At 39.2% G+C, this 72,089-nt stretch overlaps 1 protein-coding gene across 2 annotated transcripts; it reads left to right on the top strand.

Moving 5' to 3' along the window:
• Positions 1-29,818: 29,818 nt before the first annotated feature.
• Positions 29,819-39,780, top strand: LOC149288342 (CYFIP-related Rac1 interactor A). 2 transcript variants are annotated; one of them, XM_089491854.1, is made up of 10 exons: positions 29,819-29,888; positions 34,252-34,373; positions 34,799-34,904; positions 36,223-36,359; positions 36,441-36,518; positions 37,544-37,660; positions 37,745-37,824; positions 38,155-38,281; positions 38,957-39,027; positions 39,717-39,780. In XM_089491854.1, the coding sequence occupies exons 1-10, from the start codon at positions 29,819-29,821 to the stop codon at positions 39,778-39,780; spliced, it is 972 nt and encodes a 323-aa protein (XP_089347980.1). The 2 variants fall into 2 exon arrangements, with proteins under 2 accessions (XP_089347980.1, XP_089347978.1); XM_089491852.1 differs by lacking the exon at positions 29,819-29,888 and adding an exon at positions 30,092-30,164.
• Positions 39,781-72,089: the final 32,309 nt, after the last annotated feature.

Consider the following 72,089-nt stretch of genomic DNA (forward strand, 5'->3'; position numbering starts at 1 on the left):
TGGTCATGAAGGATCACTTTTTTACATATTTTAAAAATTTTGGGGTAATTCAGTGTCCTGCTGTACCATGTGTGTATCTGACAGTTTCTACCCATTGCCATACTCCTACTGTTGTGTCTTATCCCCTTAATCTGAGGAATCAATTCATCAAAATTCAGTCCTAAATTTGTTGCACTAAAACATATCCAGGAAAATCAAAACCAGAATTATGCTTGCCATGCATTCATCTAATTAACACGAGAGTGAAAGTAATACTTTTCTCTAAAAATCCTAAATTAAGCATGTGTATAATGCGTAACTGCATATGATCCTTCAAATTTAAATGTGAGACTCTATATGACTTAGACATGGAGGAAGTAGGTGGCACACATTTCCTTGTATACTCCAACACACAGTGCCAAGATTCCCAATGCAAGGAGCCATAGACAAAAGCATCTAGTTCTCTTGCTCCAATGATTCCTTCCACGGTAGCAGGAAAATGCTCCAATTTAAATCCATTGGAGCACCTTCTGAGCATGTACACAGTCATCTAAAAAGACCACTACCCGCAGTCTTCTCAGAGACAGCTCACAACGGGTAAGTATACAAAGTACAAGGAAATGTGTTTGGGAATAAAATAGATGGGGGGTCAGGCTAAGAGGTAATTTCATATTACTATACCCCCCCCCCATGGAAATTTAAAGGGACCTCTTAGCTATCATATGCATTGGAGTGCATATGATGGCTGGAGTAGCACCATTGCTGACATTGACCAAATTATTGTATACTTAAAGTGGGATCATGAGCTAACCGAGCTATTATTTTAATTAGTAGCTTGATCACTTTTTGAGCATGCCTACACTGATGTAAGTGATTTTTAGTTTGCAATCAGAAAGAAGAAATAAGCCTGTATATACAACTTATGTGTTCCCTTTTGAGCATTGTTTGTGTATGTCTGTAATTGTTGTATCCTGTTAGCTGTTCCTTATTATTATTACTATTATCTTTAATTTATATAGCGCCAACAATTTACACAGCGCTTCATACAATACATATATTCAAGGGGTATGACAAGACGAGAATTGCCAGACTAAGACAAACCGATACATTAGGTGGAGAGAGCTTGTTGATGGGCAGGATTGTGCAACTTTGTATTTAACAATATTTAACAGGTAGATGGATTTTTGTTGCTAACCCCATGATTGTCAAGACCTGCCATTCATTGCTCTTCTGCTTACATGGGAAGTGATACAAATTGGCTGTAATCATGCCACTTTTATTGAAGCACTAGCTGTTGCCATGGTGATATTTTTACTAGACATATAGTGATATTATGTCATTTTAGTCTCTGCTAACAGTAAAACTCTAAGTAGCTAAAGAAAAAGCCTTGCAAGTGAGTATTTCCATTTGTAGCATGCAGACACAGATTAAATACGTTTGACACAACTTGATTACGCAGCTTGATGGTAAAACTAGAGATGTTTGGTGTATCACAGGACACTCCATAAAGGGTATTGATATACCCTATGAAATGGTGGGATTTTTAGAGGTTTAGCATCCTAGGGAAATTCATAAAAAAGTCAAGGCGCTAACACACAGCTTGTATCTTACTGCTATTTCACCAAGATACAGGAAGGGCATCGTGACGAAAACTAGTACTATCCTATCTCGAAGATTTGAAAGGTATTCTTTAGGAGGGGTAGATATGTTTACCCATTTGCAGGGGAATTATTTAGCTTTTCATGTTCTAGTAGCTCTGCACTAAACAGGAATATGCCGTTAAAAATATAGATTTTCTTTTCATACCGCTTTTATTTAACAGTTGAAACGCGCAGTGCATCTGTAGCCCATGTAAATTTCCAAAGACCTCCATAAGCCTTGTCATGCACACGGATGTGCCTGTACAGACTCTTTGGGGGTTTATTCACTAAAGGGAGACTCCCACGTTTCATTATGAAGACTCAATAATAACAAGAGTCTCGAGCAATAAGGACTGAGCTCGCCCTATGCATTACATAGGGTCAATATATAATTGGGAGTTAACACCAAAACTCTCTTGAAAAAAAATTCTCCTTTTAGTGAATAGACTTCTTTGGCTACCCTGTGTAAAACGATAACCGCAAGGTTAACAGCACTCGGAAGTAGATATTACACCAAACAATGGGCACCCGTATTGCCAACCTCAAACACAGTACTGGCAAGCAACCAAGATGTGATGTCCAAAGCCAAAAATTGTTGGCCCTATAAAAATAAAAGCTAATAATATTTATAGATTAGTGTGTTTACCACTTGACAGGTATGAATAGAAAAGCCTTGGTTCTGTCAGATGTGGGTAGTGAGATGAGGATGATTTTTTATTATTAGTGGTTCAAGTCAGCAACAATTCCCCATCATTCTTTATTGAAAATGGAACCTCAGATTCCTTAGGAGAATGTGATATTCAGTAGAGGTGAAACCTACAAGATGGTTTGAGTTGCAGATATGTCCTATAATAAGGCACAAAAAGTGGTAATGAGAGGTATAAGTCAAGGATAGGAGATAAATAGGAACAGGGGACGTTTCATAATACATAAAAAACAAGATGGAATTAGGCAAAAGGGGGCTATTTCCACATCCTGATTTGTATGATTTACTGCTGCATTTTAGACTATGTTGTGAAAACAAACTATTAAAAAGAAATCTTGATCTTTCAAAAACAGAATGGGCAATGTTCACTATGGTGCATGGAAACATTTCAAAATGCTTGTATTCCATAGCAACTCCTCTGTATAAACCAGAGATGGCATCAGTTTTTATCCCTCCAAACAACCTATTGTTTTTTGTCTCAGTGTTTAAACGTCTGGCTTCTTTCCATCGTTCTTCTGCCGGAAAAGGTCTTTCCTGACATCTGTTCCCCGCTTTTGCGTTGAAGGAAGAAAATAATTACATGTGTCACAGCTCTTCTTAAAGATTTCATCTTGTCTTTTATCAGAATCATCAAACGTTATTTTAAATCATAACCATGAAATACATAACCTTTAAAGGTATCTAGTAATGTAAGAAAAATATGTCAATGATTTTTTTATCTCTTAACTCATGAAATTTAACAATAAATAAACTATAAACAAACCTATTTGTATCCTACGCTCAGTAAATTAAATAGGGGTTAAATACATTTGGCTTGTAATACGGTCTAGACATCGTTGGAAAGTATACTGTTCCACACTTTTCGAAATACCCACCCAGTAGCACTGATTCCTGAGCCTTTATCTTTATGCTCAATGCAAAATAGTTTACACTTGTCAGCAATAAATTCCATTAATTACAGGTCAGCCAAGCCAAGCTACAGAGCAGATCCAAATCCTACTGCGTACCATAGTTTCATGCGATCAGCAGATTTAACTAGCACAATTCATGGCTGAAATCCTTTTTCAGGTCACCTATATTGTCATTAAAATAATTATCCACATCATGCAATGTTAAACGGGTCAGTAAGAGCCATGCATCTAATTAGATTACTGATGTCCTTGTTTTGTAACCAATTATTTAATATTACATTTCTTTCTGTACTGGTGAATCACTGGTTCTGCTACGTCCGTGTCTGCCAGTTTTGCAATAGCATCATTGTTCCACTTTGCATCTCTAAAATCATTTAGGATACCCTTCCACTGACCTCCACCATAAAGACACCCTTTTTATTTTCATTCACTTGGACAGAAAACGTCCGATGTTTAAAATGTGCAGTCTCGGTAATTCCCTGAAGCGCGTATAATGTACATTGATCTTTAAGTTGTCACAGCAAATATGCTTAACAATAATTATTTGCTTTAGGCAATAAACAGGTTTTTTTTTAAAACTGTTCTATATTTGTCAGTACCAGAAAAACAAGACTTGTAGAATTGTTGTTACGTAATATGACAAGTGCTGTTTTTTCATATGTTAAGAATAAAGCAAAAGTAAAACATAGCTTTAAAGAGGTAGCCATTTTTTTTATTTGGAGAAAAGCAAAGTCAATTATGTTTGCTTCACTGTTCCTGTTTTTTCAGCAATCCAAATAAAAATCCCCTGCTCTATAATGATCTGTCATAACACATAAGAGAAGAACCCTTACAAGTTCACACCTGACATCAGGTAATGCTCCTTCCCATTAAAAGGACAGTTTAATGTCACTATACAAGAAGGCATATTAAAGTACTCTGTGGTATGCATTCTTCCAAAATAAAAAATAGATAATCAAAAGTAGTTGCCGGACACAGGAGATGCAGCCCTGCTGCAGCATCTGTCTTCCTCCTACATGGTCAAACTATTCTTGCCAATGACTAGCTGCTTTAAATGAATGCAAGGGCTTTCAAATTTTTCTCACGGAGGTTCAAACATACCGACGTAGTTGGGAAAATTAATGGAAACAATGTTAGAGGAAACAATTGTAAAATATCTGGATGTAAATGGTTTGCAAGATCAGAACCCCCATGGGTCTGCTGCTAATATTTTATAACTGGATAACTAAAAAAAAGACCAAGGAGGGCCAGTAGGTTTAGCCTTTCTGGATTTTAGTAAGGCCGGTGACACTGTTCCTCGTAGAAGACTCATAAAACATTTTTAGTGTTATAGTTTGAATGTTAACGTTATTGAATGCATGGTTTAAGGCAATGGTTGTAAGTTTTTCTTAACAATCTTACAAAAGTTCTCAAAGGTAAGGTATATGTTTTTTGCACATGACTTGCCTTGGGGTATATAATCCAAGTGGAATAAGCTAGTGATTTAAGTAAATTAGTAGAATGGTCAAATATGGCAGTTGCAGTTTACCATTAATAAATGTAGAATAATGCACAAAAATCCAAAGACAAAATATAGACTTGGAGATCCTGAGCTGTCAGCAATAACAGACAAGAGGGATTTAGGAGTTATTGTTTCTGGTAACAGTAAAAAGACAAAGCAATAAAGCACTAAAAAAGCAAGCAGGCTACTGGGTTGTACAGCCAGAGGGATTATTATCAGAAAGTGGGAGGTTATGCCACTCTACAGATCTCTGGTAGATTATTGTGTACAGTTCTAGTTACCCGATCTCTGTGAAGGTATTGGGATTCTAGAGAAACTTCAGAGAAGGGGTATTAAAATGGTGAATGGTTTTCAGGATAAAAATTATCAGGAAAAAAACTAAAGGAATCTCAATATGTATAGCCTGCAAGAAACAAGAGACATAATGCAAGTGATAGAAACATTTAAAGTTCAAGTATAAAAGGGAATTTATTTGAAACAGGGCAAAATGTTACAACAAGGGGTCATAATCTAAATTAGAGGATCAGAGGCTAATATGTAATGTAAGGAAGTTTTACTTTACTGAGTGTGATGGATAAGTGGAATTGCCTCCCAGCAAAAAAGAGGTGGTAGAGGTTAACACAGTAAGGGAATTTAAACATTCATGGTATGGACATATGGCTACCCTGAATCTAAGACAAGATAAAAGGTTTACGGTTCAAGTTATAAACCACTAGATGGGCCACATGGTCAGATTTTATGTTTTTACAGTGGGAGAGTGGCTAGTAATGTGCACTTGAGACATGGCTCACCTCAATTATAAAACCCCTTTGTTGGGGATCAGCACGTACATGCTCAATTGTCCCTTTTACCTGGAGGTTATGTGCAGTCTTTTACACATCCTGATGTACATACTCGGGAACTCTCCGGGTTTGACCCAGAGATCTCCGGGTGAAGCACCGCTTGACACACCCTGCACCCTGTCCATTTGCCCTTTAAATGACACCAGCGGGAATTCCCCAGATATCAGCAGGAACTCCCACAGATGTCAGTGGGCAGTCCTGGCCTCGTCCCACAAGGGAAGGCTCCGGGTAGCCGGAGTGAAGAAGTTCCCAGGTATGCTGATGTAACCCTTGGCATGTTCCTTGGCTCCCTACTACACCTGACTTCTTGCTTGGTGACTCCCTGTATTGACCCGGCCTGTTAATTGCACTTTTGGTTCCTGATTTGACTTTTTTATTTAGTGAATCTCTGGTACTGATGTGGTACATATATATATATATATATATATATATATATACTGGACTCTGAATATGCTATTCTGCGTGTAAGTTTCAGTTGTACAATTACTGGTTGCTAATACAAATGGTTCCAGCTAATATCAATTAATGAATGTTCCCAGACCCATTTAGACATAAGAGCTACCTCATCCATTTGTTAGCAGCCCATATCCAATGCAGGGTCAGGATAAGTAGAGGGTTACAGAAAGCTCAGAGACAGATTCTGTCTAATGCTACTAGTTACAGTGCGCCCACTCAGGACACTATGGGAGAGGCTCACTGATCACTAGATTTTCAGATCTTTTAGTCTGACCTGTGTGGCCACACTTGCTCTATACCAGTATATAAAGCAGTACTTGGTGTCAGAATAAAAGGGGTCATTTAATTCCTGGGTATTAAAATTAACAGTTACTATTATTGTTTGCCCATTCTTTAGATACTTTCATTAGTCTTTTTTTCAACTTCAAGAGCTCCACCTTCCACAGGAGGTGAAAATAAATTTGTATTTTATTTTTAAAGTTGCAACAACATGCAATGTCCTGAAAGGGTCTATACTCAATATACTAATGTTTGTGGGGTGGTTAAATAACCTTTTTAATTTTGCTAAATTTCATAAGAGTCCATGATGCCATGTATTCTAACAAAATATCCAGGTCCTCTCGCAGAAAAACAGTCCCAAAAAAAGAGCCACCTGATACACTATATGGACAAAAGTATTGGGACATCTGACCTTTACACCAACAGGGGCTTTTATGACATCACATTCTAAATACATAGTTAGCCTGTCATAAGGACACAGAGGGGTAAATAAAGGGGAAGTCTCATACAAAATTATTTGTTTTTCACATGCACACACCCAAACTCATACATGCACACTTACCCATTCTCATACACACACTCAAAACAAATACTTGCTCGTTCATGCACACTCCTTTGTTTACACACATGCAGACACTTCCTTACTGATACATGCACTCCTGTACCTATATATATATATATATATATATATATATATATATATATATATATATATACACATACATATATATATTTATATATATACAGTATCTCACAAAAGTGAGTACACCCCTCACAATTTTTGTAAATATTTTATTATATTTTTTCAAGTGGCAACACTGAAGAAATGACACTCTGCTACAATGTAAAGTAGTGGGTTACAGCCTGTATAACAGTGTAAATTTGCTGTCCCTTCAAAATAACTCAACACACAGCTATTAATGTCTAAACCTTGGCAACAAAAGTGAGTACACCCCTAAGTGGAAATGTCCAAATTGGGCCCAAAGTGTCAATATTTTGTATGGCCACCATTATTTTCCAGCACTACCTTAACACTCTTGGGCATGGAGTTCACCAGACTTCGCAGGTTGCCACTGGAGTCCTCTTCCACCCCTCCATGACGAAATCACAGAGCTGGTGAATGTTAGAGACCTTGCGCTCCCCCACCTTCCGTTTGAGGATGCCCCACAGATGCTCAATAGGGTTTAGGTCTGGACACATGCTTGGCCTGTCCATCACCTTTAGCCTTAGCATCTTGGTGGTGTGTTTGGGGTCGTGATCATGTTGGAATACTGCCCTGTGGCCCAGTCTCCGAAAGGGAGGGGATCATGCTCTGCTTCAGTATGTCACAGTATATGTTGGCATTCATGATTTCCTCAATGAACTGTAGCTCCCCAGTGCTGGCAGCACTCATGCAGGCCCAGACCATGACACTTCCACCACCATGCTTGACTGTAGGCAAAACAAACTTGTCTTTGTACTCCTCACTGGGTTGCCACCCCACACGCTTGACACCATCTGAACCAAATAAGTTTATCTTGGTCTCATCGGACCACACGACATGGTTCCAGTAATCCATGTCCTTAGTCTGCTTGCCTTCAGCAATCTGTGGGCTTTCTTGTGCATCATATTCAGACGAGGCTTCCTTCTGAGACAAAGAACTAATCTGACGCAGTGACAGACCCCTTCAACCTCTGTAGCAATGCTGGCAGTACTCATACGTCTATTTCCCAAAGACAACCTCTGGATATGATGTTGAGCACGTGCACTCAACTTCTTTGGTCGACCATGGCGAGGCGGTCGGGTTTCAGTCTTCAGTACCGTGGCCATGTCTCTGAGCACTGAACACCTTGTACTTCTGGACACTCCAGGTAGGTTGCAGTTCTGGAATATAACAGCACTGGAGGATAATGGGTTCCTAGTTGCTTCATTATTGATTCTTCTAAAAATTTCTGGCAGTTTCTTAGCGTTTTTTATTCTCAACACATTTCTTGCGACCCTGCTGACTATTTGCAACAAAACTTGTGATCACGCCCCAATATTTTAGCAATTTCAAGAGTGCTGCATCTCTCTGAAAGACTTTACAATTTTTGACCTTTCAGAGTCAGCTAAATCTTCTTTTTCTGCCCATTTTGCCATGGAAGCAGTAAGGATGTACTTAGTTTTTCACACATGGCTTCTCCATTTTGGCTTTATATTTGTTGAATAAATCATGAAACGGTATAATATGTCATGTGTTGTTCATCTGAGGTTGTACTTACCTAATTTGTAGACCTGCTAAGGAACAGTGAATAGTATATGTATGTATGTGTATATATATATATATATATATATATATATATATATATATATATATATATATGTGTAGTGTGTGTGTGAATATTAGCTTAGATCTTTCATTCGATGGTAAAATAACATGACAAATCATTTTGAACATTAAACACACAAAAAAGTTACATTAATTAAGTTACTAGGTTGTAAGCTGCAAAGAGCAAGTAAAATTATTAAGCTAATATTGTCAATTTTACAAACATGTTACCGGATATAAATTAAATGATGTGTAACATTCAATAGATTTTCATATTCCAATAACATAATCTATCTGAGATAATCCATACCACAATGTTAACCATCTTTATATTTATTTTCACAGCAAAGGAATATGATTTGTAATAGTGCTACCGAGTGAAAAGAAATATTATGTGTAGGAAAATGCGTATCTGCAACCCCTATCATGGGTACACCCTTCCTGACCCCAAAAACCTGCTGCGGGTGTTTATTGGTCACCTAATGCTCCATTTCTATATTTTCGTTGTGTTTACCAAAGTGACAAGTTGAATGGACACTCACAGGCCCTTGCAAGAACAATTCTTAGTGACTTCATGACAGTGTCAACAGCATACCTGGGAACTCTCCGGGTTTGACCCGGAGATTGCCGGGTGAAGCACCGCTTGTCAGGTTCAAGGCCCAAATCCTCCGGGTCGCAGGGTCTTGACACGCCCCGCCCATTTTCCTTTTAAAAGGGGGTGTTTCCCGCTGCCGTCAGTGGGAACGCCCCCAATGTCAGCGGTACTGCCCCCGACGCTAGTAGGCAGCCCTGGCCGCGTCCCGCAAGGGAAGTCTCCGTTCATCAGTCAAGTCATCTCGAAATGTATGGTAAGAAAGCACTCCTACAGAAATCGATGGAAGCACTTTCCTTACATGCCCGCGGCGGTCTGACTACAGCCCCACCCACAGCGCTCGCCAAGCCAGAGATGGAGATGATTGGAGGGGAGTATATCACATGTACTTAAATGAAATATAGAAATATGTTATAAAGTTATTATTTATGCAACTTTTTGTGACAAATATTACATAAATCCCTTATAGCTGCTGCAGCCCCTTTCCTCCTCGCTGCTTCTACAGTCTACAGCTTCCCTCACAAAGCGTATTTTTTTAATCCACCCCAGCGCCTCCAATGATTCACTTCACCGCCATGGGTCAAAGCCTGGTGACGCCAGGCCATTTCCACAAGACTGACAGGGCAGCTGCTTCCTTCACACCACACCGAAAGCCCTTAGCAACCTGTGACGCAGCGCCTCACAGACCGGCCCACTATCCCACCACACCCCCTGTACTGCGCCTGCGCGCACTCGGCCCCTCCCCACAATCCGACAGCGAGAGCAACGATTGGCGTCACGGCGCATGCGCAGATGTTTGTCTAGAAGCAGCGGCAGCAGCAGCAGCATCCAGACCAGGCGGCAGCAAGATAGGAGTAGCTCGCAGCATTTGACCCGAGCGCGAGACAGTAAGTACCGGCGCTACCGGTGTTATTGTATCCCTCCGCACTGTAGTTAAGCGGCTTCTCCTGTGCCGTGTTGCGTTAAACCGCGGAGTGAGCGTGTGAGGGGTCGCAGTGTGGATGCGGTCAGCGCTCCACCCACTCACACGCTGGGTGGTGGACAGTCGTCCTGCTCATCTCCACCGGCTTGTTCCTCACTGGCTTCCCCAGATATCTGTAATTATTGTGTATTACTCGTTCTCCGTGGGATTCACGGGGTTAACGACCTATCTAGGGTCTACAACACCGGGCAGCAGTAGTAAGTGCCTCCCTCATGTATCGCATTGCATGTGCCATTTTTTTTATCTTTTGCTCCCAAACATTGGAGTGTCCGGTTCCAGAGTGGGTTCCTCACCCTGGAACTCATGTACTAGATGGGTCGTTATGGGCATTGCCGGTAAAATTGTTTAGGAGATGAAAGGGTTAATGCAACCACCCCCTCAGTGTAAATCAATGTGATGTTCTGTAACCACTCATCATGCTTACTACCCACATGCCACCCATTATATAACCCAGCCTGGTGGCGATGAAAGGGCTTCTCATTTATTTATATAACTACCTTGGCATGAGTGTCACCTGTCTGCCAACTTTATCTTTGGGCCCTGAGGCCTCAAAAAGATTTACTCGATTCCTGTTGTCTGTGCCGCCTCACTAACGTTATGTTTTGCACCTGTTATGTGAACGCTCGTGTTATACTCCTCCTTAGATATTGAAAGGGTTAATCGGTTCCCCCTGTCCGTGTGATGTCACCCTTGTCGGGTACCCGATCTGAATTCCTGTTCATTGAGGTTTTCTCTGAAAACCTGTGTCGTTCGACACCGAACAGGTTTGCTTTGCTGGCTCTGACACCCCCCCCCCTTTGCTTCACAATTACCTTCTTTCAGTGTCCATAATTTTACACATGGCTTAAAACCTATACTGTTGATCATCGTGGCCCCGAAAACATATTCGTTGCGTCGCATGACCCCCTGTTCTTTTAGCAGCACGAGGCATGTGATTGGCTCTCTCATGGACTATCTGTTTTAGAAGCCAACTGTCTCGGAATGGAACCTTCGCTTTCTTATTTGAGAAGTAACACTTTCTGCATTTCTTGCTAAACCTGCATTATTGTACACGAACACAATCAGCGATTGCGACACTCACTCTCGGATAAAATTAAGTATGTCGTTCGCTGGTGTTAAGAAACCAAAGACCCCAAAGTACTAAACATCTTATGGCTGTTATGAAGAATTTAAAAAAAAAAAAAAATTATAGTTTATCTAAAAACTAAGCCTTAAGTTGTGTAGTTTGTCCATTGGCGCATGTCTGGGGTCCAAGAATTCTTTTTAAGTATTTTAATACTCGCTGCTCCCAGTTTTAGTGTCCTGGGTACCTGTGAGAATATTCGGTATCTCTTGTAGTCATTCTAAACATACGATGTGTATAGAGCAGAATGTAATAGTGGGGTCTGCCTGTGTTGCTGAACTTTTAGGAAAGACTTTGGGATGCCCGCTATGAAAAGCCGTGTTTGTTATACTGGGGGTTTTATTTGGTATGTGTCTATGGAGTTGTCCATTATGTATTTACTTTTCAAGCCGGGATAATGCCTCCTCCGCTGGGAGCAGATGGTGGGAGGTTGGTCACACTCGGCTCCATTCACCCCTTTGCATTTCTGCATCTCTAAAGAGCCTTTGTTGAGGGATTTAATTGGGGGGTCGTGCCCATCATTATTAGTGGCGTAACTGATGTATGCATGTAAAATATTCACCATTTTTCCACATTTTATTTGTTTTTTTGGAAACCGATGCTAACGGCGCACATTTGGTACACGTAATCACGGCTTTGGATACCAAAACTCTGTTTGTATTCATTTTAGGCGACCATGTAGTATACTTGGATGTGAGTTTAATAGATTTATTAACGTTTATAGTAAAAGTATATTTTTTTTTATTTTTTTTTTTTACTTAACACCTATACGTGTTTTCCCATAGTTATTTATATAGCGTGGTCTTATTCAGTAGCGCTGTACAAAGGATAAACAGTAGCATGACGTCGCATGTAGGGAGGGCCATCATCGACCATGAGTTAAATGATTTTCTATTGAGGATTTCGTCTTCTCGTCAGATGTCTTCTGATCAATATTATACAAGACATCTGGAAAAATGAAGATCATCTGAAATCTTCAGATTGGGCAAACAGCTAGTGGATTGTACAATAACAGCCTCTCAGTGTGAATTTATAAAACTTTGAAATAAAATATATATATTAATATGTTAAGCATTGTATACTATACTTTTTCATCTACCACTGTGTCTTTTCTTAGATATCACTCTTAACCACAAAGTGGTTGATCAGGACCCTTCTGTTAGTTGCTATGGTGATAAGACCACTGTTTTAAACCTTGAACCAGACTAAGAAATTTTTTTAATTTTTTTTTTATCAAATGTCATTTTTGGTGATGTTTCCTTTGTTAGTGTAACATGTAACTTCACCTACAGGCTCATCTAAAACAGGAAATGCTAAAAGGTGGAGAATTAGAGTTAACTAACAATCTACGGGTTTGCAAACCATGGCACGTGGTGTAAGGAAAGCCCAACGCTTCATGGGTGAAGTTGCAGCTCCTTTAATCTGAAGCTTAAGCATTAGTAGTGTAAATTGTGATTTAGAAATGGCGCGTGAAATATGGCCTCTTCAGTTTCTCTGTGCCTGATGTTTGTCACCCCATTCCCTCAAGAGCCGGGCTCTCTCCACCTAATGTATCGGTTTGTCTTAGTCTGTCAATTCTTGTCTTGTCATACCCCGTGAATATATGTATTGTATTAAGCACTGTGTAAACTATATAAATAAAAGATGATAATAATAATAATAATATGCTGGGCTGAGCAGGAAGACATTCCACCATCGAGCGAGTACAGCGCTGACCGCATCCACACTGCTACCCCCTCGTACGCTCGCTCCGCGGGTTAGCACAACACGGAACGTTTCATTAGTGAACCGTGCACCGCCATATCTTATTAAATGACTGTTTAAAAAGCCATGCTGTAAAACACCATTTGATGGTTTTTTGTTTTTTTTTTTCTCATGACTGTAACTGAAAAATGACTAGAGATCCCCTTAGGGTCTCTAAAAATATATTTTTTTTATTACTAAAAAAACATTATTTCAACCCCGCTTTGCTGACCTCAGTATGTAGCAGGGAGTCCAATTAAGCCGCCGGAAGCTTCAACGATCAAACAGAAGAGACCAGGCTGTCAGACGGCCTGATCTTCCATGCAGCATGTCTGAGCGCCTCCGTCAGCTTGCTCGGGAGGCACATGTCGGGCAGGCCTGCTGTAAAAGCTGTTGACAGTCCTTGTTACCCCATATATCCCTGTGTCTGTTTGTTCAAAAACAACCACACAAAAATGCTCTTGTAATAGCTGAAAACTTTCTTCACACCAAGCCTCAACTTATTACTCACTTGTTTGATTGCTTTAAAGGCTTCTGTTTAATGACTTTCTAGAGCTGGTAGGTAGGTGCTAACTTTTCATGTTGTGTATGTTGTAGAGACAGTTTGAGTTCTGCTGTCTCTATATATGTGGTTTCGATGGGGAACAATAATAGTTTGCTGCTTATATGCTAAATGTGAATCCTTGGTTTTGTTTTAGTTGCACTTATGTGTTACGAACATTTGGCCAGGTTCTTGGAGGAAAAGCAGTAGGTATGCCTATTTCACAAGACGTATCCATTGACCCACTTTCAGCAAAACCAATGCAAGAACAAACACGTTGACTACTCTCAGCCACACTGATGGAAATTTTAGCTCACCAATAACTCTTATCATCCAAGGCGGATGGACAATCAGGAGCCCCACTACATGTAGTAATATGCTTATACGCCCCATGTGGATTTAAAATAAAGCATATATGGCAATTAGACTAACTTCTGTGATATTTTTTCTGTTCTGTTTCTATTGAATTAATTTAGGTACTATTCTCCTACAGGAAATTCTTGGACCAGGTATTCTCGATGTAGACCAGTGGGCTGTTCTCTTACTTGTTGTTCTGCCCCACTACACATAGAAAAGGTCATTTTCAGGAATACTTTGGGAAAAAAAGTGCCACCACGCATGGATTTGTGCCTTCATTTCTCTTCGATCACATATCTGCTGTGGTTGGCAGTCAAATGGTTAATATATGCTATTTATGGATCGCCTTGGAAGAAAAATGTGCAGATTTTATGGATGCTGGTAGGGCCAATGACTTGAGACTTTGTATGATGGTCATATGGACCCTGTTGGCACGCTAACAGGACCTACACCTGTTTTACAAACGTTCATTCCATCTGGATGTTGCATCTAAACAGAGGATACTTTAAGAATACATTGTGACACATATAGCCAGTTGGGCTTTTATTTATCAAGTTATGCATCGCTAAGACGTGAGAAATTCTGGATTCATTTTATATTCTCACAATTTAAAACCAAAGACTCTGGACTTGCCCCCATGAACATCAGAATTTACAGGACTCAAACATTCTGAGTTGGGTGTGTAGAAAAATACTTACTTACCTGGAAAGGGGAATTGATTTAGATTTGTATGCAAATAAAATTACTTAATCTAACAGCACAATGTAATGACTTTCAAGGACATTTTTAATACAAAAGCATATCAGAAAACTGAAATAGATGTGGATGTAGGGGTTACAATCCCTTTAAAAGGTCTTGTTTGTCTTGGAGATGACTTACTTGATTTTGTCCTCCCTATGTTATCTTTATTGGCTTTCTTTTCATTTTGTTTCCATAAGCTTTATTAGACTGGATGGTGAGTGTTTGTTCTGTTTTATTACTGGACCACTTGCACCCCTCCCCTGCATTTCTGCCATTTTACAGTGTTCATAAACTTCAGTTTGTATCCACGCCGTAGCTACGATTGTGATTTTTTGAGTGTATGCTTCCAAGTGAATGCCCTAATTTGCCTTGCATCGGGTTTTGTTTTTTTTTTACTTTTTATGTGGTATAAGTTTCTATCCCAGAGCTGTTGTGTAACCTCAGGCGTCGGGGAGCACAAGGATCTGGTGGCATGGAACAGATCACATTTCACGGCAGACAAGATGCATACCTTGTTGTAATATACACATATGCATTTTTGAGAGCTTATTTCAATGCCCGATTTTGGCATTATTTTATATTTGCTTAATATCAAAACAATAAAAAGGGAAGATAAGTGGAAAACCGCAACACACAATTGTGGTCACATTACACATTTTTTATACTAATGTCATTATTATATTAAATGAATGGTCAGTACCTATGTGTGAATACCTATATGATTTAAAACCTGGTAATACCATCTTTTAGCAACAGTAACTTCTTATTGTAGTTAATGGTCGGTCTCTTTCATGGTTTTATGACACCATCCAGAACCAGTTCAATGCTGTGGCGTTTGGGTCCTTACATCCCATTGGGATTTAGGTTTAGGAGGGTATTCCAAAACTTTACATTTATTGTTTACGCGTTCTGCCGGATCCTGAATCGAAGACAAAATTAAGGACAGATTAAGGTCTGAGTCTTTTAAATCAGGAAATATAGTTAGACTATATGGGGCTGGATTGTTCTTATCTTCCATCAAATTTTATGTTTCAATGAGGACTTGCGCTTGTGTTCTTGATGCTTTCTTGCTTTGTGACGCGGTTTCATTTTAGCTGATGGATAATGTGCCTTATGTTCTCCTTTTTGGTTACAAAGCAGAATTTGATTCCTTTAGTTATGGCAAGTTATCTACTATTCCTTGGTAATAGTACTAACACCACGATGCTGGACAGTTGGTATGAGGCTCTATGTTCTACAGTATTTCTGTCTGTCCTCTCCTCTAACGTCTACTTCTCATGCGCGCTTACAAGATTTCTCAAGTGCTGCCCCTATCCTCTGGAATGCTCTCCCCTGTACTATCCATCCTTTCCACCTGCCTTTGGTCCTATAAAAAAAATCCTTCAAAACACACGTTTTTAAGGAGGCCTACAAACTTGCATTTTTAACTCCTTACCTTGCCTGGTCATTTCCTCTCCTGCAATACTTACAAAAGCGTGTCTCTGGTCCATCCCTAACATTGGCACTTTTAGATTGCAAGCTTTTTTTTAGGAGGATCTTCCTCGCCTGTTTCTGTGAGTCAAATTGCTATGTTATATACTACCTGTTATGTCCTGTCTACTTGTGCAGCGCTACCGAATCTGATGGTGCCATATAAAACAAATATATGGCATTGACAGTGGTTCCATATTCTGTGTAACCATTTTCAGACTGACATGCATTAAAACTGTAGATGTCTTTATGGACCTTGCTTTGTGCACTGGGGCACAGTCATGCTTCAGCATACCAATACATTTTGGAGAAAGCTATGCTTCCAACTTTGTGAGAACAGTTTAGGGAAGTCCCTAAATCTTGTTGAAGCCTTCCCAGAAGAGTGGAAGCTGTTATCGCTGCGAAAGGGGGGACCAACTACATATTAATGTCTGTGTTTGGCATGTGATGGCATCAAAGTCCCTGTTGGTGTAATGATCTAGTGTCCTAATACTTTTGTCCATATAGTGTATGTTGTATGCTGACATCTGATAGGGGCCACTGTTTGTCAGTTTTAAATTGGGCAAGGATGTCTCTGATCGTTTACCAGGTTTTGGAAACATCTAATCGTAATAATCCCTTCCTTTAGGCTCGCTTTACTAAGGTTTTTTTTTTATTTTTTATTTTTATATATACCATGTCGGATTACTCGGCGCTTCACATAGTGATCTGACCAAAATCAGTGTTAGAAATATGCAAGAATGCGGAAGATCAAACAGTTGCACTGATTCACAAACAAAAAGCACACACTTTAGGTATCTTTAACAGATGACTTATGCTTAAAACTGTAAAAGTGACAGGCATAGTCATGGCTGAATCAGACTACATCAGGAGTTTGTTCTTTATATTGTAGTAAACACTTGTTTATATGTGTTCTTTACTATTGTTTTAAGCCAATAAAACTGCATTTAGCTAGATTTATAGTTTCGCTTTTATGCAATAATGTTAATCTTGATTTGTCATAATTAAAGGTGCATCAGCTGTGTTCCAATGACCAACACTGTTTATTTTTTAATCATATATCAGAATAGATATGGTGTTTTGTTTTATAATGTCTATAACCCTGAGTTCTAAGGTTTGCCGGGGACGGTGGTATATATTTTTTAGTTATGTGTTCTATATTCAGTGTCTGGCTATGAGGGTCTCGTTGTCTGCTGCTTGTAGCAGGGGCACGCTGCGTGACTGCAATATCCATCTGATAAGAACTGGATAGGATGTTCTGCTGCCATGTGCGAGAGATTTCATGACCATATATGGTAACTGCCATAGACACGCACTTTCTACTGGGACCGTTTCACTGTCACCAGGGTTACCTTGTGCCTCTGATATGGTGCTTCTTTATCACAAGCAGAGGGAGAGGGGCATACTTAATGTGAACAAGTGGCACCGTGTATGTGTGTGTGTGCGTATATATTTTGTTTCTTCTTCCCTACATTAAACTGGCTTAACCCGTTAAGTGTCTGCAAAGGGACACATGTCTCCCCCCCCCCCCCTTTTCTCTGTGATATTGTTTGATACCTCTGTGGGGGAAGTGTGAGAAACTGAATACATGACGTGAAACGACTGAGGGCGTATGACATGTTTTTCTTTTTTATCTATTGGTTTCTAGGACTCATGGTAGAAGGGGGACTATTGTAAAGCGCGTTTCATTCGGAGACAGCTGCAGCAAGAAGGTGAGTTCGGATTTGTGGGTTTTTATTCATTATTTATTTATTTATTTTCTCCGATTTTTAACAGATTTAGTAATGTGAATTAAGCGATTGTAAACTTGACTGTATCTTTGTGTTGTGATGCAAATTTTCCACATGATGTGTAAAAGGTGTATATAAAATCTTACCAAACAAGGCCAGGAGCTTGTGTATATTTCTTTTGTAAGCACAAAAACCTATGCAAAAAAAGTATTATTAATAATAATAATGGAGATTTGACGTGATTCTCCTTTATTAGAAGCCCACCCTAGACTCCCCTCGCTCTACAGGGTCCTTTACGTTTGCTTGCAGGTTTGCTAGCCGTAAGCATGGAAGGTTTCTGCAGTTTTCACTGCTGAACAGTGTTGAGATTTTTAAGACATTTTTGCATGGCTTTTCTTGCTCTCAGAACATAATATATTCCTAGATACACTTTGCTTTTTATTGCTTTTTTTTTTTTAAGTGATTTTCCCCCCTTAAAAATAGTGATGTTTAACTTTTCAAATACATTTCCTGATGAAGTTTATTGCTTTTACTGAGTAAATCTGTGAGTCTTTTTCCTGTGTGGTTGAGAGCTGGATGTCTTGCTGTGCCCGAGAAACCATAGAGAGGATCTCTTCACATCAACGAAGCAGTGTCCTCCCAGCTATAGCTTGTTTGAGACCTGCAGATAACAAGTAGAATGAAATGGTTTAAGGTTTCCTTTCTCTGGCAATAATTTTCGTAATTTTTCCCAGTGAAAGCCATGGGGTGTTTTTGACTACAATATATATAAGAATGTTTATTTGAAATGGCTATTTGCCCTCCGTTACGGGAAAGTAGTGTGTTTTGGCCCTGTGAGCCTCGCATACATGAATGCATGTTCAAGGATTTAATATGGATTCACGAAAAACAAAAGAGCTGCTTACCTGCCAGTTTTGGCTCAAAGCAGCCAATCACGGACCGGAAATCACTCTCATTGAGAGTCGGATCACTTTCAGCGCATGTGTACATCCACCTTCACTTTGTTAATCAGGAGACCTGTTCGGTCATCGCATCTCTTGTAAGGCAAATTGACTTGGGGGGGAGGAAATGGATCAAAGGCAGAGTCTTCTAAATGTATTATATTTTGCATATGGAATACCGGAATACCCCTCCCCCAAAGGGATTGACTGTTTTTATGTCGCTGTATCATAAGTGGAGCTTTTTGTGAAGGATTGTCCAGCGGCAAAATGTTAGCAACATCTCAGTCAGCAGTTTTAATGTTGCAATTATGCCGGGATCTTGATACTTGGATTACATTACGATACAGTCATCCTTTCTTATGCGTTCCTGCTTTTCCTGACGCACCTGAGACGCCAGGACTCCGGTTCTGCCTCACATCGGAAGCAATAGTGCAGAAAATGTTTTTATTTGATGCAGAAACACCTGTTGTGGGTGGAGGTGTAATAACACACACACAAAAAAAAGTGTATGTGGCAAAAAAGAAAACACCATTTGTACTGCTGCTTCTCTGTTCCTCTGGCAGAACACAAATATACAGAAGGCTTTCTATTTGAGTCCTTGAGATCTTGATCTGCGGACAGGCAAAGACAATCTTTGATGCACACGTGCGCAATAAGACTTTTACTAAAGTGTTGGATTGTAATCAAGGCTCTCCAGATTACTTCACTCCAGCTTTTTTGTCCCCTTCTAAGTACTTGGAGGGATTCAGCAGAACCAGTCCAGGGGTTGACAAATTTGGTTTGGTTCTAGGAGCCAGCCAATACATTGAGGAATTGGGTTTTCTTTAAACGATACTAACATACTTCATACACACAAACCGGAACATACTTACGTAGACACACAGAGTAAGAAACACACACCTCCCTACCTTTGTTGGCTCAGGGCAGCTCTTCTAGTCCCTCGCGGCCCTCACACCAGCTGCACCTGAGCGCCGGCAAATTACATCATCCCGGCGATTGGTCTTGGTCAGCGTGCCTGCTTGTATGGTGGTGGGGGGGTTTGGAGGAACTGATGTTTGCACCGGCAGCTTTAACGATGCAGTTCATACATATAGACAATGCTCCCCAAACCCCTACTTGCTAGGCAATGTTTTCTGGTCGCCATGGCAATGTTTTGTCGAGCCCTGTCCTATGCATTTGCACTATTTCCCCACCGCCAGCTGACCTAAGTGTTGGCTGTCAGAATCCACCAACACACATGCACAGAAAGCACCACTTGCACAAATGGAGTGTAATTAATGACTACAGCAGGGCTTGACAAATTTATAAATCTAGGAGCCAGGACTTTTTTTTGCCCCAGCACCCGCACTTTGCCCCAGCACCCAGTCTCGCACTTTGCCCCAGCACCCAGTCTCGCACTTTGCCCCAGCACCCAGTCTCGCACTTTGCCCCAGCACCCAGTCTCGCACTATTAACACCAATCACAGTCCTGCCCAGACATACCCAGGTTCCAGCATGTACTGGCTTACTTGGCATGATAGGAGTACATGCTGAAACCTGGCTTGCTGTCCCCTCTTGTCGCTCTAAATGATGTGCAGCATCAATATACAAGGGGGGCTTGTATATTGATGCTGCACATCATTTAGAGCCCCATGTACCATGCTCCTCCCCCCACTTACACAACCATGCTATCACACACACTCACTCATTCATATACTCTCATGCACCCTGCTTCACCCCCTTACCTGCACTGCAGATCTCTCACATGCAGACTTCCATAGGGGCCCTGCTGCTTCTATCTCTGTCTCTCTGCACAGACTTCTCTTGTCCCGCCCACTGGGAGGAGGAACAGAGCAGTCATGTGACTCCTCTGGCTTCCTGTGGCCACTCCAGCACAAGAGACGCTGCTTGCGCATTAAGAGCAATGCACAGCTAAGCAGTGCGGCCCCTGCTGGGATTATTTTCGGCCGTTTTTTTTAATAAAAAAAAATCGGCATTTTGCCGAATATGTGTTTCGGCCACCGGTTTGGCTCACAAACACCTAGGCGCCAGGACAAAATTATCAGTCGCCATGGCGACCTGGTGCCTGTGATTTGTCGAGCCCTGGACTACAGTTTGCATTATAACTTTACAATAAATCCAGCTGTAGTTAATAAGGTTAGGAGGAAACTTTTATGACCTTGCCTTTGTATCTGTCAAAGATTAAAACTGCGCCTGTGTAAGTGGATTTTAGCCGATTACGCGATAAGTTTTGATACATAGTGCGTGTACATTATCTTTAAGCTGCTGATTTATTAGCATCTCTTGCTATTATGAAAATACTTTAAGGATCGTAATAGCTAAAGATGATAAAACATTCTGTATTGAGATGGAGTTTCCTGAGAGATGTGGTTTCAGTGCCAGTATTAATAATAAATATATATTCCAGATAAAATTATCTGCAACAAGGGCCGATATGAACTAACCGGCGTAATGCATAGTCAGGGAGGTGACTTTCGAGAACTGTCATGGAGTTAAACATGCTTTGTACAGGACCGTCCAAGCTGTCCGTAGAGGAAAAGCTCACCGGTGCTGTTCCTTCATAACTTAAGGTAAAGCCAATGGAATGGAATTGCAACTTTAGTGAATAAACCCCACAGCGAAAGCTAGTTACCTTATGGAGCTTCGTTTCACACTCAGTATAATAGGCGTTTTAGTACTTTGATAACTAAAGACAACCAATCAAATGGCTTGTTTTACTAATATAAAGTATTAGTATTAGTAGTATTCCAAAGTTTTGGATGCTATCTCCTGTGTTTTGTAGCTGGAGGCCTACAGGATGGATTTGGTCTCCAAAGGCTCTTGCGAAGCTTCTAATGATCCTGAAAAAGCATATGTTCTCTTATATTATGTAATTGATACAATTATGTCAGGCCCTCATGTTGAATACATGTGGCCCTCCGTAAGCTGAACTGCCCTGCTCTGGTGACCAACGTGTCCTTTTATCACAACGACATTGAATAATAGCAGCAACGGCGCCTTTGTTTATACAGCAGGCCATGTTACTGCAAGGCGCACCAAAAGTAATGCTCTTCAACTGGTTATCTCCCCAAGCTAGAGAGAACTGACTTCTCATGTCATCCTATAGCTCGGTGTCAAGATATCTCAGGTTCGGGTTTCTCATTGTTCCGTGGAGCAGCACCCTTTCAAAGTGATTTATTTCTGAGCGGACAGATAAAAAGCAGATGGATGTATGGATCCCACCATTTTTTCCAATCATGACTGAATACAGAGGAGTTGGGCTTGTTTGGAAAGTTCAAGAGGCCATTAACATTTTGAACAGGTGCTGATAAAACCATTTATTTAATAAGGCTGAACTATGGGTTTTTTAGAACCAACACTGAATGTTTTTTGTCCTTCCCCACCCTGCTGTGTGTGTTGTCTCTGACCTAATGCCATTCCATTCCCTCTGCGTCCGCAAACCCACACTGCATTTTATGGCCTTGCAAACAACAAGTGTCGTTTGTTAAGACTCCCAGCCTGCCTTGGGTCTTTAGCTGGATCTTCTGCTTTGTAGACCTTTTTTTTGTTTGTTTTTGTTATATTGCCAAAATTACATTGACGTGACGTTTATCGTGTAGTAACCGTTTTGGATGTGAATTTGCTGTGAAGTGTAATTGAAAGCACCCGAGTGGGTCATGCCGTAAACTTCGTTTGTCAAACATCACAAGACAGAGGCACAGAAATCTGTTTTGCACAGTAAATCAGTCAATGGGGGGCACAAAGTGATGTTCTTGGGTTTTATATGACGTTCTTGGTGTGCACCGTTTTGCAATACAAAGTACTTCTCTAGGTTTTTCTCAAGTCTGGTTTGTGATTAAAGTATATATTAAAAATATCAACAATGTGGCTTTCAAAATGTTGCCGACACAGAATGGGCCGGTCCTGCCTATTGTCGGGCAATTGCTCTCCCACCAGCCAGTGTATGTATGGCAGCATATCATTATTGGAACAAATTCAAGGCCAGGGCCGGGGGGGGCGTGGAGGCCCAGGAGCGAAGAGGGGCCGGGGGGGCGTGCCCAGGAGCAAAGAGGGGCCGGAGGGGGTGTGGAAGGCCAGGCCATGTAAGGAGATAATCGGTTTCTGATTACCTAGTATGGAGCAGGTTGCCCCGATCATACAAACCTTTAGTTCATGCTCCACGTGTGACCATTTGGCCCCCTACCCTTAGATTTACTATCATTAGCCCAAAACAGATGCGGTGAGGGAGATGTTAAAGGTGCTTTTCCTCCTTCACTGCCAAATGTCCCAGTGGTTTATCTAATTGCCGCGTTATAAACCACATTTCTAGTACTGCTCCATGATGCCCAGAAATCATTCTTTACCGCGTGGAATTTTGCCTTGTTCCTAAAGTAAATGTAAAAATGAACATCTGATGCAAAAGCAAACATTGATAAGTGGTTGTCATAGAAACTGAGAGCCTTCTAATAGTTTGTTTTTATGCGATAACACCTTCAGAAGAATGAGTACGGTGACGGATCTGCTCACGTTTCTAAAGTGTTTTAGAGAGACCAATTAATGTTTTTGTATAAGCAGAACGCCCCATTTTAGGAATATTTAGGTTTTTTTTTATTGCCAAATTAATTTATAATCATTGCAGGAAATCTACTTAAAGGTCTCTGCTTTATTCCAATAGATAACACGGTATCCGTCCTACCCAGAAATAGGTTGTGTGTCTGTCTTATTGGTTCTTTGAGGCAACTTCTTGGCTTGGGGGAAATGTGAGACTTTTGAACTTCCAGAACCACCTGGGCTTCAAAGAGCTTTGGCAATAAATAATTTATCATCAATGGGGTCAGTGCTGACCCTCCCAAGCGGTAATCCAATCCCTATGCTATTAATGTTTAAAGACAGGCTTAGAAGGTATATAGCTGTCATTCTGCTTTTCATGAATGTCTAGTTCCTGGTTTAAAATGTTGGATTTTTTTTACCAAAAAACGGTGACTTTGCTTTTTCACATTAGATGCTAAGAATATACACTTGAGTTGTATTTAGTGATGCCATTACTCTAATTTTCCATTAGTAGTGCGTTCATCGGCTCTTTTGTTTTGGTGTTTAAGGTTTTCTTTTTTTTTCTTTTTACATTGCTACAGAATCCCCTGGCTCTGTATTAAAAAAAAAAAAAAAAATGCAGTAAATCCAATGTTTTAACATTGCTACATTTTATGTGAAGATGGGTCTCGGGAAAATCTGATATCCTGCATTATTACGGTTTATTGATTTATACAAAGTCGTCGTATTCTGCAGTGCTTGTGCGTTCGATTTATTGTTTTTTTGTGACGTTGATGTTCCCAGACGTTTATGGTGCCTGTAGTATAATTATTTTTAGTAACCTTCTACTTACATTGGCATTTTGAAAACTGTAAAAATACTTGTATTTCCCCCTTAAATAATTGTCCTGATTACCGTCTCCGCGACTTACGGGACACTTTGGTTTTGGATGCTGTGCTTGCTGTTTGAGAAGCCGGGAGATTACCATTAAACAGAGGCGCACACCTAATGCGCAATGCACATGAGCCGTGGCATAAGTAGGAATGGATTGAGTAGAGGTTAACCGCTTGCTGAATAATGCCAGGACCCCAAACGTAACCTGAAGCATTGAGCATTTGGAAATCTTTGCTGCAGGTTGCCATTAACCTTGTGTTTTTGTCATTTAACGCCTTTAGTTATTATTAGTAATGTTGTTTTTGGGGATTCTACATGCTCCTTACACGGCCTTTGCTGTCCCGCTTCTGTTGTGCCGTTGTTCTACTCTCTGGTTACCAAGCGCCAGCACAAACTGCTGTTGGAAACTCTTGGAGAATCATCGCTCGGGGATAAAAAGCAGCTAATTAAAAAATAATTTTAATGTGTTTTACACAGTTGGCTGAGGGCAGAGTTAAAACAAAATGACATCCCACACGTTCAGACTGAAGCGTCCCAGTGGGATGTTTCCTCCGGGTATGGAGATATCTCATGGCGCGCGATGTGTACTGTACGAAAAAGCACATGCGGTTTGCAGCGATTTCAGAAATACTCCTGCGGTTTAATGCACTTTAATACATATGCAGTCATTTTCATGGTATCTGCAGAATCGTCCTGGATGTAATTTAACCCCCCGCCTATTTGCCATGCAGCATATGTCGAGCATATCTCCTGACGAGTCGTATACTTACCGCAAGTCAACTCCAGAGCTGGCTCAGCAAACGCTCTGCTGCAGGGCGAGCCTCTTGATTTCAATGGGAACGCTTCCCTGCCACTGATTGGCTGCTTCAAGCAGCCAATTGGTGACTTGAAACAACATAGCATGGATGGGCATTCTCCTGGAGCTTCTCCATAAGGTAAGAAGGTAAGTGCTACCCCATCCCCCCCCCCCAGTACACACTCGGTATGATTGGTTTTGCTCCCAACAAATTGGTGAAATGGTTTTATCCTGTGCGATTTGATGCTGTACCCAAACTTTTAGTAATGCAATAGTAATACAATAACTGTTTAGTATCTAGTATACAATATAACAGTTTCCTGTGCTGATAACATTGAACATTAAATGGATGGGAAATATGTTATTAAAATCCAGGTTCACATTACCTATGAAATGTCATTTTGCGCCACCTGGTGGATACTTTGAGAAATGCGCAGGTTTTTCAATTTTTTTTTTCAAATAGTTATTTTTTGTATAGTGTGTGTGTGTTTGTGATATAGAGCTATGGATATATATGTGTGTTTTAATGTATAAACAGTCTGCATTTTGCACGCTGTTAAGTTAAGAATATAAGTATCAGAAACTCACCTTTTTACAGCGACGGCCATCTTCCGCTTTCAAGGGTATACATGATTATTCCTCTCCATTATGTTACTTCTACCCATTGACTCTGTCTGACTGGCATTGTATGGGCGGGTGACCGTAAATACAAAGGCTTTAGAAAAGGAACGTATGTAAGGTTAACTTTCATAGGGATCCCATCCTTCCCTGGGGTGAAACGGCCCCCCCAGCTGAATTGAAAGAGATAATCAGCAAAATGATTTGGACGGCATGTCAAAATGAACCCCCCTTGCAGTATACATATAAAGCAATGTTCTAAGACATGAATGTTAGATAAAAAACATTTACTTTCAAATATTAGTCATGATTCACTTATTTATGACATCACCACAGTTAATTTTCTCTGCCAGTCATAGATTGTAAAACAGCGTTTTTTTTTTTCATCTTAACATTTGCTTGAAATTAGTTATCTTTTAAAATGTATCAAGGAAACGGAGGCGTGTAAATGACTAGAACTTTATATTTTTAGCAGTCTCGTTGAAAAGCCCTCACCCTGGCCTCCCCGCATACACAGCATTAAAAATAATAATTGTTGCCGACAATGGCTTCAGACATATTTTACACGCATGTTTGAAGCTTGTAACAGACATGCATCACTTTTTTAATGGCCCAAATAAGTTTTCCGCAACTAACTCGTTCGATTTTACTACCGCGACGGCTTTATGTTATGAAAGGGAATTCCGTTTGATCGTTTTTAGACCTGGAAATACCTCTGGTGACCAGCAGGGGGCAGCAGATAATAAACAATATATTTCTGTATCGGCTTCTAAGCGCTTTTCATATGAACCATATTGAATGAGCAAATGTCTATGGGCCCGTCTGTGAGTTTTAAATGTCTCCTTCTCAGGAAATCCACCGAAGTAGCATTGCTAGGTTGTCAAAACAGCCGCACAATGTCTGCTTATGTGCGCGTTCAGCTTTGCTGACTTTTCTGGACAATACAGCTCGCTTGATACAATAAAAGCCTTATGGTTGGGTTGTCTTTTTCTGCACGAAGCGCACAACCAGTGTGTTTATTGTAGAGCATTTCATGTATGATTAATTATGAAGTGCATTAGGTGCCGTTCCTTTGGTATTAAACCACGCAATGAATGTATTTTTATAGCATACGTTCTGTAAGGATTACTGTGTTAAGCAGCCTTTGGCTTCTTCATATCTTTTCCCTCTTTCCTTAGTAATCCTTTTGGGGACCGGGACACCTAATCAGTGGGATATATCCTAAATTGTTAGGGTTATAATATAGAGTTGGTCATCTTTGATTTGGCTATAAAAAAACAAAAAAAAAACACCCCCAGCTTTTCTCATTATGTTGTATGTGAGTGTACATCTTTATAATGCATTAAAGGGTTAATTTGAAAGATGTTGCAGATATGGAAAAGCTTATTTCATCTGTTTTCTGGAATTAAGCTCATTTGCTTCCTGTCAGAATCAAAATATTTTGATCACGTGTAACGGTTGTTTAAAAAAAATATACATGGATGGTATAGATACAAATCGATTTCATCTGTGATATTAATAAAGAGGTTTATCTGTAGTTTCTCGGTCGTACTGGACTCGCGTTTTAAAGCTCACACTGTCCCTTTTGACTACTGTATGCCATATTAACGTGAGGAGTCTAATATACATTCTTCCAAAAAGGAAAAAAATAAAAAAAACTCCGGAGACAGAAGTTATAGGCAAAATCTCCCTTCTTCCTCAATGATCTGAAACTTCTTGCCGGTGTAAGCAGCCAATCAGTAGCAGGAAAGTGCTCCCATTGAAATCAACAGGAAGACTTTTGCACTGGGGTCCAAACAGACCCCTTACACGGCATTCAGCAGAGCCGGCACTGGAGCTTTTGGCTGGGGAAAGGGGCAAATGCTTTTGGGGGGATTCAGGAGAATCCCCCCCCCGTTCCTTTGCAAAACAGACCACATTAAAATTTAAAGGGACCGCGCACCTATCATATGCAGTGATTGGCTGGAGTGTCCCTTTGATAAATCTTTTCTGTTGATGAGGCTGCACGGGACACCCCTTTAATGTTATCCGTGTTTGTGAAGCAGGAATGTACTGCGCAGAGGTGTAAATTACGGGGACTGCTTTTCCGGAGCGCCGTGGAGATTTCTGTTTAAGTGTTATACGTACATACGTGCACACGATGGCTGCTGTGTCCCTTTAAGGAGATGGGAAGGTCAGATAAGGCTTGTGCATCAATGTATGGTTTGAAGCTGTTTAATATTTTTATTCCGATTTCCGGCACAGACGTCCACTCAAAAAGGTAGCCAGTGAATTTCATGCCAACGCCTGTTCATTTTAAATGATCCCTCGGTGAAGCTTTGGAGTTCTAGTGCGTAGGCCGACGTAGGAAGTAACCTGCTTCCTGAACAGTTGACCAAACATGACCTTCCGGGGGTAAAATGGTTTAGAACCGTTCAGTTCCTCCTGAACGGTTAAGCAAACCTCAATTATATGGTTCTATATGAAATATACGTTTTTGGGGGGGGTTTTTATACCAAAAGTAAACTTTGCCCAATCGTTATCTTAAGCCTATCATACGGCCGGTCACTTGGGTGCCGAGTGTCCAAACCATGTCAAACCCTGGCTGCCGGAAGCAAAGACCCCTACTGTGCAAGCCTTACGTTTCCTATTCCTTTTGCCCTGTATTAAAGTGACGGTGAACCTTTTTATTTTTAGTTTTTACGCTTAGGTTTGCTTTATTGCTTTCTGCCGTGGGCCGCAGATCCTTGCTGTATCTCACGCCAGCCTCCGATGTATTTTCTTCATTTGGAAGCCGCCATAGGCTGTAACAATGTGTTCTGATTGACCTTTAACTGAAAACATCCATTTTTCTGTAGCCGTGCCACGGCTTCTAAATAGCTTCTTTATGCTGTGGATGTGAAATATTTGAGGGTTTGCCGCTCGCCCAATTTTCAGCTCACACCATTAAGTCCTGTAACCCACGGGCAGGTCGTTTAGGAAACGCTCTTTCACGGCGCCTGACGTGCTCCAGCAATCCCTGCGAGAAAAAAAAAGCCTTGTTGAATTCAATTTGGCCGCTTGGCTGTAGAAGCCACTGTCTCCAGCTCCTGTCTGCCGAGCGCCGTGTGCACGATTATTGCATTTACCGTTTACTAAACATACGTGTGTATTCAATTCACATCGCTCGCCTGATCACAGATTCTGCTGCTCCCGGGAGGCTTTCCAGTAAGTCAACAAACTCTATGCACTGGGGTTACCTTTCAGGCAGCGTCCTGAACAGTTATATTTCCTGCGTACCCAGACAAGGACGCACAGTTATCTGCTGTAAATATGATGTATATTATACTTTACTTTGCAAATGCATACCTCCCAAGTGTCCTTATTTAGAATGGAAAGTCTGTTTAGGATCCAGAATCCTCTGACCTCTAGGAGCTCCATAGTGTTTGAGTATGAGTGGTGGTGATTGATGTGTGATGATCTACTGGCTCATTCTCCTGGCAGCTATGTGGGGGGGGGGGGGGGGTCATTTGATCTCACATGAATGCTGAATTGGGAAGAGTGATCAGGTAAGTTGATCAAGGCGTGCTTGAGTAATGCGTGTTTTGAGTGAGTATACGGTGTGTGTGTGTTAGTACTGGCTGAGAGTGATACGTGTTTGAGTTTATTTTGGCGCAGTTGGCAGTGCTCGGTATGGTTGATCAGTGGGTTTGCGTTTTCTCTCCATGTGGCAAAAGCGGTCAGTAGCAGAGTGTGTGCTAGCCGGACTGAGAGTAGTCGGAGTGTTTTCATCAGTGTGGTTAAGAGTGCTCTGTATGTTTGTGTTAATCTGGAGTGCATAATCATTGCGATTCTGATATCCATATGGAGACAACAGATTCTGTGGCACTGGACATCTACCGAAACATACATTGGATTTCTCCTGAATATTTGAACTTTTATTTGCCACCTCAGGCATTTAATTCATCTAGAATGTCTTAACCCTTTCGCACGCTGTCATGCACACGGCTAGAAGAGTCACGGATGCCGGGTTACCTTGGTTTCTTGTTTGTGCTTTTCTGGATGATACAAAGACTAAACAAATCATCTAATTTTGGGAGCCTATTTATTTATTTCCCCCCTCCCACGCTGCGTTCCATCCCTTGAATTTCCAATTCTCGTATGTATTATGCATTTATAACGACAAACTGTTTTGTATTGCATCCACTATAGGTTTGCTGGGATGGGTAATCTTCTTAAGGTGCTTACCAGGGAAATTGAAAACTATCCACATTTTTTCCTGGACTTCGAAAGTAAGTTCAACGAGTGAATTTAACAAAGACTAAAAACTTCTCTCCTGCTTTTCTCCTGGGCTGAACTGACGAGCTGACACGCCACCGTGGATCAAACACGTAACCTTTGCACTGGATGTGGCCACATGCCTGCATGTTTCTGAAAAGTCTCACCCACTTAGCACTTCTCTTTCTCTCCTCCTTTTCTGTTTTTCAGGAACCAAATGGGAAATCTTTTAAAAGTTCTCACTTGCACAGAGCTTGATCAGGGGCCAAACTTTTTCCTTGACTTTGAAAGTGAGCAAAACCTCTTGCTTGGCTTTGATTTCTTCTCTAACTCTCTAGCTGCATGCACTCCTTTTTAAGATTTGCAGACAATCAAAATTAATTTGTTGTGGGGCTCGTTAACATGGTTTCAATATAATATCTAAAACAAATAATTAATTCCACACCAACTTCATTAAGAGCATAGAAAATGCCATTGGTTTTCAAACCATTCCTCAAGGATCACTTATGGTCTAAGGCAGGACTTTTTTGAAGGCATCTCAATGATGCGTTATGCATGGCCAGCCTAGCTATAGCATGGTCTAGCGGGTGATACAAAATTTTTCATATTATTTAGTGAGAGACGCCCTAGTTCCTTGCTAGCTACCTAACTTTTTTACCTTCTTTATAGAAAGGTATAGACCTCTCAAGATAATCATGCTGACTTATTGGATACTCCACGCATGTACCAATCCCTGATTTTTAACTATTCGTACATTTAGTTGTTCCTTGAGGACTGGTTTGGCATGTACTGGCATATCCTACTTACAAAACAGTTGGGGAAAGACCCTCAAGACCAATATCGTTGTGGTTGTCATAACCGGTCAGTGATAAGAACTCATGAGCAGGTGTCCACTGGTGGCATCGGTCCTTATCACTGACTATTGTTATGTTACTGTAGACAATGACCAAAGGGTTTATGATCTACTTTGACTCTATATTTGGGTTGTTGCAAATCTGAATCAAATCTGATGCATGCCTTTTTGGCAGACGAGATCCATCAAATGGTTCCTGTCTGCCATCAAATTCTTTTTGTGCGCAAACTAAAATCTATCCGCATGTCTTACTAATGTTGCAAACGTGTTTCCAGGTGTCTGTGTGATTTCTTAGATATTCACTGTTTTTGTTTTAAATAAACGTTGTATTGTTTCGAGTAGAATTAATCCATTATTCCTCGCAATTAATGTTGTTTTTTTTTGTTTTTTTTTTACATTTTATACATTTATAATTGGGTTGATTTTATAATCCTTTAAAAGGACCGCTTTCTTCTCGAGCCCTGGCTAATATGAAGTTTAATTTGCTTTGAAAAACAATTATTATTTGACAAGCGTGCAATATGTTTGCTTCGCAGTAGTTTAAATCCTCTTGGATTTCTCTAAAACGTAAGACAGTTTTTAGTTTTTTTTTTTAATTTTCTGTCTTTTACATTTTTGATCTCTTGAGTATCACCCAGCATGCTCATTGGGAACGCTTCTTGCATGAAATTTCTAACAAATGTGCATGCGTAACACCTTTCGCTGTAATGTATCAATGTGAATTTGAGAAAAGTATTGCGGTATTTCAAATTCTGTTTCGTTTTCGTTGAAATAGTTCGGTCTCTACTCCGTGTGCATCTGATGACCACAACCATAAACACATTTATTTCGTCTGAAGGGATATTATTTCCATAAAACAAATCTCAGTATTGTAGAAAAATGAAAGGGGCCATGTCTAAGTTCAACCTTTACATTACATATAATGTTAATCCAATACAAGGGGGGTTATTCACTAAAGGGAGAGCTGACAGGATAGTCCCATCCCTGAGGAGCTTCGGATGCATGGTGTATATTAAAATCAGCAACATCACTTCAAAGTCTCCTTACGCGTTGAATTATGTATTCAGTGTGCTCGGCCCTTCTTGCTGGAGGAGTCCTACAGTGTTGGCCCTTCGTAATGAATATTGAAGTGTGGGTGTATAAAACACAACTCTCCTGCTAACTCTCCCTTTTGTGAGTAGCCCTCAAGATCGGGGAAGGGGTAATTCACTAGAGAGGTGCTCCTGATCCTATCTATACTTTTAACCTGTTGACATGCCTGTCGATGGGCGAGAGATCTCCACCTTGGCTTTTGCCGCTGCTTCTTTATTATGATGTCTTGTTCCGACGCCCACCATCCAGAATATCCCCGAAATGGTGCTGGACGCACGGATCTCTTGCTTATGAAGGAAAGATGGTAGCATATTGTGAAAACGCTATAAGGCAGAAGCAGTTTTATCCTTACTGTAACACCGGTTCTAGATAGATTGCAGATTTTTCTGTTTGTATAGAAGGCCTTTTTGATACAAGACCTTAAAGACATTAGAATATACTTTTTTTTTTTTTTATTTGATTAGCAACGATAAGAGACTTCTGTTGTTTGGAAATGATTACAACGGGGAAAATACTGGTAAATGATCACTATTGAAGTTCTAGTAAAAGAAGAAAGAGATTGTTAGACATATGCGTAGCCTTACCCAATAAAAGTTAAGAAAACATTGAAAGGCTGATAATGTTATGTATATTCATTCCTCTGTAATCAAATGTACTCTTTCTCTGAATAGGCCTTTCTGGTCACAGTTGAAATTCTTGGCACTAGTACACAGAGGTGTTTTGACAATGTTACCTGAGAGGAGCCGTCAAAATGCGCGAATTGTTCAGAGTCTGGCATCTACTGCCAAGATGTTTTTAAATGGAATTAAATAGGACTGTCCTTTAAGGCCGCTCGAGTGCCAATATCGCTTGCCCTCATATTATATTTAATTTGCATGTTGTTTTTATTTGGAGTGGTTCTGATTTGCACGTATATAAACACAGACTTGCAGAAAAATAACACCGCTTTCATAAATCATGGCAGACTAGCTCCTCTATACCAATCCAGTCATTTATGTATGTGCGCTGGTTAAGACTAGCGATATAGGCGGTTGTTCCCCTGCCAAGAGTATATCGTTTCTGAAAATTATTTGTTCAGGTATTTGGCGACCTGGGGTTCCCCTCTTAGAACACTGAACGTTTTTAGAGGGACTAATCCTTTTTTTGCGAGATGGAAACATATTTTCAGGAGCGCACACATAAAAAAAAAAAAAAAAGCACCGCATTAAAACAAAACCACAACCATGGCCCAGTTAACCTACTTGGTTTTTATGGTTTTGTCTGCCGTTTATCCCCTTCAGTCCCCTATGGACGTACCGGTACGTCCTGCCCTTCTTGCCCCTGACAGCAGGAGATGGCATCGCCGGCTTTCTGCTGTCCGACCTGAACGAAAGCCCCAAAAATTTTTCAACGCCGATCGTTTAATTCTCTTCCAGGTCACGTTACTGCTGACATCAGCTGGAAGGTCATCGAAGGACAGGATATCCTGTCCTCCGATGAGGCACAAAAAATACATAAATACCCAAAATACATTACTAAAATTATTTTAAAAAACAAAGTGAGCTAAGTGATGTCATTGTGGCATTAAAAAAAGTGTATGTATGTATGTATATATATGTGTGTGTGTGTGTGTATGTATGTATGTATGTGTGTATATGTATATATATATGTATATATATATATATGTATATATATATATATGTATATATGTATATATATATATATAAAAATTACACACAAAATAAATAAAATAAAAAAAATATTAAAAAGAATATTAAAAAAAAAAACCCTACATCCCATTGCCTTAACACATCTACCCAGTATAACCCTTCTGCCCCCCATTCACAACCCCCAAACCTGTTAAGCCATAAGCATAAAAATTCTACAAATAATGTACATCTTATAGTATGTTCCCTATAAGTGCTGGGAAAATCAGTACACCTGAATTGATAAACTTGCAGGGGATTTTCTATCACTTTACCTAATTTTGTGAGAATTCAGAGGGAAAATGAATCTGAATTTTTTTTTTTTCTTCACATTTTCACTAGTTTTTTTTCAGCTAACCATCTAACTATGGTATCAAAAGAAAGAGCTCTATCTCTACTTGAAAAAACAATATATAGTTTACATGGGTACACTATTCACAGGAAAAATGAATAATCGCTCAACTGACAGCGCAAAAATGTCAAAATTGCTCCGGGACTTGAGGTACCAAAAACCCCTGGGATTGAAGGGGTTAAGGCCAAGGTGTTTTGTGTCCCTCAAGTCCTGGAGTTGGACATTGCTGGAATGGTAATGCAAAGCCTATCACAGCACACACTTGGAGTCTAGTATGCCAGCAACATCATCCTAGACACTTGAAATTGTTCTTAAATAATGTAGAGGCAGTTCAGAATGTAATGTCCACCGGTATTGTTATGAAATACATTGTCTGCTTTCTGTTTTCTTTAAAGACGCTCAGCCTACTGATGGAGAAAGAGAAGTATGGAACCAGGTCAATGCAGTTTTGCAAGACTCAGAAAGTATTCTTTCAGACCTCCAAGCTTACAAAGGAGCCGGACAAGAAATAAGAGATGTATGTGCCAAATAACTCCATTAAGTACTAAATAACTACGGGTCCATCTACCAGCTAGTGTGAGGTGTATATATATATATACCTCACACTAGCTGGTAGATGGTGTGAGGTAAATATATATATATATATATATATATATATATATATATATATATATATATATATATATATATATATATATTTATGATAGACTGCCTAAAAATATCTGACAATACATGTAGTATTTGGAAATAGGGTTTGAAAGAAAATGCAGCATCAGAACATTGTCTTGTTACACCAGTACTATGGAACCAGCTGAAGCTGTAGAAATAAGAATTTCAAATATCTACTCTAGATAGTCCTAGGTTATTTTTAAAGGGCATTAAGTATTACTAAAACATTATGTGGTTTTGTTCTATAGTGGTTTTATTTTTGATTCTCTTCAGGCAATACAAAATCCAAATGATATTCAGCTTCAGGAAAAGGCGTGGAATTCTGTGTGCCCTCTAGTTGTGAGACTGAAAAGGTTTTATGAATTTTCTTTAAGACTTGGTAAGTAAACCTGTTAGATTTTTATGTGGGATACTTTTCAGTGGCTAATGTGTGTGGAGGCCTAATGGAAAACGGGCTAGTTCTCTGCTCTTGTATTGTGAAGACTGGGCCTGGCAGCCATTTTTGTTTGCTTTGGTTATCAGTTAAAATAAAATTTGGTTATCTACCCATTTAAACAAATTTCAGCATTATCATTTTCTTAAAGTTTTTGTGCACACTATTAGTACTTGTCTGGCAGACCAAAATTTTTGATCTCACTGACTTAACCACTTAAGAACCGGGCTTTTTTTTTTTTTTGTACCCTTTCTGACCCTGAGTGTCTGCAGGGTTTGCGCTTAGCTGTAATTTTCTTTCTCATTTAGTATACCCATGCAAATTATATATTTTTTTCAGGACAAGAAGGGCTTTGTTTAGATACCTTTATTTTGATAATTTCAACTATGATGAAATTGGATGAAAAATGGTGAAAAATTAAAAAAAATACTTTTATTTGAAAAATCATCTACAAAGACCTAATGAAAAAACTGTTACATAGATTCTAATATTTGTCCTTCGTTAAGAAAAAACTTTTTTTTTCTTTTCAAAATACAAGTACCATATTGCTATGTCAAGTCCATTTTTCAAATCTTATCATTCTGTACCCATGTCCTATTTGGGACATCTTTATAGCCGGCCAATTTAATTTACCCCCTTCATGTCATATATTTTTGAAAACTAAACACCCTAGGGTATTTTGAATAATGGTATTTTAACACTTTACATGCACTAATTTTCCTGCGTAACTCTTTCCTCTCTTCTTTCATTAATCAGTGTCAATCTGGGTGATCAAGACTGAGCTATTCTATTGTTTACCATAAGTTTAAGTCAGGGTGTTTGTCTAGTACATTGGGCTAAGATAACAGAGCTTGAAAAAATACCCATTGCCAAAATACATCTGAAAATTATCCAAACTAGAAGCATTTAAAAAATTAATTTGCAAACTTATTTTTAAAATGCTAAATGTTCTAGAACATTTTGGTGCATGTTCCCATTTAACCTAAGTTTATGGCAGCCCTGTTCCTTTGTGGTTGTCCATTAGATAAATGTTCCATGCATCAGTCATAGCCTTTTTTGATTGAGAAATTTGCCATATGTTTTTCGTTTAAACTATTGGTCCATTAGGATACTTCCCATTTGATGTTGGATATATATATGTAATGGAAATATCGTATAGCAAATTGATGACTTGTTCGTGGAATCTGACGCTCTCCCTCAACAATACACGTTATTTGCAAAATTATGTACATTTTATTTTATTTTTATTCTGTTTTCCTCACAGAGAAAGCTTTACAGAGTCTCTTGGAATCCTTAACCTGTCCACCATACACTCCTACACAGCATTTAGAGAGGGAGCAGGCCCTTGCTAAGGAGTTTGCGGAAATACTGCATTTTACCCTTCGCTTTGATGAACTTAAGGTAATTGTAACAAAATGCGTGCATGGACATCTAACGTGTAAAAACAGTATTTGTCGCTTACTCATTTACCGTTTTGTTTAGATGAGAAATCCAGCAATTCAAAACGACTTCAGCTATTACAGGAGAACTATAAGTCGTAACAGGATAAACAACATGCATGTGAGTATATCAGCCGCTGGCCTTGGACATTGCGGCTAATTTATTGGTTCTTCCATAGTTATTATTTCTTAGAATTGAGTTATGTATCAAAGATGAAAAGCGTGGAAAGTACTTGCGACAGATCTTCAAAAAAAAAAATTCTTAAAAAGCAACTAGAATATAAAAAGTTCTCTGTGCGGTGGCGGTTACCGAGAAGGGTCACGTTCTCTGTCACAGTTGTATAATGAATTGCCTGTTGAAAGTAAAAGGCTTAGAGATTTGTGAACTAAACCAAATGTAATGGCTCTGGAAAACTGGAGACAAATTGAGCAGATTTAATTTCCTGGCCCTCACCTTACACTTTTAGAGTCTATTGGCAATTGTATACAGTACCCCATCCCCTATAGGGACCCTGTCACTGGAATAGTGTTTAATGTGTATGTTGAGCGGAAAAAAATAAAAATGACCTATACCTATATATTTGGAATATATACCCCAAATCGGATAATGTGTTCTAACTTGATTGGCTGTATTCTACTATGATGTAAATCAGTTAGTAATGTGCGTGATGTCACGCCTGATGTCGCCAGCTGTTCAGCATATGATCAATATGTTTGTATGTAACATAGCTGTATATACATTGTGCTTTTATGGGCTTGAACAAGAACAGATTTTCACCAAACAAGGGCTTAGAGTGGTCTATTATGGCTGTTGAAAGCCAACCCAAGCTCCACCCATTTAACCCTTTCTACTTGTATGTGTTTTTCACTCCAACAAAAACATTTTCACACTTTTTTTAATACTTGGTACACTAGTGTTGTGTGTTTAGGGTTTCCTGTAGTATAAATCCACTCCAGTTCTTCAGGAATTGAGTGGGGTTCTATTAACCCCTTCACGACACAGCCTGTACATGTACGGGCTCGCAATGCATTGTCCTTAATGGATTTAAGGACAACCCGTTAACCCTTAAGGGGTTAATACTAGATAATTGTCACATGGAATGTTGTTGATTTAACACTGTTTATTATTTTATCCCTTCTTTACAGTTAGACATTGAGAACGAAGTTAACAATGAAATGGCCAATCGAATGTCTCTGTTTTATGCGGAGGCTACACCAATGCTGAAGACTCTTAGTAATTCCACAACCAACTTTGTGTCTGATGTGAGTTCATCTCTTGGACGGGGAAGCGTTCTGACAGTGACCCATAAGGAAAAAGTAATAGAAAGTGTCTTTTATATTTTGTAGAATAAAACCTTACCCATCGAAAATACGACGGATTGCTTGAGTACAATGGCCAGTGTATGTAAAGTCATGCTGGAAACACCGTAAGTTTATTTTATATATTTTTATATATTTTTAGTTTATTTGCAATTTTCTTTGTTTTCATATATGAAAAATGTAACCCCCAAATTGCTTTACGAACGTAAAAAACAAAACCAATGCAATACAATGGTCCATTTTATAGCAGCAGTGATTTATGTGGAGATGGCCAGCAAAATGTTATTAGCAAAAGCCTTATAACAAAAAAATACACTGGGACACTTGTTTTTGCTCTCAATGTTTTATAGACTAGATCCTGATCTATTTTAACCCATTCAGAGGTCCTGCTTCAATGTGTGTTTGTCTTCAATTTTTATTTTTTTTTTATTCCACAGAGAATACAGAAGTCGGTTTACCAGTGATGACACTCTCATGTTCTGTATGAGAGTAATGGTTGGTGTTATAATTCTTTACGACCACGTGCACCCCGTTGGCGCATTCTGCAAGACGTCCAAGATCGATGTAAGAAGCCAGTGTGAATGCCTCTGCGTGTATTGATAGCCTAACAATGTGTGATCAATTTAATCTACTGACTTCAAGAGTGAAAAAATTATATTCCAGCCCGCTTCAGCACCCAAGTAACGTAACTTGTCATTTGGCTGACATTTTAACATGGAAGTCCCATGGGGAACTCTGATTAAGTGAAACGCTAAAAAAGTGTGTTTTCGGCCAGTAAACTTCTTTTATTTGTTGAAATTGGTCACCAGTGTAGTTAGTTGTGACATTTTGGGGGACTTTCCCTGGTCAAACACAAGACTGAGTTGATGCTAATGAAGTCTATTTGGCCTTCATTAGTAAGGCTGTATTATAACGACTTGGCCTACACTAACAGGCCTGGAACACATACTAATAGTAAGACTCCTTCAGAAACTTCAGGTCAAAATTAATATAATACTCCATGTTGACATAGGGTCAAATTTAGGTAAATAATCTATTTTATATTGTAATAACATTTAAATTAAACACACCCACTCACATTATACTTTGTGTGGCTTTCGTCTGATACAGTATGGCTCATTTCAGCAAAAGTTTTAATTAGGATTGTAAGATTTTTCTTTTAAGGTTGATTGTTGGAAAGATATATTCTAGGCCTGTATATTATGGGAGTTCATAAACAAGTAATGTTCTTTCCTCCAGATGAAGGGTTGTATAAAAGTTTTGAAGGAGCAGCCCCCAGAGTCTATGGAAGGCCTTTTAAATGCACTCAGGTACAGTAATACAAAATATATATATTTTGGTACATATGTGTATACAAAAACAAATTATTACAGAGAACATCCATTTGTCAATACATTTTGTGTATATAATAGACAGTTGTGATCACATAACGTGGCATTTTTTTTTCTTTTTTCGAGCTTTACCTATCCATACCATCAATAGCATTTTGGTAAATTAAAAGCACAAAGACAGATGGGAGACCAAAATATATATGCGAAAAATATGGACATTTTAATTAAATAGACACACACACACTATAAGGACAAAAGTATTGGGGCACCTGGCCATTACACCCACAGGAACTTTTGACATCACATTCCAAATACATAGACATTAATATGTAGTTGCTCCCCCCCCGCCGCAGCTATAACAGCTTTTCCACACCAAACTCATGCAACCATGTCTCTGCAGAATTGTTTTAATTTCAGTTCAGTGAAGAGTGCTGCATAGGTGGGCTTTTCTGTTAGTGGTCTTGCATTGCAGAGATGTCTGAGCTGTCAACCTATGATATCCAAAAGGTCGACGAGAAGTACCAAGTATCGGTGATCTTTGACTACAGTCAAATTTCTGCTGTCTCGCAAATGACGCCTATGGGTGTCCTATAGCCCACTTTTTGCATGAATACAAAAATGTTTTAGGGGAGTGCCCACTCTCACTCTTTGAGTCTTTATCATTCCAGGTTTACCACTAAGCACCTGAATGACGAGTCAACTTCGAAACAAGTCCGGGCTATGCTTCAGTAAAATCCTACGAGTATAGAGGATTCTTTTACTGACCTCAGAAGATGTATATGTTTACATAATTTAATACAGATTTGATGTTAATACTTATGTGTATTTACATAGCCATTACCTTACTGTCATTGAAACGTAGACTTGTATCCTTAACTTTAACCTGACTGATTTAGCACAAACTGCATTTATTTCCACCCATTATATCTGATTTGCAAAATGAACGGGAGGAATTCCCTTTTTTTTGCTTGTTTTTTTTTGTATTTTTGTGTACTTTTTTTAACCAAAGTGCTTAAACAATTCTTTAAAATAGTGTGAATTTGTTGGTTGTACCTGCTGTTTGGTTTTTTTTTTTCTGTTTGTCAAAGTTTAGGCACTGCTGTTTTTTTTTTGTTTTTTTTTATTAGTTTTTTTCTGTTACGTTTCCAGATACAGGTCAGATGCATTATAGTATTAAAATGGTTTGCAGAGGCTAGTCCTAAAAGAAAAGAAAACCCCGCAGAAGAGAAATGCTAACAGCAGGGGGCGCTGTTTCCGTATTGCACAGGAATTCCGCATGTCTGGGTGGAACTCAACAGCTTTCACATTTTAGATTATACTTCTGTAACAACCTTTTATTTTTACCACTTCCCTATTGACAAAATGCCAGTTTCTTAACCCTTTGTGAGGCAGGGGTATTTTACTTTAAATGTATCTTGTCGAACAGCAGGCTGACCTGTGGATTAATGCTGCTAACCAATGCTAGTTCTGAAACCTTCCGTTCTACAAGAGTGTAATAACCTTCAGTATATAAAGAGGATTATATATATATCTATATATATAGATATATATATATATATTATTTTGCATATGCAAATGTTTTGACTGCTGCCCCATTGCATTACCAAATAAATTGTCTTGTGATTTTCCCAAATGCTACGTTTTTAAACATGTTGCATGTATGTAAAATGTATATACATGTAGTATTACTGCTGCTACCGGAAAATACTGCTGAAGTTTAAAGTACTCTTTATCCTGTGTTGCACCTGTGCTGCGTTCTAGCACATCAGCTGTCACATATAACGTGTATATATATATATGAGAGAGATAGAGCGAGTGCACTTAGGATTTGTATTTTAAAGGCAGAAACAAATATATACAAATATAGTGGTACTGCAAAAACAGACAACGTTTCAGTCCCTTTTGATAAATGTCCTCGGGAGAGACTGAAACTCTAACTACTTTTTGGGGGGATTTTTTTTTTTGCACTACCTCTGTGTTTAAAATTACAAATTCTAGGACACACAAAAGCACACAAGGGTATAACTTTATTGAAATGGTGTTCAAGATCACTATATATTCTATATACTAGACATGTGCAAATGGTCTGAAAACTGTTATTGACAATTTTTTTGGTTCGCTTCTGGCCCATTTTGGGCAAAAAAATGTAATTCCCTGCCCATTCGATTCAGCCAAAACTTTCGGGAACAAAATTCGTTGCCCAGTGCCCACATTCACCTTCACGCTGTCACTCACTCATTCTCGTTAACTCACACACTCTCTACAGGTTTCCCTACCTTCTCACTTCATCTTCTACCTTTTTTCTCTATTCTAGAAGTTAAAGAAGCAGAAGTAGTCAGCAGAGAAGGTAGGGAAACATTTAGAGAGTAAATGAGAGCGTGAGTGAGTGAGAATGTGAGTGAACGCGGACCCACGAATGTCAGATGAACATTTGGAGCTTTTGGCTTAGTTTTTGTCCAATTCCTGGGGGGATCTGGCCTAGTTTTCTGGGCTTTGTCGACGAATTTAACAAAATTACGTAACTTTGCAATTTGTATCAATCCAAATGCCCAAGTCTACTAGATACATATACACACACATACACATATATATGTATGTATGTAGTTTTTTTGGGGGGGGTGGTAACAGAGCATTTTATTACCCCCCCTAGGTCTTTTGCCCTCGCTGCTGCGGATTTGCATATTTTTATTTAATAAAATGTACATTGAATGCATTCAGATGATTTCTCATAGCTTTGAGGCAAACGGACAAAAACCAAGAACTAAACAGATTAATACAATGTACTATGTCAGCCATAGAAAATGCATAGAGGCAACACAAAATATTCTGCAATGCAGTGTACAAGATGCGTCCATGTATGTTCTTGAGAAAAATCTTAAGTTGTAAAATGAGTCTGCCACAAATAATTAAAATATAATATATATATATATATATATATTGATCAGAGCACTATTCATGTTTGGTGGCCTTACAACTATCACAACCAATAGTGGTCCAATCAGCAGGAACACTTCATTCGTTGCTTTAGTGATAAGACTACTTCTCCAACTTTGAACCAGAATCTTTGTACCGGCACCCAGTATGCCAACGTATTTTGTCTTTTAAAGATTTAGCTCATTAAGCAGTGAATGTGCAAATTCTCCTCCTGCTCTATTTTATACAAGTTGTAAAACTTAAGTGAAGCTGGTAAAAATGTTCAAAATATATATATATAATCTGACATTGGACAGCCAATGGGAATGAATATATATTTTTCTTGGCTGACATTCTTTATATATATATATATATATATATATATATATCATTTATGTGTATTCCCCACTTCTTGTTTGTGTGTTTCTCAGCCCTCTGGCCTGTCTTAATGTTTATTGAAAGCATCCAAATATACTATATATGTTACAGCAATGTACTGTAAACCACTGATAATAAAACAAACTAAAGAATTGCAGTATTGGAGAGAAGCACAGTAGCCCATAGGATTCTATGTATATGCTTATTCTAATGAAGTAAGGTATTTTGGTTAATGTTACCTAGACCTCCTGTTAATGCAGCTTTAAGATATTAAGCACAGTGCTTACATTTGTGTCCCCCGAAGACGCCTGTTGCCCCAGTCTCATCTGCCTCCAAACTACTCTGTACTGGAAATATGTTACTGTATTTGCACAGATAAACTGTTTATAAACATAGCCCTTTGGTGCTTAATCTGAACAAATTAACTGGATTTTGGGTTTACTAAAGCTAATGGTTTTCTTCACTTGGACATCGTGTGAATTATTGTAATAAACTTAAACCTCTCCAGTCTTCAAATCTGCCTGCCCTAGTGTTTCATTTCTCACTCCTTAAAATAGTTATAGGTGTGTAACCTGGCTCACTGTGTGCCCAATGGAAGAGTTTTGGTTATCCTAATTGAAGCAATCATAACATATGTTGTTAAAGGGGCTGTTCCACTTAGAGAAAACATTGCACCCTGCAAGAATTAAATGCCATTTGACCCACAGAAGTCAAATTCCTGTCCTCCGATGAGGCACAGACGCTGCAAGTCTGTGGGGACATGTATAGAGATCACGGTGGGATTGGTGCAGGGAGATCGCTGGGAGGAGAGTGAGAAACCATGTCTCTCGCCCTCCTCCCATGCTGAAACCGGAAACTAAGGGAAAAAAAGGTTGGTCGTTTAAAAAAAAAAAAAAAAAAAAGAAAAAAAATCATTAAAATACAATAAATAATAATAAAAAAAAAACAGTGAGCTGAGTCTTATACGCCGGGTACTTAACGAGCCGGAGATTCCCACGAAGCCACGAATCTCTAGGGGAGGGGCGAGTGGAGAAGCCGCCTCCCCTGGGCCGGTCTTCAGGGCCGCGCCGAGGTAGGTGCAAGATCGTGATATCTCCCCAACTAGCGCTGATCAGCAGGGCTGGTTGGGGAGATCACGACCTCCCTCTAACTAGCCCAGCATTACGGAGCTCGAGGTCTGGCACTTCAGACCTCGGCTTCCCTGCTCCCTAATCAGTACACGCCGGCTATTGATGCCGAGCGTGGGGATGACGTCATGTCCCGGCTCTCGTCATCAATTGCCGCCACGTAGTGATGAGGGAGCAGTAAAGCCGAGGTCTGAAATGACAGACCTCGCGCTCCCACAACGGGATGGAAGATAGAAGATGAGAAAGGTAAGAGTGGGGAGAAAGGGGTGTGAGTGCAGTGTATGTATGTTGGTGTGAGATGGTCAATGTATGTGTATGGTCAGGTGTGTGTAAGAGCAGTGTAGGTATCTGTGTGTTTGTAAGCTTGTGTGTGTGTATGTATATATATATGTATATATATATATGTATATATATATATATATATATACATACATACATACATACATACATACATACATACATACACACACACATACGCCTGTCCATACATACACATTTATACACTGCCCTCACCACACACACACACACACACATATATATATATATATATATATAGATATATATATATATGTATGTATGTGTGTAAGGGCAGTATATGTCTGTATAACAACCAGTCAATCACCGGTAAGGTACATCGCTTGCTGTGATTGGCTGTTTGTTGTATACTGGGTAGAGGGGTAGTCTTATACGGCGAGTATAGCCCAAACTCTATATTTTAACTGGAAAAGTTGGGGGTCGTCTTATACGCCGGAATATACGGTGTGTATATATATGAGAGAGAGAGAGAGAGAGAAAGTAAATAAAATATATTTTAAAAAAAGACATTTTTTTAAAAAAACCCTTACATCCCATTGCCCTAACACAACATCTACCCAGTATAACCCTCCTGCCCCATTCACAACCCGTTAAACAATAAGCATAACAATTCTATGAATAATGTATACCTTATAGTATGTTCCCTAGAAATGCTGGGAAATTATGGAAAATCTATATAAATTAGGTAATTCTGAAATCAGGACACCTGAATTGATATACTTTGAGGGGATTTTTTCATCACTTTACCTAATTTTGTGACGATTAGGTGTTTTGTTTTTTTTCTAATTTTCTCTAAATTTCTCTCGCTTAATTTTCAGCTAATCATCCAACTATGGTATTAAAAGAACGCTCTATCTCTCCTTAAAAAACAATATATAGTTTACAAGGGTACACTATTCACAGGAAGCAAGAATAATCGCTGAACCGACATACCGCAAAAATGGCAAAATTGTTCCGGGACTTGAGGTACCAAAAACCCCTGGGATTGAAGGGGTTAAGCACAGTAGTGTTAGCAAATTGATCCAGGGAGCAATCTGATTGCCACTATGGAATCAAGAAGTATTCTTTTCCCTGTTGTGGGATAATTGGTTATTGCCCCAAGTAGGGTTTTTTTGGCCTTCTTTTGGATCAACTTTAGAACTTGGTACGTGTGAAAGGTTGAATTTGATGGACTGAAGTCTTTTTTTCAACCTACTATACTATTATATTTCTTTTAAGTATTGTGAGCACCTATAAACTCATTTAAGTACCGTATATGTTGTAGTTTCATGAGCCCTACCTGCTCTGTACCGTAATCTGTAAAGATACATTTCAGGGTATCTGCTCATGAAATATAACAATTATTTCTGGATAAAAAAAAACATAGTTCTCCTTTTATTCAGGATGTTCGGAAATTGGATCTTATAAAAATTGTGTTCCAGAAAATACAGCTTTACTAGCTTCACAAAAAAAATATTACATGTATGGGGGGGGGGAATGGCCAGTGTACAAAAAATAAATAAAAAATGAATAATAAACTGGTGCAGAAACAGAAGCAGATTTTATAAGCTATGTTACCCCTGATAAACTTGATAATGTATCCCAAATGTGCGATTTGGTCCCGGGCCAGGCTGGCTGGATTAGAGGTTTTTGTGCTATTTTTAATTCCAGTGCTTAAGAAACTTGACATCATGTTATAAGAATGCTAAGTAAATCTGTATCTAGTTATTTGTAGACTAAAATTCATCTTAATATTAATTCATATAAAACATGTGTTGCCACATAGATGGCAAAGAATCAAATCTATACAGGTAAAACAAGACGGGCTTGGATTGGAGTAGGGAACCATGTTGTTTCCTCTTTAATTAACTAAATTGCGTTTGCAGGTCTATGCGCTGTTTGAAATTCTAGACTTCAGCGCTTGGTATCCAGTAAACTTTATTTGCCCCTTTTATGCCCCTTATGCATAATAAATATCGTAAAAGGCAAAGTAATGTATACAACACAACTTTGTATAAATGTTTAAGGAGGTAGTGTAATTTAATACAGCAAGGAAACGTAAACATGTATGTGATATATACATATATATATATGGCTATACTGAATATTAAGACTAGATCACGGACTGATTAGGACCTGGCTCGTACATTTGAAGAATTGGGCAGACTGGGTGGACTGAATGGATCTTATCTGCCATCAGATTCTATAACAATAAAATGTGCATCTAGCGAAAGGTCACAAATTAAATTATATGCCTCCCTTGCTTACCGCAGGATGTACCACAACCGCATATTGGGAGTAGACATATTTTATTTGAACATTGGTAAAGAAGCCCCTTAGTTTGGGTTTTCCTACCCTACTGGGTTTTGGAATCGTAATGAGAAAATATATAAATGAAACCGTCCTAACATTGCACTACATATATTTAGTCAAAAATATTTCCATTCCAAATAAAAGTGAAATAATAATCCACTACATTATATTAAATATTGTGCAAAGAAGTCTCTGGAGGGCATAGCCTCCATAAGGTAAATGGGGGGGTCAAAAATATCCCTTGTAACCTGCCCATCAGTGAGACACTGGGGGGGGGGGCTTCATCGACCAAAAGAGTGATCTGACCCCCTGGTTTTGTGCCTGGGGACTGCCACCCCTCTTGACTTTCCACCCTAGGCCTAGTTATCCTAGGCAGAGATACGTCACTGGTTGGCGCCCTGGTGTCTTCCATGAGAAAAAGTCTGGTAGAGGGACCTTCTGTGATGAAATGTCTCAGGTAAATGCCCACCCTGCCCATTGTCCATATAGTCCTCTGCATCTTCTTACAGATAAAGGTATGGAATCCAGAAATATCTGAATATATTAAAATGTACGAAGTAAGTGAAAAACACCTTTAATAGCTCTGCAAATTTGAAATACCCCACCTCAATTAAGTGTCTTTATAGCCGTGCCTATTACTTTCCAAAAGCTGCGTTATTCTGACTAATGTGAAAGACACGGAGCACCATCAACTGCTAGAGAAAGCAATCTCTCATTTACCATCAACTGTCAGAGGGTCCCCCCCCCATCAACTTCTGAGCACAAAGCCATTAGTGCATCCTTAGCATCCTCTTTGCATCTATAGTGCTGCAGAATATGCTAACGTTTAAAATATATTTGCATTAGTGATGTTTTTGTCATTAACCAGTTACCGCGCCTTGCACGAGACATAGTTATTACAAAATCTAAACACTAATTTGCTAATTACGTAATCATACTGTAGCAATAACATATGAAAACATGCTAGTTTTCTGACAAATGCAGCACGTGAAAAGCCACCCACGTTATTAGGCGCTTTAGGATTTATAATTTCGAGGTTACAATAGGTTGCCTATACCTTTTTACATACCAGGCTTTAAACGGTTGTTATGGAAACTAATAGTTTTTAAAAAGGGGGTTAGTACCTTTCATGGCTTCTTCATAGAGAGAATGAAATATTTACGAATTGTGAGCCTGCTATGTGACACGATGTAAAAAAAAAACTAAAAAAAAAAAAACCTTTTCTCAAATACCTAGACCCGTCTGCTTTCAATTGTTTCCTCTTTGAGTATAACTCGCAACACATGCCTTGTGGAAGCCAATGCTGATGTGATCGTAAAACTACATCCTACATTTCTATTTTATGTTCCTTTAGGATGGGGCTTATATACAACCGCTGACATGGGCAGGATAATAAACCAGCCATATATATATATATATATATATATATATATATATATATAGTTTTGTCTCGTCACTGACATTGTTAAAAGATAACCTACGCACTGCTGTCTGATCGTGTCCATTGAATTCATTTTAAAAAGGAACAGCTGCAGCTTTCAGTATAAGTAAATTAGTTGGTTCCTTCTATAGCTCCTATCTATAGTTTGCGGTTTTAATATGTTCTTCGGCAGTTACATTGCAAAAGTCACGTTACAAAAGTTTCAGAAGTTACCTCCCTCCCTGCGTGAACCAATCAACAACAACAAGCAACATAAAAATAGTTTAACCCCTAAAGGACAATGGGCGGTCCCAAAACCCATTGAAAACAATGCATTTTGAGCCCGTACATGTACAGGCTTTGTCATTAAGGGGTTAAAGATGGGGAGGCATGGTTTTGCAGATGCAAACAGAAAGTTAAGATACATGTCATCATGCTAGAGATACTAGGTGGGTTTTAACACATGTATTGTGTATTGCCTATTTTAAATTAACACCATAATGTAGCATTTAGTGCGTAAAAATATAAAATATTAGCATTTGGCGTCTGCAGAAATTTTTATTTTTCATGTTCGAAAAAAACATTTGGGAGTCTTGGGTTCGGATGAAATTCGACCAACATTTTCGTTTTCGGAAATCCCATTCGTCTGGTTGCCATGGAAACAATAAATAAACACATTAAAGTTTAATAGGGAATTTGAGACCTATGGATGGAAGAAACAGGGTCAAAGCTAGCTTAGAGGGTTAAGGTTAAGGATAGTAGTGGACTGGTTAAATAATCTTAATTAAACAAATTAAATCAGTTAAATTAATAACATTAATGATCTTAATTACATCAACACTCTTAGACACTGTGAGAAATGGCAGGCTGAGGCTCACCAAATCTCACACCGAAGAATCTCACTCTGTAAAATGCTCACATACGGCACAGAGGTGAACGGATCCCTTGCCTGCTCTGCTCTTATATAGGCTCTCTTCATTACTAATCTGCTTTTTTTTTTTTTTTTAAAGATCCAGCACAGCCATTGGACACACCCTTAGCATTATGTGACTCAATGTCCCTCCTCTTAGTGCAGGCAACATGGCGAGATTCTCTTCCTCTTAATGTAGTTAAAAAGGCAGCCACAGCGACGGAGCCAATGAACGAATGCACGCATTCACGTTTCATTTCTTTCGTCCAATGTTGCATTCGTTGGTTCGTTATTCGGCATGTTTCGGCACGAAAACGCATTCGCACAAAAACAAATGCGCAAGTTTACAAAATATAGACCTGTTGCTAAAAGATGCACATTTAAAAAAAACAGATTTAAGGTTTTCTAAAGGATTTTTTACATTTGAAATAAAACTCAGGGTGCTAGAGTATGACATCATATCCATGGGCCCCTAGCTAGCGCTAGCATATTGATAATCATGGATCTCCTCCAATAAACCACAAGATACTCAAAAATCATTCATGTTGTTCTGCTTATTTTTTTTTTATATGTCTATTAGCTTGTAGCACTGAAGATTCCTTTTTAAAGAAGTACTTAATTGAAAGCTGAAAAAATATGCTTAATATATATTTATGCAACAATTGGCCCAGGGTATTATCTAGAATGTGATAATTCAGTTGAATATGTACAACATTGCAGCGCATGAATTAAAGAGATATACAATTATCTCCAGGGAAGGGCTGGACTGGAGAGAAGGGGTGAAATTGACCTCCAGGCCAGTCCAAATTATTTTTTTTAAAAAAGGCTAACTATCCTAGGTGGGAGCGCAGTGGGGTTGTGTTTCTAATTTTTAATCTTTATTTTTCTTTTATTAATAAAATTTAGATTCTGCATGGGTTGTACTATGTACCTTATTCACAATAATTATCTGAAAGACACGAGTGTTTGCAAAATCTGAGAACATTTTGGTAATAGCCTGAAATGTCATGTTTGTTTCCTGGCTGACAAGGCCGATAGAGAAGAAGGGAAATTCTTTATCTTGTTCGGCCCTAATGGATACACAATTGGGAATGATGAAAGAAATTAGCAGAGCCACCTTGATTACAGGGTAGTTATTTAATTACATTATGAACAGATGGCTCAAATCAGCTAGTCTTGCTGAATTAGCTCCTAGAAACACTGATATTCCCAATGCCTTTTTTTAATATTATTTAAGAGAAAATAGGTATAGATCCAAGCAAATGATTTTCTGTGATCAAAGAGTTTTCTGTTTAATACAAACAGTCTATTCATGAAAAGGTCTCGATCCACAGGCATTCCGAGTCGTCTCGCGGTAACTTCAAAGTTCCAGAATACACCGTTTTTAGTTCAAAAATCCTTTAGAAAAGGAAACCGTTTAACATTCCTACTTCCTGGCAATAACCACAGATAAGCTGTTGGAAGATCTTTACATTCTCAGTTGTATGGAGCTGATCATAGATATGCCTAGTAAAAAATAACAAAAAAAAATCAGAACAATAGGTAATCATTTTGATTCCTTTTCCAGTCTGGTGGGGATGTCTTTACACTCTGTTCTTTTCACGTTCGAGGATTCTCAACTCATGTGAAAGTAACATATGAAAATAATAATAATAACACTGAATATTCTTTTTCTGAATATTCTTTTATGGACAGGTAGTTTTTGTAAAATAAATAAAAAATCCCCGGAAATAACATTCTACCCAATATCAGGGAATATCAGGGAAGACAAACTTCAAGCAACTTGTCTGAGTAATAATTATTATTGTGACTATTGCCAATATGAGGAAAGGGCTCTGCCTACTACAATTTGAAATGGTATGGCCCAGAGAATGCTTAATGTCACACAATCAATGCTTATTGCACATATTGAATGTAATTTGCATAATTATCTACAGACCATATTATAGTCATACCTGGGAACTCTCCGGGTTTGACCTGGAGATTGCCGGGTGAGAGCTGCTTCTCCATTCTCCGGGTCAAGACCTGAATTCTCCGGGTCGCGCGAGCGGGGTCTTCACACGCACTGCTCCCCACCCATTTTTCCTTTAAATGAGGGTGTTTCCTGGTGCCCCATGCATTAGATAATACTGATATAGTCATTTATTTTTAATTAAAAAAATGGTACAAACTGTACTGACATGTAGTACAGGGCAAGGAAACTATGTTATAGAAAAAAATAAGGTCGGCCCTTTTTGAATACAATATACAGATTCTAGATGTTTTTAGTTTTCCATTTCAGGCTTCTGAAGACCACGGAGGAAAATATTAGGATATAGGATTTTAAAACTTTAACGTGTTAAGATGACGTGGTTGCATTTTCTGCTTGGAAGGTTCATGATCTGGTCTTTCAAAAAGAGATTCCGGGGATGAAACTATGAAGCCCCAGCAAAAAGTATGATGAACATTCACAAAATATCTGATGTCACACAATCCATGCACAGACTCTACCATCCCCAGAGCTTTCCCTTGTGGGACGCGGCCAGGACTGCCCACTGACATCAGTGGGTGGTCCTGTGATGTTGGTGGGAGTTCCCGCTGATGTCAGGGGCGTGCCTGATTACTTCAGTGGGCGTTCCCACTGACATCGGGGGTGTTCCCGATCACTTCAGTGGGTGTTCCCACTGACATCAGGGGCGTTCTCGATCACTTCAGTGGGAGTTCCCGTTTAAAGCGAAAATGAGGATTGCTTCACCCGGCAATCTCCGGGTCAAACCCGGAGAGTTCTCAGGTATGCCGGTGAGCCAGTGGCCAACATCGCTCTATGCGTACCTGCTCCGTCACTTCAGTGGCAGATAGGGTGCTGCAGTGCTACATGAGGGTAAAAATATAACATTGGGCCTCTTATATCCAACCATTGGCTGCATCTACGCCATTTGGCGGCCACCGCCCTTAAAGTGTTATCTCCAGTATGGCAGTGCCAGCAGTGGAAAGAGATGCAGAGATTAGGGGGGTGATTCATTTACCTGATAAAATAATTTAGATAACCGAGAACTACAATTTTGTCTTGACTTACAATTCATTAGGATGATAAAAGATTGTCACGGTAAGGAGAATTAAAGTTTACCATAAAACAAAAATGTAAATTAATAGAAGTTTGTGTTTTTCTGTAGCTGTTGTTCTAAATGTTTCGCTGATAACTAACATAGGATTCACTTGACAAAACATAAGATGTCAGAAACCTTTGGATCTTCAAGAATCTGCCTATGGGACAAAAAAACAAAACAAAAAAGAGCTAATATAACCCTAACAAATTATTTAATATGATATTTTCCAAGCATTAAAAAAATACTATTTTAATAAAAATGTAAATATCATATCATTCGCTTTCGTTGTTGTATTTCCCCAAGCATCTGGTAATGTTGTTTCACATCAAAGCTTATATTTGATGCATACCGTATAACAATCTCCATGAACATCTCTTTATGGAGAAAAGTTTTACCAGGGCTCATATATTCTATTTGAAAATAAAGAACACGCTTTACATACACGTGAATTTCGGAACAAATATTGACCTTCACATTTGCCTATTTTGGTAAATTTTGTTGTCTTCATCTATTTCAATAAGACCATCAAATTCCTTAAGAGGTGGAAAGTGTACTTCAGATAGTTTCCATCAGGTTATGATGATGCTACAAGATAGAATGACAGCGACAGCGACAGCCTTCCTCAAAGATGAACATGGAATTGATGGATCATACTTAAAGAGACGTAGAAGGTTATAATGGCGGATCACTCAGCACTAATATTCTGTTGGTTTCCACTTCGATTGCTGTAGGTTTAGAACCATAATCACAGTCATTCTATATAATTATGGTCCAGAGACGGACGGCGTGGAGCAGATACTCGTGGTCTTTTGCAGTGTAGCTTTCTTTAACTTAGAATTTTAATTAAAATTGTATTTAGAAATTGCAAGGGATAATTGTGCATAATATTTGCTTAAGAAAGGGATACCTGAAAACCATTAAAAAGTTGCACTCTAGAACCACTGGAAAGAAACATGAGTTTATGGCTTCCTCCACAGCCCATCAGGTCACATCACTTTCCGGCACTTAGTGAATAGAGAAGACCGCCTTTAAAGAGACCACGTCGCTGGACCAGATCAGTTCATTTCCCAGTGGTCCCAGTGGCGGACACTGGAATTCTTTGAGGCGGACACAGATGTCCGTGTACGGTATGATAGAGGCTTATTTAAACATGCATGCAATAAAACTAACAAAGACTTATTAAGGTCTCTACATTAGTATATATACGGACAGACTAGATGGGTTCAATGGTCCTGCTGTCAAACTCTGTTTTTCTAGATATCCCACTAAATCATTTCTCAACTTTTCTCCCTCTCCTCAACCTCAGACTCATTATATCCAAATGAGGTAAGGGGATGCCCCATTCTTTGGTCCCAAATTAAAGCTAAACAGAAAAGGGAGTTTGGAAGCTCCAAAGTGGAATAATGTTTGAGAATTTTGGAATAGGACATCAGTTACTTTAAATGACTCTTACAACGTGATCAAGTAAGACCTTCTGCTTTCTCCTGAAGTCACACGCCAACTAAAATTATGCAAGCCCGAGACTTTGGCCACAAACGATTGATTTGCTTTTCACATCAATGAAACGCCGAAATCTATGAAGTAATGTAACTCACACCGCTATACAATTTGTTCTTTGCTGTTTCAAATGTCTGTTCCATGTTTTCATTAGGGTTTTGTGAGCAAGATCCAAGTATGAGTCATAATGCCTTCCATTGCCAAAACGTCTTCCTAAATATAACACACACCCCATAACAGATACATACAGATAAAAATCCCTGCGTTTACTGTAATCGTTTTATGTAACACTGGCTTTTACTTTTTATGTGCAGAACGTATGGATTTTCATGGTGTGTTGCAGTGTTTCTGTTCGCTGTAAATTTAACTCCAAAGCAAGAATAGATTCTGGAGTTTAAAAATGATGTGTGGAATTTATATATTAAAAGTAGCTTAATAATCATTCCTGGGTACATTGCGGGGTAGGCTATCAGAGGGCTAGCATTACATAGGCTGGGAGTGGGGGGAAAATTGGCTGGGGAGCGGGAATGACTAAAAACAGCTTCCCTGCCTCGGAGAAATAGGAAAGTGATCCGGAGACCCCGGGAGATACGGTTTCACCCGGAGACTACAAGTCAACCCCTGGAGATTTCCCAGGTCTGTTATTGTCACCCTCTTACCTCCTCTCCCTGCTGCTACTACCGAGGTAGAAGGGTATCTAGGCAGAGTCTGCTGCCGGCAGACACGGAGCACCGAGATTTTAAGCTCAGTCGCATGTAGGATGGCACAGCCAGCAACTCACCCCGCATGAACGATCAACACCAAAAATGGCCAACCAGCACAGCCATCGACTCACTGCAAAATAAAGGAACATGCTCTTCATTTCTAATACCATATGGACAAAAGTATTGGGACACCAGACAAATATACCAACAAGGACTTTGATGATAACGCATTCTAAATACATAGTTGGTCCCCTTTGCAGCTATAACAGCTTCCTTTCTTCTGGGAAGGATTTTGGAGAGTTTCTTTGGGAATGGTTGCCCGTCCGGTAGAGCGTTTGTGAGGTCAGGCACTGATGTTGAACTAGAAGGCCTGGCTGGCAATCTTCTGGTGTGGAAGAACTTGCCCGGCCGCACAGAGCCCTGACCTCAATCCCATCGAACACTTTTGGAATGAACTGTAATGGAGATTGTGAGCCAGGCCTTCTCATCCAACATCTGTGTCTGACCTCTCAGATGCACAAATAAAAATACATGCATACTCATAAACACAGCATACACTTAAATATATAAACATGGTCAATTTCATACTTGAAATATTTTTTCATGCTATAACGGTGGTTTATCAGTTGGTCCCAATCCATTACATGATGTCTTGGGACACAGTGATATTAGGAACTATGCATTTTCAGTTGTATCTTATTTTGTCTCTATTCTGAGCAAAAAATATTGGGGCCTGAACCCAACATGTGCAGCGTGCCCAAAAATGGCAACACGAAATACGGGGCTAGTGTGCAATAATTCCCAGGGCTGGTTTTAATTCTCTGTCCGGCCCTGGCATTGTTCTTAATCTACTCCTTTCCTTGTTGTGTATTATTGAAATTGAAAATATGCGGGAATCCAAACAACTACGAAAAAAACATTATTCTACCCAATGCTGTATATTTGCTATAATATGACACTACACAACTACATTTGCATTACTTTAAGAAGCATCGCTTGTGAGTATCTTTAAAAAAAAAAAGGTTTTCCAGCAATGGGGGAGGGGGGCAGCACTTCATTTAAGACCACCTGGGCAGTGGACCCATAGCTGCTTCTGATGCAGAAAAAAAAAAGATATATTGTTTTTATTCTTCTAACTAGAGTAATGTTCTAAAGAATAGTTAAAATAAAGCCACTATTTTGTCTGCCCTTACAATTAAAACTCCAGCTCTGTTCATTGATTAACTATTTAACAATTGTTTATAAATTACCATGCCGTCTACACTGAAAACGGTCTCTCCGCAGGAAGCTGTCTTGTGACCACCGTGTGACCTTGCAAAATGTTGCAAAGTCTTTTCTGGAAAGATGAATGTCACAAAAAAAAAATACTAATTCAGAAAAAAATAAACCTACTCTCAGTCATTCATCGACAACATTGTCGGTTTTTTTTGTAGTATCATATATTTAATATAAAAAAATAGCGTATTTATTGGAAACGCAACCTTTTAATAAGCTCTTAAGGGTAGGTAGGTGTGTCATGACATACCCTTTCCTAGGCTCTAGATGGCGCTAGTGCATCAAAAGCCGGGCCCTCGGTCAGCTGGTGTGCGTCTGGCTGGCAACAACAGCTGAACGCGTCTGGTGAGCTCCACAAAACACAGACAGCACAAGACAAAGGAAATTGCAGAGAACAGCGGAGCTGCAAGAGGACGCCCCATCATCAGCATCACCAGCTAATCTGGCTCTAGTGATTCATCTGCATTGCAGATCCTATCAGTTTTCTTGCTGTGACAGCAGCCGAGCTAGATGCTGATTAAGGAGATTCTAGGGGGCTCTTGGGGGCAGATATAAACACGGGGAAGGAATCCGCAACAAGGGGAAAAATACACAGATTAGGTTCAGGCAAGGCTGTAAGAGGCGATCTAATGACAACTGTGTTATTCTGGGAAAACCATATTACAGTGCCAAGGAAGACTCGAGGAAGTTACGCTAGTTTCCCCTAATCCGTCAGCTGTCGAGGCTTTGGTATCCTAAATCCTATTAATTTAGAAATGTATATCATATATTTGTATTACTCACGATTCTTCTTCCTACAAGGCCACCCATGAGCTCATACAAACTGGTTCTAAAGTTCTTTAGAGTACCGGTTCCTGCCTGGTTTGAGCAGAAAATATTTGATGTTGTTAAAGCTACCTCTATGTATTCTGATTGCCCCTCCGTTTTCTTAGCCTTGAAGAAGGTGTGCAGGGGTTTAATGCGACCTTTTCGATAGTATTTAGTTCATACCCTTCATTTTCCTCGTTCGGTATATTTATTGACACAATCAGACAAATATTTATGCAGCATATTTAGGCTCGAAAGTGTGAAACTACCGACTGGTGTTATTCAGAAAACAGCAAAATATTATTCAAATTAGGATGGTCTCTTTAAATGATATCTTTTTGCCTCGTATCTGAGTACTTTCTCAGGCTAGTGTTTATGAGCAGATCCTGGGTATACCCAGAATACTTAAAGTGCTGCAAGAGCAGAGGCATAAAAAAAAATCTATAAATCATATTTAATACAATTTTCCCCAATTATTTGATATTTTACATATCAAAGTATTAAGGACTTTCATAATATGGGTGAAAGAAACCAGTATAAAAACACACTTCTTGTCTCCTAAGAGGATCCAGCGATGAAAACGCTTAAGCAAGAGGTTACTGAAAATGAAAATTTCTACATTATATGTGAATTCCAACACAGCAGGAGTTTGTGGCTATTCCGAGTAACCAACAGGTAGCTCTCTAGGAAGCTCCGACAATTATTAGCCACACTTTCACTAGCCACACTTTCACTAGCCACACATTAAAAACTGTACCACAACTGCAGTTGGGCAGTGACCCCTGACGTAGGGTATGAAATGACCAGTTGCAATCAGCATGCGTGTTGGTTTCATGCTAAGGACTATAACAACCACCTAACTCAAACCCAAGTAATAGCAACGCCTAGGTATCTCCCATGCAGACACAGGAGGTACAGCAGCAACACCTCAAGGTTTTCCTGCATGAAGTCCTGAGAAAAGTCCTGGGTTCTCTTATGCATTCTGTTTCATAGACGTTCCACAGGCACATAATTCAAATGTGATGTCCACCTTGTGCAGGTTCTATAAAGACCTCATAGTTTAACTGTAAGGTCCCATACTATGACCCCCTACGTGTAACAACCCAGCAAGGTCTGCTCCTTAACCGAGTAGTTGACTGAAGATGAGAAAAAGGCAAATTCATTATTCTACTTAGAACTCCGGGATTTGCCTTTCTTAATGCATAAATAATTTGGTAAGATTACAATTTCCACCCCACCGCAAGTCATCCACAATTCACATTTTAGCGAATAAACCCCAAAATCATCAGGCAAAACCTGGAGAGTTAATGTCCGGGGTTAAATTGACCAACCCTTTTTTGTTTTTTTTTATTCAGGTCACAAAATATTAATTTTTTTATAGTGTCTCTCAAAAGGGTTATCATATATTTAATATACACTTGGAATATACTATACATTTAAAGGTAGAGTGTTTGATTTTTTTGGGTTGTGTGTGTGTGGGGGGGGGTTTGGCTTTTTTTTTTTTTACAGCAGCAAAATATTTTCCCATGCTACCAAATCACAGATGCGTGTAGTAAAAGGAATCAAACATTAACAAAGTCTGCCTGGGTATAGTTACGCTAATTATCGAGGGCTTTGGTTTTATCTGATATTCTCTTAAAGTTCTTTAAGCTTTCCATTGCTATAAAAGACATATAACACCAATTTTTCCCCCATAGTAATAATAAAAAAAAGATCTGAATTAGATGCAAGTAGTAGCTCCTGGGGACAAAAAAAAGGGACTTTGGAATTTTTGCTCTTAAAGACTGGGGACAACAATTGGTTGGCTCGGTGCTGTTATAGTTTTTATGGTATATATGTTACACATTTTAATGGGTTTGTAATGTATAATGCTGCTTTGGGATCAGTTTACTTTGAAACAGCTTAATGGCCCACTGCTGTGAAGTTTGGGGGTCTCACAACATGGTAAGTATGTGGGAATTACACACTGTTAAAGGGTTGCTGAGTTATGCCATTATTTTCCTAGATCTATCTAATTGAAATTCTTTGACTTGGGCAGACATCCTGTGAGCAGTAACTCGCCCCGATGTAGAGTTAAGCCATGGTATTTTTAGCTTTGTTCCAGAGAGACGGCTAGCTAAAACGATCAAGCTTTTTTTCACTTGCTAATAAGTAGCCTGCACTTAACCCGTGGAATAAATAACGGACTTCGAGGCGCCCTTTGAAACCAAATTATTGCCTTGACGAAAAAGGGTTAATGCATTATTCATATTCTGAGATCATTGATATTTTTATATAGTACCATGTCGCTAATTTAATTAATGAATTAATTTCAAATTATCATTAATTTTTTATGAATTCTGTGCTCACAAACTATTCAGTGATCTATGGTGGGATTTGATATGTACAGTTAATACATTGTATTTTTTTTCTTTTTTGTAACATATGTGACACATGTATCCATAGAGTGAATAAATTAAATATCTGAAGTCACTGCACTCACCTGCAATGTGACAATAGGATAGATAGACTCTGGAGGAATCGATGCTTCTGCGGGACTCTGAGTCATTTTACTCATTCACCAGGAAAGGGGGAGTGGCTTTCTGCCAATTCTTCTTCCACTCCCAGCCAATGTAATGCTATCTGTGGCTAACTTTGCCTTTGTCCTTGGTAGCCCCACCCCCACTTCTAACCACGCCCTTCAAGTCACTAGGCTCACAGTCATGTGCAGCTAGCGCCACCTCCTCACAAAGCTTCGGGAAATCTACTTTCATAACTTCCCACATACATAAATAATCATACCTAGGAGCTAGATCTGGCCTGGGAACATCCAACACGACTGTCAATCTGTGGATGGGGAATTGTGGTAAGGCCCATGCTCCACTTACTTGGAGCCCTTTTTCCAAATTGTGAATAGCCATCTACGACCGCCTTGCTGTTGTGGAGACAACTGAGAAGCCTGTCAAGCTTGGTGACCCATAGTGGATCTGGGTATGTGTGGAGCAAGGCCAGTCAAACCATAGAAAGTGGCTAACACATATAGTTTAAAAAAGAGCTGGAGCTAAATGCCACTTTCCACTATCCGGAATTTAAAGTACAGAAGCCCCAGAATCCTGGTTATCATCTCTGATACCGAGAGGCTCCAAGCCAGGTTGGAGAGGCCCAACAAGATTAGCGGAATTGGATGGATTCTGTTGTCATAATTAATCTTTAAAGAGATGGAAAACAATATGTACAGAGAGAAAGAGAACAATATGTAAAGAATAATATATAGAAAATGAGAGAAATTAGGAGATTTACTAAGGGAGAAAACACAACGAGAAACACTGAAAAAACAATGTTCCCAATTCACTGATGTGCTCAAGAGATTATTCACTGCTAATCGGTTACAGTGATGATAATATTCATTCTGAATACTTCATTAACGATGGTAAATCATAAATTGAAAATCATGTCAACAAGAACACTGCGGGGAGATAAAAATAAACTCTGGCAGAAAATGTTCTTGATCAGTTGCTTATTTTAAAGCCAGAAATTAAAAGAAACAGATTCAAATTCTGTCTTTAAAGGCTAATTAGAATTACATTTCTTTTAGGCTTGACAAGCTTTCTCGCCTCATATGAATAAAATTTGGTGCTTAAACTACATCACAGACTGACACAGAACAGAGCATGAAATTACAGAGAAAGGCTGTCAGCCATAACTATAAATAAAGAAACAATAAAAAAAAAAAAAAGAAATCAAAAGATACTGAGTAAAGTCATAGTATAGAACCGATGATGAAAATGATAACAAATCACAATTTCTATGATGCAATTTAGCTTGTATTTCACTTGGAAACTCCTCACCACGGCCACCTTTATACATAATGGGATATTCTATGGAGATATCTTTTGTAACCTGTCATTTCATGGTAGTCACCCATTAGGGCATTCTGACCCCAGTTTTGTTTGCCGTACTCCATCACTTGCCTTCCTGGGCTTTTTCCACCTAGGCCAGAAATCTCCTATAGTTCTGTCTGCTGCTGGATGTGGGATATAATGTCAAGTACCAGTGCTCTCCGACCAAAGGTTGGTGCTGTTAGAAGACTTACGCATTCGGATTCATATGAATTGTACATTTACCTTATTTTAGTAAATTCGGCGATCCCAAAACGAGGCCAGACCCCACACGAATCAGACGAAAACGAACACAAAGCTCAGAATTTTTGTCCAAAATTCGTAGGTCCTCATTCACTCACACTAACGCTCTAACTCTCTCACACTCGCATTCTTATTCATTCTCTCACGCTCTCTGAATATTTCCCTACTTCCTCTTTCCTTTCTGAATCTTCCTCATCTTTTTCCTTTTATATTATCTCGTATCTTCTGCATTCTATCTTCAATCCTTTATCTGGTATCTTCTTTCTTCGTAGACATCTCTGCGGACATAACCCGGCAACTTCTGCCACAATGGCCTCTATTCAGGGAAGAGGACATCAGAGAGAGTGCCAACTGTGGACAATATGGCGGCACATGCAGTGATGTCCTCTTCTGATCCTCCAATCAGGGGAGAGGGCATCACTGCATGCGCTGTCATTTAGCCCTCAGGTGAACTGAGGGCAATATGGAAGTAGTTGGCAGAGTGGAAGTGATCGGTAGAGAAGGTTGGGAATCATTTAGAGAACGTGAGAGAGTGAACGAGAATGAGAGTGTGAGAAAGCGAATGTGTGCACTGGGCAACGAATTTCTACCCATATTAAAAATGCCGAATTTTCAGCTGAAGCGAATGGGCAGGGAACAAAATTTGCTACCTGAACACGAACGGACCAAAAACAAACCGAAAAATGTGTCCAAATCTTTTTTTTTGTCCCATTTGCACATATCTAATGTTTAGCATCACACTTTTATTATTATTTTTACTCATTTACTTGTCAGTATATCATTTTCTTCATCTTGATTTTCTTGAAACTTATTGAATATTAACCAGATTGTAAGCTTGTGAGCAGGGCTCTCTTTACCTAATTTATCGATCTGTCAATTCTAGTTTTGCCATACGCTTTGAATGTACATATAATAATAATATAATACCACAACAGCACAAAAAACAGCACAACATGGAAAATTTGTTTTTAACTTCAAAAAATAATATTAAAAAGTTAACAAAAACCAAATTTTTAAATAGATTTTTAATGTAAGATGTTCTGTTCTTACTTGGGTACAGTTCAGAGGAATTCCAAGCTTTGCGTCTGTTTGTTGTGGATTTCTGCGCTTATCACAAAACACTAAAGTGTCAATTCCTGGGAGGTAAAACAGCTATCAACAGGGGAGACAGTAAAATTTGTCAAGAGTCTTTATGTTGCAAAAGAATCATTAGTTCCCTTCTGAGAATGGTTTTGTTTATTTTCAGGACTGGTTTCTACATTGCATCCTTTTTTTTTTTTTTTTTTTTTTTCTTTTCTGCTGGTGAGAACATTTTTGAAGCGAAAAACCGTAAAAGTACTTATCTCCACACAGCAGCATGCTGTTTAGCTCACACGTCTTTTTTCTCTGGTGTAAGGTTTATAGCTCTAACAGGCATTATGGTTTATTATACTTGGGGTTCACTGTGCTTTGAGTGAAGTTGTTTAGTGTTGTGTTGATAAAAGGCTAGTGTCTGTTTAACTGATAAAGCTTGACCTGTAACATGTTATGTATGTATTTTCATTGTTATTGAATTTTGATTATAGATTCCATATTACTATTACAATGAGGGAAGAACATAACTTTGACAATTTCATGGAAAGTTTACGTGAATGAATTAGGTGGAAGGTGAGGGGCTGATTGGGTAAGGATGATTAAATTGTAAGGAAGGTCATGTTGGGAAGTCAATAGGGTAGAGATCTTGAAGGTCAGAGGAACAGGTTCTTTCTAGAATGCAGGTTTTGGTGGATTAAGGTGGTTATTAGCAAGCTTTTGAAGTTAGACAAAGTAGGGAAGGCCCATCATTAAAATGCCATGCCAACGAAAGCATTTTAACCTGAATTCTATCTTTTTGTCTAACCTTTATATCTCTCTATCTATCTTTTTCTCTCTTTCTCAGGGCCAAAACTGTTTTTTTTCTGTAGTATACACTAAACACATTCACCTGCTCCCCTACATGCTGCACAAGTGGACACAGAACTCCTAATCTCAATCCGGTGCTAAATTGGACCCAGAGGTTCTAATTTCTATAAAGTAGCACAAACTGCACATAGCTCCTGATCTGTAATCAGTAGCATAAGTGAACATACTGTATGCAACTCCTTGAACAGCATGAACCGTACTCAAAGTCAGAAGGCTATAAATAAACATGTATTCCACCTCCAAGCCAATCTCGTCATACTGCCAACAACTTGTGTCTTCCCTCAGCAGGTCTGGCCTGAAAGTTTCATTGGTCCCAAATGGAGCAGGGCCGTTTGGGGAGACCTCCCTGCTAACTAGGCTCTCAGCATTTAAAAGATGAGCCACGATGTGGTGCCTGTGTGGCAGAGACTTTCTTCCTTTCACTCCTTAACATTTTGACCAGAAGAAAGCGAGTGAAACTAACATCCTTTGTTAATCTTGGTGGAATGTTTCATACCGCCATAATAAAAGAGAATAATTGCAATGTGCGTTTTTAGTTAACAAGAGAAATATTCTGGGCTTGCTTAATGCAACATATTCATACATTATTACAGAGTTGGGTGAGTTTTTTTACAGGACACGTATACGTTTTTCATATTGCTGTCTAGCACAGGTAAAGTGCTGCCCTGCAGTATGTGGGACGTATAGACTCATGGAAGGGAATCAATTATACATCCGTCAGTTATGTATACGTCAGTTATACATCCTCCATACTGCACACAGCACTTTATCTGGGCTGGTCAGCAATATGTAAACGTATGTAAGTGTACTGGAAAACATGGCCGACGTAGGCACCCTATTACAGAGGTGGACATGATTATTAAGTGAAAATGATGACATGCTTTGCAAGCTCCACATATGAATTGATAATGTCAGATGTTGACATTTTATAGACGCCGAGCCCATTGGGTTCATTGTTAATTGTTCTATACTGCTGGTACGTGCATTTCAAATGGTGGCTTTTATTTTAGGTCATGGTTAGAGTTGTGGCCAGTGGTCAGAGTTTTAGCAAGAATTTTTATGTGAATCTGTGTGACCCATTGATTTCCAAGGGCATTGACATGTTTGAAATGTGACACCTTTCTGTGGAAAGGAGGGTGGGCGGAAACAGGTCTAGCCAGAAACAGATTTTACAATCATGTTTTACAGGTTTTAAAGGCCAAAATCAGACTGTAATTTACACCTATTTTCTACTACATTATGGAATCGTTCATATAAACATTGTTAAAAACGACATTACCAAGGTGGCGATGAAGTTGAAGGGAATATCTGATTTTCTTCCAAGATGAAGACGCGTATGAATTAACTAGTCGATTTGGCATCACAGCTAAGTAGATACACTGAACGGATTATCAGTTTACACCTAGTGATTTATAATTACCTAATTGGAAGCCAAATCCTCTAAGAGGGCAAGCTGGGTGATTTCTATTCAGACAAATAACCCAGGCCACACTAATTGCATGGTACTATTCATGGGGGTCATATTCTCTGGAAATGTCTGGTGTCTTCCGGTCACTCCTAATGAGCCACTGCCCGCGGAGAGGTTAGTGTGCCTTCAGCTTCAATGTCATGGTAGCTATTAACACTGACAGACTGCCAATTGTCTCATAATACTTCTCCCTGTAGCTTTGAATAACCTACAATGATTCAGCCGGTTAAAGTTGACAGACTGGCTTTAAAAATTTCTTTGCGCAGAATTCCATAGGTCATTGTGAGTTTACAGGGTTGAACTCCAACAGTGATGAATGGATTTTAGCCAACAAAATCTAGGTTGAAGGCCACACATTGAACCAATTGCTCTACAGAAAAAAACAGTTTCATTTGTAAAATCGAAGAGACGGCACCTGTCTACCTATACTCCATCTATAATGTCACTTGAGTATTTTGTCTTCTGAAACATATTTTCTGGAAGTATGATTGATCTCGATAATAGGTAGCGTGTGGGTCAAACCGAATAATCATCTAAGATTCGGATGCTCTGGACTGCCTTTTCTGGTCACAAAGAAGGAATGGAAAATTCCAGTTTCCCCATGGATGTCCAGAGACAGGGACAAAAGAAGGCACTTGTACTTTCGCCTAAACCATGGAAATCAGCACAGGGAAGACATCAAGTGCAACTGTAAGAAGTTGGGCAGAAAATACGACATTAAGTTCTTGACATTGAGGTTGCTCCAAGAAAAGAATAATCTACAGATGCCCATGGTGGTTTTCTCTATGTTCCTATTTCCTCTTAATATATGAGACAGAGCTGAATTTCCCTCCCCTAAGGAATCCATAACCTGGATAGGTAATAGCCACAAGTCCCCTAGGGAAATGGTGGTGCACTCCTAGAGTGAGTGCTACCTCTTTTGTGTGTTTGACAGGGAAATACCTGCTTCTACTGTTGTACAGTTCCGCTGAATATGATGGCGCTATATAAAACAATACATTTTAATAATGATTCTGCTATGAATCTGTGACCTTTCCAGGTCACTGCTACTTTGCTGAGGAACTCTTCTTTGCTGGAAGGCAGCCTCTTGTCACCTTATTGAGGCAGAGACCAATACGTAAATTGCCTTTTCCCGTGAAGTTTAGTAGGGCTTGTAATCATTTGGTACCTTGAGACTGAGCCTGCTGGATGTTGTCGTTTACGGTTTTAGTAGTTGTAGTTTTTTTATGGTTTATGGGATTAATGATATATTTTGAAGCAGTAGCCAGAGCATTACCAGTGGTTACATGGACACCCCTGTATTAGAGGCCTATAAACATAAAATAAAGTTATTATTGGATACAATATTCAATATGTTCTCTGCATTTGAAATATCTACTTATAGGATGATATTTTCAAGACAGCACTGGCGCATCAGTTTTGGCGCAATTGGATATACAGTATTTCTTTATTGAAGTAAAAGCAATTGTACGCTTATGCCTTGGTATCGGCAAGTTCTCAGCCTTCTATACTAAACAAGAACTTACAAAAACACTCAAGCTATCAGTAAGTATATGTAACCCTGGTACATGCATACCTCCAGTTACCTAGGATACAAACTTCCAGATCATAGAGTGTACCCTGGAGGACTGGATATGATTTTCAGCCAATAGGAAATGAATGTGTCTTTCACAGGCTGCTCTGGAGGAGCCAGAGAAAAGTATGGCTGCAGGCGAAAGTAAGAGGGGGTAGGACTGGAGCAGACGGCAGCAAGCAATCTCTATTTCCGTCAAGGGCCGCAACATCTATGTGCATTACCGTTACCCCAGTGAACTAGAAAACCACAATAATGGATTCCTAATCATTTCAGGAGGGAGGTTTTGTGTATGGGGGCTTATTAAGATATAAGTTGTTGATTTGATTGATATAATGTTGTTATTACAATGTGCATTGTGCATTCCGGCTACCTGGAGCCTACCCTTGCGGGATGTGGCCTCCACTGCCATCATGGGAAACAACTCCATTTTAAGGGAAAATTGACAGGGAGTGGGGCATGTTAGGACCCTGCTCCTGTGACCCGGAGGATTTGGGTATTGACCAGGAGAACTGGAGAAGCGGCGTACCTTCCCATCAAGTTATCTCTCTCTTGCTCTCGCTTAGTAATGGAAGGAGAGGGAAAAGGAGAGAACTTCAGTACAGAAAAATAATTTGTTATGCTAGTTTTGCCTCATTTAGCTATAAATGCTATTATGCTAGCATTTTATTCCACCTTTAACCCCTTCAGGATGAAAACACTTGTGGACAACATAACATTTTCAACATTTCTGCTATTTCCCTCTTTCTCATTAAATGTATCCACACAACTTATATATTCTTTTTTTCCAAGGACAAAACTTTTAACCATTTTTAGGTAAATATTATTTCATTATCATTTAAAAAAAATATATATATTGTACTATAACTAGAGAACACAAGCACAGAAACCTGCTAGGAGACTCTATTGGGATCTCTACAGACATCTTGCCATCTCCTGTGCACCAGCATGGTTTTAGCCTTGGGAACGCGAATAATTTTAGAGAGTAATTCTGGTGCAAAGTGGTAAAAGTGCCGCAATCATGGTCGCAATTATGTCATTAGGCAGCCGCTGGCCTTGTTATCTCCAATCCGGCACCTGGTGATGGTAACTGCGCCATTTTGGGCAACTTTCACTAGAATTACTTTTTATGCATAGCCACTCTTTTTTAACATTTTTAGTCACCTGCATTGCAAAAAAAAAAAAAGATCAGTTTGCTCTATAGCTGACTCGGTTCCAACTTGCTGTTTTTAAAATGCTAGTTGCTATAGTTCTCTTACTTTTTCCCTGTAACTTCAAAAGAATTTCACATACGGTTTATATTTGTGCGAACACACGGCCATTCAGTGGTTCATATTAAATTTGCTTCCTGCAGGCCTAAACATTTTCAGTTTGGGTCCATAAATTTAGTATGAGGTATTTGAATGAAACTTTACTTTTTTTGTTCTATGTATTTAGTCAGCTTAACACATGCTAAGTTTATTCTTAATTACATGTTTAACAATTGAGGGTTAAGATAGAAATTGGTCATTTTATTTTATTTTTTATTCCAAAATCATTTAAAAGTGTATTTACATACATATTCATAAGGTAAAGTTTACTTTGCAACAGTATAGAAACGGAATTGATTATTTCTTTGTTGGTGTACCAAAAATTAACCTATGAGGTTTGGAATGGTGATGCATTTTTTTATTAAAGATAAGCCAGCCTAGAGCTACTAAGAAAGCCAACAATGGTTCTTATTCACTATTCTTAGTCTTGGTATGATGGTTGTCTAATGAAGACGTTATGTTACTGCTGTTTATAGGTAAGGATATCCCCTGGCATTTCTGCGACCGGGGACTATATTTCCAGTGGTAATTGGTCAATGTAAAAGAAAAAATAAAAGTGGCAAGAAAATCAGAAAAAGTCAAATGTGTAGACAACCTAGTAAGAATACTACTTCCATGGTATTGGGATGCGAAAGGGGGGAATGCCCCCTGGACTGCTCTGAAAAAAAGGCGTTTGGGACACTGCCTAAATATTTGAGTGCTTTACTAGTAATTCCCCATATCGGCACAATGGTATCTGATTCCTTTCTGTGTTCCTTTATTTTTATGCATTGGCTTTCTGTTAAGGTGTTTTGGATATGACATGATAGTTCACTTTGGCAATGCTGTCTTCTAAATGTGCTTTAAGGCTGCTTTATTGCTGGCCCATATTGCTCAAATGCTCTACCATTCTGAATGTTGCCACCTCTCCGCTGATCCCACAAATACATTTAATTGGTTGCTCCTACATTTTTTGGAGTAACACAACATATGAGACATTTTGAAAGACGTCCCGTCAAGGACCAGTAAGTGAACTCATTAAACAACACGAAACAGTAGAATGCATTCAATGTAAATATGTTAAAAAATCCTGATAGTACCCTTATCATTATTGCTGACCATATCTATGCCGTTGTAGCACTTCTGTGTGATGGTCACACAGAAATCTTATGAGTCTTAATGTCAATGGGCAGATTCCAGGGTTGGACTGGTGATCACAAGGTCGGCGTTGGCACTTTAAGGCCAGCAGCCCCCTGACAGCGTTGGTGAACAAAAAACATAGTGTACGGCCGTGCCTATCCATCCACCGGCCGCACCTACGCTGTTAGGCGGCTGCTTGGTTTGACGTGCCAGTCTAAAAGTGATCGCTTCATATTTTGCTGTGATTTAGTGATACCTAACAACTCAATTGCTGCTTTTTTCACTAGTGTAACACCATTGAACCTCCTGCTTGCAAACAAGTGAGTTAACTCAGGATATGTAGTATTTGCATTCTGTAGGTTTTCATAGGGAACTTCACATTCTACTATAATTATCGCCATTAATGGGGTGAACCTTCATGACACCTACACAAAAACATAAACTACATTGATTAATCAGTTTCATAATGTTAAAAGCTGCATTGGTTACAATTCCCTTTATATTGAGCATAACGCACAAAGGGCTTGCCTACCTTTCGGTGAAAGACAACAAATTCACAAAATGGATTGAAAACTGGAGGACCAGCCACTGGTTTTGTTTACAATGTCCAAGCAGTTGATATAAGGGCAGACATAACTATGTAACTATATATACAAGGTCAGCCTAAGTAATTCATTGATGACCTTTTCACCAACAGGGCTGTCCAGAGGACACAAGGTCCTTCCTTCCTTACATTAAGAACAGTAACTATTTGGAATTTATTACCTATAAAGGTTATCTTGAAAGTGACATTTGCATGCCTGCAAGTTAAAACTGGATACATTTTAAAGAAAACAGGATATAGAGGCTTACAATAGTTATTGTAAACAACCGTAAAAAAATATTGGCCCTAAAAAAGCCTGATTGACATTTTATAAAGTCAAAGCATTTTTGAGCTTTTCTGGGTAAACTTCTGGAATTCTATGCCGTTTTCTGAATCAGCAGTTCCATAAAAAGAATTTCACTCACATAAGAGAGCATATGTGTATGACTTTTTTAATTCATAACCAAATTGATGTCTGATTTGTACATGAAACTCACTGGAAATCAGGGAGTTCAAATTTGTGGAAATATTGTAAATATCCTCATATACCGTATTTGCTCGATTATAAGACGACCCTGATTATAAGACGAACCCCCAAATCTGAATATTAATTTAGGAAAAAAAGAAAAAGCCTGAATATAAGACGACCCTATATTTTTAAATAAAAGCTATGATTGAGAAAAATATTTTGGTTTTATTTCCTTATGTTTTCCAACCTGCCCCCCAGTTATGCACATCTGCCCCAGAAATGCCTTATACCCCCTATATGCCACTGTGCCCCATGATATGCCTTTTAACCCTCTAAATGCCACTGTGCCCCATTATATGCCTTTTAACCCTATATGCCACTGTGCCCCATGATATGCCTTTTGACCCCCTATGTGCCACTCTGCCTCCAGAAATGCCTTATAGCCCTATATGCCACTCTGGCATTTAGAGGGTTAAAAGGCATATTATGGGGAAGAGTGGCATATAGGGAGGTTTAAGGCATTCAGGAGGCAGAGTGGCACATAGGGGGTTAAAAGGCATTTCACAGAGCACTCTTCCTCCAGAAATGCCTTATGCCCCCCATTTAACACTCCCCCGGCCCCCCCCCTCAAACTTACCGGTGCTTCTGACTTCCCTGTCATGTAGCCGGGGCAGCGTGTAGATCCCACGCACTTACGTTGCAGCCGGAAGGAGGCACCGGCACCGGTGCGGGGAACTCTGATCTCTGACAGCCGGGGAAGGTCACACCTCCTTCCTGCTGCAGCGGAAGTTGTCTACGCGAATTGCGTAGAGCTCTACATGCTGCCCCAGCTACACACTGGGGACTCAGAAGTACCGGTAAGTGGGGCGGGCGGGGGGAGACAGGAGGATCCAGTTCCCCTCCAGCTGCGGGGGTTCTGGATCTTAGTCGTCTCATAGTCAGACCTATTTGAGGTCTGATTATAAGACGACCCCGATTATAAGACGAGGGGTATTTTTCAGAGCATTTGCTCTGAAAAAAAAACCTCGTCTTATAATCGAGCAAATACGGTATATGTCTTTAGTTTCAGTAGCAAAAAAATGAATTTATTCATTCCAAAACAGTCAGGACAGTATGGATAGTTCTCTAGTATGCAAACTTAACAACGTTCTATATAAACTAATAAATCTCTATGCCCCTTCAGATTGTCCAGTGAAGTTCCTAAATGGCATACCAAAAATATGCAAAGGGAACTTTAATTCTGAAGTGTGGTCTAAGTTGATGACTAGAGGAAAAAAAAAACGAGGTATGGCATTAAGAAAGATTCAAGGTGAAAATATTTCATGCACTATCCACATTTCTATCCAGAAACTATTTATACAATGTATGGTGGCTTGTGAGAGTTTACTTTTTTCTCTATAGCCCTCCAGAGTTACATATAGATTTCTTCCTAATGCCAGCAGATAGATGAGCTCGAACTAGTATCATCAGTATCAGTATTGAACCAGAAACATCACTTGATCTGATCATTCTCCAATTTTCTTGGGAATAAAAGATCATCCTGACTACTGAAGACCACACTGAAAACTCCTGAAGACCACACTAAATTATGCTATTATATGCTCGGAAGTAAGTATAACCAAAATCACTAGGCAGGCACAGAACTTTGTTCTGCATAATGATAAGGGGAAGTGTCTGATACAATGTTATGTTTTCCATTTAAATGCACCAGGAGAGGTTAAATGATAAAGCTGGGGTCTCCCCTTAAGAAATCTCAAGGTAAACCCTTTATATATATGGCAGACCCTTATATGTTACTTGCCACTCTTGAGAGGACTAATATGTTTAACCCCACTGAAGCTTGGAGACTAACAGGACTCGGAATGAGAGAAAGCTAAAATGAAATGAAAAGCTATTAGGGTAACAATAGACCAGGTAGGTTACTGAATAACAAATAAAAATTTTAAACCTGATGAAGAAAATCATTTTCAATGAAGAAACTTAAATTTAAGCCATACTATAGCTCTTTGTATAACATTCCACAAACAAAACAAAACCTCTATGTTAAGTTCCCAGGTACGGATATGTGTTAATGTGTGGTCTCACCTTCTGGAGGGAGGACTTTCCTTCCCGTCCATCAGTAGGATAAAGGGTTTGCTTTCTGATGCTGCGAAGCTCTAGTTCCCAGCAAAGTCCTTCAGGAAAGCGCTGGTTACCCTGTGTTTGCTGCCCACTACACACCCGATATATCGAGACGATTGCAGGAAAGCAGGCTATAAAACAGGCCCAAAATGCACCTCAGAGGAATGCTGAATAAAGTACTGTTATAACAAGCAACATTTTCATTGGTATTTTCCTCCTGGTTTAGTTCATAAATCTTGAAATAAAGGATCTCACATGCAAAGATGTATAAGCTTGAGGTCTTGAAAGCTTATGTCATTTTTTCAATTTCGGCCCAGTAAAAAAGTATCAACTTCAACTGAAGACTCAATTTTCACTTAATATGGCAATATTTTCGAATAATTCCCTTCCTGTCACAATATACGTAACCTTTTTGCAAAGCATTGCCATCTCTCTTGACATTAAAGTCAAGACAACTTGCCGTGATAGCAGAAGGAGATTATTTTCTTCTTCATTTACTTGTATAGTATGTCATAAAACATAAAAAGGCATGCAAATTATATGTTAGTCTCAGGATGAGTAATCGTTACTAAATTTGAGCAGTTAGTGCGTCGGGAATTATGTTTTTTTTTTTCTATTAAGTGGTTATTTGCACTCGTAATTTTGTTTAATTTACTATTAAAGGTTTATCCCTAGGAGAGCAGTGGGTTGTGCATTACTTGGAGGATTACAATAAAATGATCTGTAGCATATCCGCAGATTAATGTTTATAAGTGCTCTGCCCTGCACTGCCCGCCGCTTTTGCACTTAAAGGTTTAGGGGAATTGTTGAAACTTATCTAGATTCATCTCGTTAGGTAGGACCAGCCTATTAATATAGCTAGGAACTTCCCAGCTTGGCTCCCTGGAGCTTCCGCTCTACTCGGGGGTGTGACTGTATTAAGAGGGCAGGGCTAGCACAGAGAGGGGTGGGGCTAGCCCCAGTTAGCCTTTAAAGGGATGGCAAGTGGGCAGAAAGTAGGTGGGAGTATGCTAAAGCTAGTCTTCCCTGCTCAGAGAGTGAAGGTAAGCCGAAGGAAAGCAGTACTTGGAGACTCTGGGTAAGCCCTAGTAAGATCTCAGGTATACCACTTATGTTTATTTATTTCTTACACATTCCTGTCATTTTCAGCAGTGACATACAATAGTCAAACAGGGCAGTGGGTCAAATCACAATTTGGATGCACGTGAGGAAGGCCCTGCTCAAATGAGCTTACAATCTAGAAGAGATACAAATTCATAATGCCTGTTCCTCAAATCGACATGTTTTAACAACATTGTGGTGTGATAAAACGATTACACTGGCTGAAAAATGTAAAGCTAACTATTAGGTTTAGCTATGCTATGACAATGATAGTTTTCCATTAAACATTTTCATGGGAGGCCTATGTGCGCTACCTTTTTGTGGGTGTTCAACAGAAAAGCCAAGAATGTCATATTCTGTTAAATTCCATTAAATTCTGTACTCGTTCACTGATGTCCCCAAAGCACCAACGTCTGATGAAAACTGAAAAAACACATGTGAATTTCTTTGTAGATCACAGAGAAATCCAAAGAGGTCCATCAGGTGCAAACCTTACCCATTTGTCTTTAAA

The sequence above is a fragment of the Sceloporus occidentalis genome, unplaced genomic scaffold (assembly GCF_023333645.1).
Source record: "Sceloporus occidentalis isolate IW3139 unplaced genomic scaffold, rSceOcc1.0.p SCAF_52, whole genome shotgun sequence".
Classification (NCBI taxonomy): Eukaryota; Metazoa; Chordata; class Lepidosauria; order Squamata; family Phrynosomatidae; genus Sceloporus; species Sceloporus occidentalis.

Coding starts and splice junctions, on each gene's coding strand:
- LOC149288342 (XM_089491852.1), top strand. CDS start 30,092: ATGGGAAATCTTTTAAAAGTTCTCACTTGCACAGAGCTTGATCAGGGG. Junction 34,374..34,798: donor CCGGACAAGAAATAAGAGAT/GTATGTGCCAAA, acceptor GATTCTCTTCAG/GCAATACAAAATCCAAATGA. Junction 39,028..39,716: donor GGCCTTTTAAATGCACTCAG/GTACAGTAATAC, acceptor TTATCATTCCAG/GTTTACCACTAAGCACCTGA.